Genomic DNA, 71,465 nt, shown 5'->3' with positions numbered 1-71,465 from the left:
TACTTCTCGTCCACACGGCAGCGTGCGTTGCTTCAACGGAGACGCTTCCCATTCACTTTGAATGGGGTGACGTCCCGCTTCGCCGAACTGCATTGTGGTTCCGTCACGATGCTTTGCCTCCGTTACTCGCTTCGAAAGTTGAGAAAAGTTCAACTTTTCAAGCGTCGACGGAAGCGTCAGCCAATCAAATCATATGCCAGTACAAGCTCTAGCCAATCAAACTGCGTGCTTGAGTGTCCGGGGCGGGAGATGAATGTGATTGGTTGTTGGTCGCGCTCCAGACACGCCCGGCCACCGGCAAGCTTCAACGCATTCACACGTTACATCGTTACTTTAGATGTGTTTCAGTCTGAATTGACGCTGTTTGGCATCACAACGCTGTTATGAAGGTTTCTCTGGTATAAAATGGGTGATGTTAGCATAGCAACCGAAGCTAAACTGACTATCTTGACTACTTGTTGCTATCCTATTGTGGCATAAACCTTTTTCTACAGGCACATTTTACCGGCGTTTTTTTTATTATGATTCTACTTGTGATAGTCGGACACGACAACCTGTGCAGCCCATGTATTGATTTAATCCGATAGCTGCTATAATACAAAACAAAATGTCTGCCTGCTCTCCACAATGATCAATGACAGCGAACGGATGGTCAAAGTAAGGTACAAATAAACAGAATCACACGAAGCCTGGTTAGTGTTGCCTGACTTTATAAAGTGTGGGTTTTTTTTATAAGTGTGTGGTTGCCTTCTAGTCATTTTGCTCAGCGCTACTGCTTGTTACAACTTGTATTTGCCGTACTCGCCATAGACTGTTAGCTAAGGTTAATCTCGCCCTCCTCCGACGTAAGCGTGACGTATGCGGTTCTCGCTTCTAAACCGAAAATGTTTTGGTGCTTGGTAAGAACCGGTTTTCGGGGAAAAGAGCCGGCTCCGCTGCGGTGTGAACAGGAAAAACCAGTGCTTATCAGGCTCAAGCTCCGAACCGGCCCTGGAACCGCGTTGGTGTGAAAGGGGCATATTGGGAGATTCAGGGGATAAGGTGTGTGTGTGTGTGGGGGGGGGGGGGTTACCGTGGTTGGTGACAATCGAGTCCTTCTGCTTTGAATGGAAACACGTTTTTTCCCTCCTGTCTGCAGGTTAGCCTGTGTGTGCTCCTGCTGCGTTACCAACCTGAGTCGGACATCCATGGCTTTGTGAACTTCCTGTCTGAGGAGCAGAACAACAAGAAAAAGGAAGGCGTGCTGGCTGAGTGCGAGAAAGAAGCCTGTTCACCAACCAGCGAAGCCGATGAGTTCGGAGGCGCGGCCACGAACACCTGCGGAGCCAAAAACCTGCCGTCGCTGGGGGACAACGAGATGCTGATAGGCAAACCAGATAAAAACGCCTACACCGCCAGCCACCCAAACTACGGCACGGTGGATATGACCACTGGCATCGAAGCAGAAGAGGAAGAGGGCGTGTTGTCCCGGCGGTTGAAGAAGCTCATTGGACCCCGCTACTACACCTTGAGGATCCGATTGGGCCTCCCGGGAAAGATGGACAGGCCCACTCCAGCCACGGGGAGAATTGTCACTATGTGTGTGCTGCTCCTCTTCATTTCCATCTTCGCTTTCTGCTCCTTCATCATCTTTGGTGAGAACACAAGAACACATTCAGACAGGAGTTCACTATATAATGTTTAAATGAATTTGAACAAATTGTTTTGGTTTTTTTTCCTTCCAGGATCGAGCAGTATCGGGGAGGGTCGCTGGTGGGCTCTGCTGCTGTTAATCTTCTTCATCACCTTCCTTGTCCTGCTCGTCATCATCATCCTCCAGCAGCCAGAGAACCCAAAGCGTCTGCCCTACATGGCGCCCTGTGTGCCCTTTGTACCTGTTTCAGCCATGCTGGTCAACATCTACCTCATGCTCAAACTGTCTGCCATCACCTGGATACGATTCTCTATCTGGTGCCTCGTGGGTAAGCCCCCACCTCGCTGAATAACAGTTTGTCTTACATTTAGATTTGTGTCTTTTATTGCCAGATTTAAAGACAGGATCTGCGTGTAAATGTCATCCTAGATAGATGGAAACTCCCAATGTTATGATCGTAAACCATGGAGCGATACATTTCATTACTGTGTCGAGTGTTTGTTTATCGATGGAAAAACAATGAAGTCTCATTTCACTTTTATTTCCTGCCTCCGTTGTATCTGTCTGTACATCTGTATTTATCTGTGTGAGTGCATGCAAGTGTTTTGGTTGGTGTGTAAATGTTCCCAGCATGCAGTTCAACTTACCATTGTGTCGCTTCTTTGTAGTTTTGAGAATATATGCAGTTTTTGTGCAAACAGAATAACTGCTGTATTCTTCCAACTCACTGAATTGTTTTTACCACTCGATAGAGCATTTACTCGTTCTCTGTGCTTTTACATTTGTGTATGACCTCCTACAATATTGCTCAAATCTCAGATTGTGTATGTATTTGTGAATATATTTTGATATGTGCGTCCCTTCAGGTGTTCTAATCTACTTTGGCTACGGCATGTGGAACAGCAAGCTGGAGAAAACGGCCCGAGAGAACGAGGTGCACGCCTCCACCTACCAGCGCTACGACCACGGTGTGGACGAAGGCTTCTGCGGCTTCGACGATGATTTCCTCCCGCCTACCACTGACGCCTGGGGTGCGCAGGCGGGAGGTTCGGGACTCACCCCGCCCCCTGTGGCCAAGCCCGAAATTGACGGGTCGCCAGCGAAAGATGGAGGCAGGACCGTTGCCAAACAAAACCTCGCAGAGGAGGATCCGATGGATTTCTGAAGGGACTGACTCTGTGTTACCCTGAATGTACTGCCTTGTCTGCTGCCTGGGGAAAGGGAGGGGGAACAGTAGTGTGAACGCATGAATGATTGTGTGTGTGTGTGTGTGTGTGTGTGTGTGTGTGTGCATGCCTGCATGTGTTTGTATTTGTTTGTGTGGCTAACCCTTGGGCTAGATAGTTTCGACTTATTATTCAGTTTACTCAACCACGCTCCGCAGCTCACACAGCAAATGAGGACTTCAAGGTCAAATGTCTTGCCACACTCACTTGTTATTCACTGGAGTCCACCGCCTGCCCAAAGTACAGACAGATAGGAAAGTGTCTACGTTACTGAATACCTAGAAATGTACGGGATATAGGAGAGGAGAAGTTGGTGAGGGAGGGACAGATGAATCAGCACCTCTCTTCCTGTTTCAACGGAGACAGACAGGAAAGCTAGATGACAGAATGCCAAACCCAAACTACTTCCTATGAACAGGTCTGACTGTCTCTGCATGTTTCACAGGAAAACAGCTTCACATGCTCTCAAAAACACCAACAAATCATAAACGCTTGTCACCGTCCTCAATCATTTCTCCTGACCCCTGATATCTAGCCCAAGGGATAAGAACTGGACTGGGAAGAGGGTGTTGGTGTTTTCTGTCACAAATAGTACTTGGACTTTGCTTGCAATAGTGCCTTCATCTTCTGTATGTGTATGTGAGTTTCTTATTCTGTCTGTTTTCTACTTTAATTTTGCCTGTGTATGTGTGAGGGTGTATGTGCAATCTAATTCAACCTTTTACATTGATGCTCATGACTGTGTGTGTGTTTGTAGATATTAAGTGAGGTTATTTTACCGTGTATGTGTAGGTATTTGTTTCGTTAAGTTTTTACCAATTTTTACCCCAGCATGAAGCTCAAATCAACCCGCCTGCCCGCCACACATCAGCTCATGGTGCAATATAACACAAACACACAGCTCATTGGTGTAACCTAGAAGAGGAGAGAGAAGAGGGAACACAGGTGGAATCCTAATTGACAACCTACATTGTTTATTGTGATTAACGTCATATGTGCGTCTCTCCACTGATGCAGTTCTTGCTTTTTCCTGGGGCTGGAAAGGAATTAATTTTCAGTTCATTCAATTCAGGAAATGGGTTTTATACGGAGCGTGCAGCTTTTCTCCTAGAGATGAGAAAAATATAGAGACTGTAGAAAAATGGTTATTATTGAGAAAAAGAAATGATTGAGAAATGGGGGGATTTTTGATGAAAAGAGGGCCGTTTGAAATGTTTTGTAAGAGCAGGTGAGGGTCACTTTTTTTCTCTTCTCCCAGATTGTTCGTAAATTATGAATGAATTAAATTGTACTTTACAATTACCTTTTAATTGAATATTGGGGGACATTACGTCAGATTTAGTCTCTAAATCAGTGATTGCATTGTAAATACTTAGAGAAAAATGTGACACTTACTGAACTGAAATATAATCCCTCCTCTTCCATCCCTCTCCCTTTCTGATCCCCTCTTTTGCTATTAAATATCATACATGTGTGTATTCTCTTCTTCCACCACCCCTCTGCTCTCCCAGCCCAACTCTTCCTCTTCCTCTTCATCTGTTTGCCACCTCACCGCTCTTGATATCCATCCGGCCATGTCACCAGGGAGTTTCCACTTAGTCACAAGTGATGGAGCCGGGATTGCTTTTCAGTCAGGATGTGGATGCCAATCTGTTCATGGCCTGATGATACCTTGACTCCTGTTTCACCTCAGGGTGTCTGCTATCTCCCTTCTGATTTGTCACTGGAGAATTTACTCCTCTCCAACCCCCTGGTCTGAACTAGTCTTAAGTGAACCTCCCTGTTGACCGTCCCTGTTCATGTAGCTAGTGTTGAAGCCCCACTCCTTTCGTGTTACCTACACTTTTGCTGCACCCCGAAGAGATTTTGTGAAAATCAATCAAATCAAAAATGTTCCTGTAGAGCTCAGTGTGTAGGACATTTAAGCTTTAGCTGCCAGGGTTGGGGGTTTGATTCCATACTAAGAATGTAAGCACTCATGGCACTGTAAGGGATTTTGACACACACCAAATAGCATACAGTTATGTTATTATGCTGAGGGCCGGGGCACTCCTACAAAAGCTGCTGTATGGCCAAATTGTCCTTCTTGTACCGTTTCTTCTTGCCCCCTGTTGCTGCATATATCCCTTCCTGGGAAGCCTTATTTGTCTAATGCACTAAATCTAAGGATGCCACGCTAAACCCCACCCTACCTCTGCTACTCCCGCATCTATCCACACTCAGAAAAAGCTGTTTCTTTCTTGTATTGAAAGCCCTTTGGTGTCGTCCTTTGAAATGATTATAATACCCGTACCCAAAAAACTGCCCATTGTTCCGAGGAATTACACTTTTATTGGATGATTCTGCAGCTTTCTAATAAAGGAAGTCGTGAGTGTTTCCGTTACGTAGTGGATGATGAGGTTTGCGGTGCCCATCAGAGGCCAATCATGGCCGTATGCCTAACATCAAGCTCATGTCTAGTGTTTGCTTTCTAGAAATGTGGGTGGTATAGTGACTTGGACGGTGTTTACATTCTACAATGGTGTATATTTTACAAACTCAATTCAACTACATGTTGGCCAACAACGCAGATCAGTATTTCATGTACTGTAGGGAATTTCATGTAGCGAAATAAATATTTATGGAAAACAAAATAAAAAAGTATATACTTCTTTTTGGTGTCTTGTCAAAATTGTCAGAGAGGATAAGACTGCGTTTTGGGGGACTTGGACTCATGACTAGTATTTTTGAAATTGTTGCTATAGCTCTTAGTAATAAAATTGTAATGCCTTCTTTTAATGTAAACATATTTCCAAAGTCATTTGTTAGAGTAGCCTATTTAACCTTTACTGTAGTGTAGACAGTTAGGAAGGACATTGAGGAAGAGTATATTATGCAAATGTAGTTTATATTTTGGCACAAAGAAACATCAAGCTCAGTGCAGCAGGGGAGTCGGGAGTTGTCCAAATAGTTGTTGCTATGCATTTGGATTGTAGATCTTATATTAAAAAAGTTGTTGCCATTGAACGTAGTTTGAGGTCTTGCAGAATTGTCCAATATTAAAGTCTTTTTCCGGGGTTGGAAAAAAACAGCACATCCTTAAACATTCACACACTTTATCTCACACAATTTCAAGCATTTATTAGATTATATTGAACTATTCCCTCCACCCAGATCACCTCAAGTCAGCTAAAACAATCCAGATGTTTTCATTCATAGCTCAAATATGAGTTCAGCCAAAACAAGGCAGCAAATACAGCCTGATACTTCGACACTGTACTGTACAGTCGACCTACCATAGCCTATTAACGGCTGTGTGTGTGTATGCAAGTGTGTGAATGCATGTACAGTGTGTGTACGTGTGATCTATGCCTGCGCCTCAACGTGACCCTGTGGTGAATGTGTAGCATGCTTTCATGCACGAGGCTCTGACCGTAAATGTTGTTCCTGCATGTGGTGACTGAGCGCTGCGAGACATAATACAACACTAAACCAAAACAAACGCAGGCCTACTTCTTACACCTGGGAGCGCTGGCCTCTCTGCTCTGAGAAGATTTAACAGGTGTAAGCAAAGCAGCTTCAAAAACCTCATTGTTCTAATCTCTTACCAGCGAGTGAACTGAATGCTGTTGTGTACAATGCAGACTCCTATGATTTAGATTCAGATTCAAACCCAGACCTTTTCTTTACTGTATGTTACAATTTGAATAGTACCGGCTTAGAAGATTACTTTCTGGATTCTCTCCTATTTCTTTAAGCTCACACAGTAATATTCTCACATCGAAATTGGAACCAGGGCTCCTGCTGAAAAGGAAGTAGAAAATGTAGCAACAAACAGGTGTGACAATGACTCCTCTCTCACCCTCCCTTACAGCATGCCTACTTCCTGTAAATCCCTTTTCTTAACCAAAACCTCTGCAAACCAAAGTCCACCATCTTTTTTGTTTACTGATCACACACAGGAGACTTTAGTTCCTTCAAAGTAAACACTTAAGATACAAAAGAGATAACCATTTTGCTTGGTGGTCTGCTAATAGCTACTGATTTCAGTTTGTCACAAGGAGATGTTTTTCTTGTCACAAGCAACAGTGCAATGGTGATTTTTAAAACCCTAGTTGCTAAGCATTAGTCTAGATTTAAATTGGCTACAGCGGATTGTCCAAAAGTTATAAAAAACATTAAAAAAACGTATTTTTCTACAACTGTTTCCCAGTCACAGGTCCTCCTCGAGTAGGTGTGCACAACAAAAGCTGGGTAGGGTTATCAATATCAGCATTCACCTTCTCCATTTGTGTGAAGTCGTAAGGAGGCCTGGGAGAAACTGCTACAATATATTTTTAACAAGTGTAGTCTGTAGTGATAAGGCTCGTTTATAAAGCTTAATCCCTTACTTTCAAGGGTTTCGAAAAATGGTTTCTTTTGACGTCAATAGGAACGTAGAAGGTTTGGAAATACTACAGAAAACATGCAACTATTTTAATACAATCCTATAATAAAGGGAGAATATACAAGCATAATCCAATTTTGCCACCATTGCTTTGAAAGTCAGCTATTATTTGTTTATTTTGTCTCGGAGAAGGAGTGCCATGTTCTTCTTGTGCTCTGTGTTCGCTGTGGCCAAGTGTCGACTCAGTGTGTGCCAGACTGTGAGGTTGGCTTTTCTTGCAAACAAATAGATATTCCTTTACTCTTCTGTATATTTTGTCACAAAGCTGTATAATGTAGTTGTTTTGTATGTACATTTTTTAATGGTTTCTTCCATATGTGTGGTTATATTTGCTTCTGGTTGCACTGTTTTTTGCTGAGTTGTTATTGCTTCCATGCAACAATGAAAGCTATTTATTGCAAATACAAAGAGGCTTGCTCATTTTTTGAACGTTTTCTGTGCTTATAATTACAATGACAATACATGATATACAATGACATCATAAATCACTCATATTACTGACAGCAGACCAGCTAGACCAGGGCTAGACTTGAAAGAAAAGAGACAGACAGTCAAAAACAGCTAACATTAGCATCTTCCACTTTGGTTGGTGCTCAAGCTAGCTACCTTCCTGAGCCAGCTAGCTTGGAGAGGTCATGCTACTGAGCCCAAGCATGTTCCTACTAGCTTGCATAGCCGTGGGAACATGTTTCAAATGGGGGGTGCTGTGGGGATCACATCCTCTAGGGGGGTCAGGGGGGAAGATTTTTTCTCAACATTATAAAGTAAAATGCTTAAATCTGGTGCACTTTGAGCTGAATTGCCATAGACTAGATCTAAGGGGTACAACTCTAGACACCCATATCGAAAAGATCGTTTTACATTTTAATAATCAAATAAGTATGTGGACATAACCAATAACCTAACATCTTATTTTACCAGTTAACATTTATTTATTTATGCATATTCTTTAATCTCTCCAGATTTAAACAATATTTCTGGTTTACTGTCCTATAGTATGCACTGAAATGATTTCAAACCTGTTTTTAATTATCCCAATAATTATAAAGGTGTGCCTTGGAAATATTTGTTTACATAAATTGTTAACAAACCGTTTGAGACCCTCTGAGATAACTTAGACTAAAGTGAACTATCTAAACAATCAGTCCTTTACCTCACTGAGCCTCTCAGTCTGTCTGGAGAGGACTCTCCCTCCACTTCTTTTATCCGTTAGCGCAGCAGAAGCTAACAACAATCCCCGCCGTTATCTCTCTCGCTCTCTCTCTGTGTGTGAGCTGCGGGCGCCTGATAAGCCAACATCCCCCACTTTCATCATACAGGGCAAATGGAAACTGTTACCGGGGTGAAAAGGGTGTTATCTTTACTTAATTATGAATGTTGTTACATCAGGGCTGAAAATTCGTTTTTTTGTATTATATTTCCATTTAATCTTGTGGACGTGCAGATTCCCTGTCCTCCATCAGGGGGTGCTGCAGCACCCTCAGCACCCCTACTTCCCACGGCCCTGCTAGCTTGCTAACATCCTTGCAAGTATACGATACGATAATACTTTAATGGTCAGGTGAGGTCTGAAATGTAACTTGCGTCACAGCAGCTACCTTGGTTGCTGATTGGCTAATGGTTACACAAGCCAAAAATCGTTATGACATCATAAAGTGGCCAAAATCTGATCATCTCATTTTCAGACAGGTTTTTATATAAATGGATCAGGACAAAAAGAGAGAGAATCTTTTTTCCTGAAACTTTCAGAATCTCTTTCCACAGAGGGGACACATGTTGATGTAGAAGAGACATGAAAAAGTGGATTTTGCACAATAGGTGACCTTTAAAACAAAGTATGTATCCCAGATTCGTTGGTTTAAAAGCATGATAGACATTCAAGCCAAAGGATTCTTTCTACACTGCACTGGTCAACAGGTGGCAGTCACATGTCATGAAAGCCAATAAGGAAGACAACAGGCAAGTAAACATGAATCCTAACAAAACGGGGTTCAAACTATTAAGAAAAGTTGTGCAAATGCTTTATGAGGAATGAAATGCATTCAACCTTTTTGATGGACCTCAATGTCCATGAATTACTCAGCAGAGCACCTTCAATATTATATTTACAAAAGCTTCAAGTTGTTCACTGCATCTTTGTCAGTCAAATTTGCACGTTCAATCCATAGCCTTTAAGCAGCACAGTTATTGTACACTTCTGTTAACTGAAAGTGAAAGCTGTGATGTCTTTCACTCAGAACAGTGGTTTATATTGATTCTTCACAAAACTACAAATTCTTAGAGCAAAAAAAACCTATTTGTCCACCGGCACTGTAGCTTCAATAAACCAGAACACAACACATGAGTTTATATCAGAGGGCTCGACTCTCCCCCTCTGTATTCCTCTAACATGATTGCTCTGATTTTCTTCCTCTCACCTTCCACACATCCGGAGGGGAGACGGTCATGGGAGTTATTTGGGTGTTGATAAACGGTATTCTGGGAAGTGAAACGTGAACGAAATGTACACCGAAGTAGAAATACACAAGTCAGTTGGAAGGACTGTGGATACAGCAAAGTAAAATACTTAACCAAAATATAATTGCTGGAAAGGAATATCACAGAGGACTAGTGTTTGTGTATGATAATGTCCTGAATCTCTGTTCAAACTTGAGTCAACAATAAAACATATTGGTAGATAGAAACTAAAGATAGCACCTTTTTAGCATAGCGTATAATAACAGCGCCAGTCTCTTACAGTAATATAGGACCGCTTGGTTAGCCTCTATCCTTCCCTTGGCTTCCTGTGGACGGGATGGCTGTGTGCCTCGAACAGAATCACATTTCAGAGTATACACACACACCGACATGATCACAATCCTGATACATTTTCGGGAATGATGTGCAGAAAGGAAAGACGTCTGTGTGTGGTTGTCTGAAGATAAGCTGAGCACAAAGAAGAGATAGCTAATATTGTTTTTAAAAGTATCATAAAATATAGGATTTGACTCAGCGACCTTGATATGAACAAAGGAGCACAAAGTAAACCACACACTGGACACAATTATCTTTATTTGTTGCTGTGTGTGTGTGTTGTGGTTAACAGGGGAGGGCTGGTACAGTGTGTATCGCTGAGTGTCCGAGACAGATTCCTCTGTGCTGACCTGACTCAGGGTCACTGAGTCTCATTACAGATATGGTGCATACATAACCATTCATGTTTTTCTCATTGTTCTCAGCTTATATTCACACAAATAGGGAAACATATACCAAACACAGCAGGGCAGTGATTGCTGTATCACACACACACACACACACACACACACACACACACACACACACACACACACACACACACACACACACACACACACACACACACACACACACACACACACACACACACACACACACACATACACACACACACACACACACACACACGTCACATACAACGCTAACTTACTGTATCATGTTTTTATTTAATATTAACAACCAGACAGATGAAAGAGAACTCACGGGGTTAGAACATCTTATCGACTCAACTTGACACACTCAAGACAAAGGCACATTTAATCACTTTGTCTTTATTATAGAAAATCAAAGAAAAGCACATCAATGAAACAATAAATAACCAACGAATACTGCTTCTGCATGGATCTGAGTTTTCCATTACTGTTCAGAGCACGTTTGTGAAATTAAACATTCAAGTCATCACATTCCTTCAAGAGAAGCTAATACCTCTAAAATAATACTGATATCTTTTGGTGCACACAGACATTCTTACAGCTACAGACCTGTTCAAGATGTTTGATGGAAATATAATTATACAGTTGAAAGGTAAGCTGCTTTTTGGTCTTTCACTCACTGTTATTCAAATAAAAAAGTTAGTCACATTATGTAAGCATAAAAAAACTACTAAGATGGGTGAGGAATCAACAAAAGATAAGGTTTTGTTCTCTCTTATAACTCATTTTTGCCAAGTCAGTGCACATATTAAGGCTCCGATACAGACTGTAACACTTCTGGCTACATGCTGTCTTATTTATGTCGCCTTCATCCCGCAGAGGCTGGGGAAAAGAGTGCTGCGTTCTTTAATCAAGTCGGTCAGTCAAGAGGCACTAGAGAGCTGTACAATACTGTCAAAGAAAAATCTATAATGTTACAGAACACATTTTCAAATACAAACGTAATACTGTCATACCCTGCTCTTATCAAAACAACAGACCATTTTTCAAACAAGGGAAACACACATTATATTTCATCTGTAGGAGGATCTAAATAGAAAAATATAAGAAATGTAGAAGGTCGATATCTCCGCCCTTAATGTCTTAGGTGATTTGGACCTCAGGCTTCTGTGCACACAGGAGCTTGTAGTACTATTTAACAGCAGGGAGAGTCCTCACCACGCCTAACACGAGGAGGCGGAGAGGTGACCTCTGTGATGCAAAAACAATCCCCAAAAGCTCCAACAAAAACAGTCTTTGTGTATGTGTGAATGTCTGTGCTTCATTCAAGACTTGTGTATTTTTATGGAACGTGAGTGGGTGTGTTTATGTTCTTCTATGCCTGTAACTGTGCTCGTATGTGTATGTCTGTGTTCGTGTGAATGTATCTGTACATAAACTACAGTCCCCTAGGCGTCCTCTTCAGAAATCTCTCCCCTCTCAGACGTGGGCGCTCTTGGCGTGATTGGTGGAGGCTGCTGCTGGCGGGTTGCCACCGCCTTGTTTGGAGTAGTAGAAACGATTGTTTTCCTGGTAGGAGCGAGATGAGGAGGAGGACTCTGAGGAGCAGCAGGTGAGAATGCACCCGCCCAGCAGGGAGAAGATAGAGCCCACCCATCCGGTGTAGAGGGAGAAGCCGAATGACATGAGGCCGTGCTGCTGGTGAGCGCCGATGGGGAACCAGACTGTGGATACCAAACCGCAAAGTGCTGAGGAGAAACACACAGAAACATGGTCATATTACATTTCATTACAAGACATTTTAGTTACATTGAAAATATACAAACTCTGTCTCTGAAAGTATTATAAACAACCACACACGTACAAGTAACTTGATTTATTCCGAGTGCAGTTAAATGGGGAATGCAAAAAAGTTATACGACACACACAAACACTTTCTATCATTAAACATGCTTTGAATGGCACATCAATTCACAAAAGAGGCGGAGCATTTGAAATCTGGATGTAACGTAAAGCTTGTAACTAAATGATAATGCCACACGTCTTCCACCAACACACAGTGCTATCTTTGCAGGGCAGTGATAATAAATAATAATACAATTAGGGATGCAGAATGGTGCTCATAAATCCTGCCTATCATAACATGTAACTAAACTCTGTATGCAAATTGGTGCATCTAAATCCTGCCTTTACACAAACATCCTGTAGCATTATCATTCATAGAAGTGACACAAATACAGAATGTTAGTGAATTAAGGTGGTGCAAAAGTATAACGGCACCAATTCTGAATTACTGCGACCAGGGCTAGTGTGAGATATTGAACTCTCACACTATCCCTGGTCACGGTTATTAAACTGTGGAACTGCAGTTTTGTAATCATTTATTCTTTAAACACAACACATGGGGATGTCAGATTGGAAGAAAGAATGTGTGAAATAATATTAGCAACAAGACTTATTGGTGTTACATACGCTTTGCTTTGAACTACAGAAGAGAGGCAGGATCTAAGACTTGTACAAATATTGAAATCCCTTCACAGCTTACAGGGACACCCTTGGTATATGTTGGATGTTTGCCAGTATGCAACCCAGAAAGGGCAATAACCAAATCCACTGTGGACTGAAATCTTTCCAACTGCTGCTTCAGAGGACACAGTTTGCAAAAATAATTAGAGTTGGAATTAAAATAATTGCTAGTGGGATGATTTTGTTGCCAGTATGGTTGGCAACATGATGATTTGTGCAACAAGCGTTCAAACACACAAACAAATCCTCCCTGATGTAAAAATGTTCCCAGTGACAAAAATACATATTAACTAAGTCAGGTTTTTTATTTTCCTATGCACGTAATGGTGATGTTTGAAAGTGGAAAAAACGTGGGCAGTGGAGAATTCATATGACAGACACAGGTGTTCAAATTAATTTAACGGATGTAGGCGTTGGAAAACTTCAGCATGACCAAATCAAATATGTATAAGCAGAGTCAACTGGACAATTCAAGAAATCAGTTTCCATGTGTTTTAGGACAAAGGCAGGGTGTGGATGAGAGTAGGTGGAGGAGAGGAATGTGAGGGGATCTAGGGGGAGGGTTCAATGAAACAGCAACATATAACGTGTGTGAGTCCATCTGTGTGCACCCTTGGGAGGAAGTCAGTCATATTCTCTGCTCTCAGCAGCTTGTAAGCATTTGAGGTGGGGTTAAAAGAGGTCGCAGGCAGGAAAGTTAGACAGGATCCTAATGTGTGTCTGTCAGCGTTAAACAGCTCCCCCTGCTCTGAATTACTCTATATTTTGTCTGACTGTGACATTCCATCTTCATCCAGTACTGAATGAAGTAAAGTTGAGTCTCTTACCGACTATGAGAACTAGCACTCCTCCCAGGATGATGCGTTTGTTCTTGGAGGCCTGGGGTTCATTTCCGAGGCTGATGCAGGGCATGGACATGAGGATCATACCCAGTGCTGGGAGACCCAGGATCGAACCAGTGATCATCAGGGCACGAGCCGTCTGGATGTAGGCTTTAAAAACACATATAAAATGACTGTAAAAAAAACATCTTCATATCACAGAGTTAAGATTGTGGGTATTGTTTCATGTGAGGTAGGAAAATAAGAAACACAGTGGGGAAAAAACGTGCAAATAAACTGCATAATTCCAGCTGAGAAAAAGAAATACATCTTAATGTGTCTAAATGATAAAAAAACAAAAAAAACACACATTGGTTTGGGGGGGATGTATACACAGAACTATGTCTACCTGGCAGGTCCAGGATCTGCGTCAGGGCGATGCAGTGGTAGAGTCCAGTGGAGATGACACAGTCCGCCCAGGGTCCTTTGGCTTCCAGCTCATCCATCTTCTTGCATGTGTTCAACCCGTATTTACACATAATCACCCAGTCATTGGTGGCTGTTGCGATCACGATGCCCAGCCAGCCGATGCAGGTGATGAGAAATCCGCTCAGTTGAAGACAAGAGTTTGCCATGGCGCAAAGTGTGCGTAAAGACCACTTTTCCCACGTCAAAAACCGTTAGAAACCGTAAAAATGCAGTTGAATTATTAAACAAATTAACTGATTTTAGAAGTGATATTCCACAAGTTAATCCAGTGTCAAGTTTACTTTTCCACTCGCAGTTCAGTTAGTCCATCAATGGAGCTGTGGTGCGCACTTCAGAAGAATGAAGCTCTCTCATCATGGTTTTATAGGGGAGAGTTTATGAAGGGAAAAACTACTCTAAAAGTGACAACCAATCAGAAACTTAGATAGGGATTTTGTTTTCAAGTTAGAAAATAACACACCCTCTGCCCCTTCATTGCCTCTAATGATAAAACCCAGCTGCAGGGTGGACTCACTGTGTTGGAGCTGAGGAGATGTAACCTAAACTCTGCTGCCATCTACTGGCCATTTCATAAAGGCCGATCACACATCTGTATTATACCTATTATACCCACACAATACTACATTTGGATAGAAGCAGTGCTGGGAATATATAGCAGGGGTGGAAGTATAGAATACCATTACGATCTATTGTAGATACTTCAACAAACTGGGAGGCTATTTTGTGTGTTTTTTTCAAACCTTTTCTTGCACTTAAGTATTTCTACCTCAATATAAGTATTGTACTTCGCCACATTTCAAAACAGTTACCGAGTAAAAACAAAAGTCACGTGAAAAAGTCATGAAGTAAGAAAGGTGGTAGGTGACTTCACTCTGGTGGGGGTGTTTGAAGTGTTCACCTTCAGGGGATCTCTGGGGGGCGGTGACATAGAACAATGCTAGAAAATGTACTGATGACATTATACGGGTAGGCCTATAGGTTTTTGGTAGTGTTAGCATGAAGTTGTTCTCATCATAAGGGAAACGAGACTTGCATCTAGGTTTAAAGGTATTTTATTTAAATGATGCACCACCCGCCGGGCTTGGTCAACGACTCAAATCGAGCACACCCACAGAGCAACAGGTGGACGCTGGATCTGGCAAAAATGCTAAACGTATAACAACGCTTCACCCACAATGCTCATGTTGGATCCTCCAGATGTGACTTCCACATGTGCACAGGAACTTCCACTTTCAGTCAGGTGTGTGACACTTTTGTGCTGATCTGAAACTAATACTGGATATAAAGCAGAGCCTCATTCAGCTCTAAATGTTTGACAAGTTTGAGGAACACAGTGGCCCAAGAGAGACCGAATGCTTTGCTATTCTGCGACAGAGAGGCTAAGACTAATCAGTGATTTCAGAATGAATGAAACCATAAACAAATCACGGAGGACTTCGCCATGTATGAGACTCCAGCCTGGTGAGTAGGCCTACAACACACATGGATGTTACTCAAAAGCTGAGCAGCAGCTGTTTTTGCTTTATTGTGTGTGTTTTGCTGTGGAGGTTATATTGTCTATATCTCTGTGTTGTGTGTTGGCTGCCATTGTGAGGTTTTATTCTGCTGGGAAAGTGTCAGGTTGATGTTACTTAAATTTGTTTTTGTGCACCCTTTGCTGTGTCTTTGGTTGATTGCTATACATTTGTATTTTACTGTGTTTTTCACTTATTTTTGGTCAATTCCTTAAAGCTGGAGATGCTTTTTGTTTTGTTCTAAGCTTAGGCTGTAATGTCCTTCGCACTATTTATATTTGTGTGTGTACTGTTGTTTTGCTGGCCCCTATCTACCAGTGGTTGAAAGTACTTAATTACAATGTTGAGTTACGAACTTTACTTGAGTGTTTCCATTGAGTCCTACGTTAAACTTCTACTCTACTAAATTTAAAAGGGAAATAATGTTTTCTACTCCAGGACATTTATTTTAAAGCTTTTCAGATTTAAGATTTTGATTTTTTTTTAAATGATATACTTGAGACATATTGCATCTAGACCAAGTGGAATAATTGCTTGAGGTGAACAAAGGTAAAGTTATCAAATATGAATATTTACGTTAAAATATCTTTACAGTAATATACAGCTTAATCCAACAAAATAAAAGATAATGTCATTTATTTGCGATAATATATTCCTATATGGAGGCAATTGTTTTGCACATTCATTCATTTTATTTCTGAAACTTTAAGTACATGTTGCTGGTAATACTTCTGTACTTTTACTTTAGTAAGAAATTGAATGTGAGACTTGTACTTGTCATGGAGTATTTTGACATAATGTCCCGGTACTTTTACTCAAGTACAGGATGGGAATACTCTTTCCACCACTGCTTTCTACAGTCTATATCCTCCTGGGACCCAGCCCATGCATCTCCTTTGACTCTTTTGAGCTACTCTATCAATCCCTGATGTACTGTACAGAGGAGACTGGTCTTTCCAGTGATATGTCATTGGTTAAAATTGCATGCTGGGAAGTTCCTCTTTCTTTTCATCCAAAATGGCTGGCATACCAAAAACAAAATGTTATAGAAGCAGGAGGAGAAGTCAAATATTGTTGAATAATTGTAATTTTTACCATGAAAATCATATATATTCTTGTTTATTAACATGTGAGAAACTATATAATTACTTCTGAAAGCAATTAAATAATTAAAGTTTTCAAATAACAGCCCTTTTATAAATGTTCATTCTAGTGGACATCAGGACCATCGTCATGGACTTAATGACTCAATATTGTTGCAGGAGACGGAACTGAAGCGGACATTTTCTGTACCAGATAGTTAAGGGAGATTAAGATTTTGAGCTCTCAGAGGATGAGAGAGATGAGGATTTCACACCTGGGGGTCAAGAAGAAGGGGGGAAAAGATGCAGGAGGGTCCATGAGCGCACAGATACAGACAGAGAGAGAGATTGGGGCGAGCTGGAAAGACATGGCCCTCTGTGGGCCAAGAGCACGTATTTCTTCTTGTTGTTTTTATTTTAAGTGGAGCCATGAAAAATGAGAATTGCCTCAGGAATGCAAGCTTTGTTTCTATGATCATGGTCAAATGGAGACCACATCCATAAAACTAGTCGAGATGACCCTAGAGCCCGTGCCGACTGGAGTCAATTAGGTACTTTTCCCACTACATTGACTACAAAGTCTTTGAAGATCTGGAAAGATTCACCAAAAACCAAACTCGTTTTTTATTGACCAAATAAACAGCAAAGTTCAGATCAATTACTTATTCATGTTTTAAATAAAGGTGAATGTATTATTGTATTAATATCCCTCTATAACCATAATACGTTACATAGTCTATCTGTTCATTTTGGCTGTCTTTTCAAACTAATATGGTCCCGACGTCCTCCACAGTGGACATACTGTAACATTTTAAAATAAAATAAAATAAAAAAAGTCTAAATTGCAAGATGTTTTTTTAACCCTAAATTGGTAGGAAATCACAAAAAAAAAGGAAATTGGAAGACACTTTTTTCCCTCGGGTCCCAGGAGGATACTGTATAGTCCCTACATTTTGAATTGCTCCATACTAAAAATGACCAACAGAGGGCGTCCCAGCCCAACACTGCTCTGTAGTTGATATTCATGTATAGGACACAGTGTTTCCTTCCTCCTGTCAATGCCGGATGGAGTTAAGTAAGTCCTCCATTATCACTCACATCAGTCCAGTGATGTGGTGGCAGCATAGCAATCAGTCTGAGAGAAACAGAGACACACTTCAGGGTTCCACAAGGTCACCGAGTGGAGAGGCATGTTTGTCCCACTTCTTTGCTTTATCCAAGTGTTATTAAATATGATTCTGATGCCTTGACTGAATATCTAACTGGGTCTGTTTTGTTTAGATGAAAATCTGATATCCAAAAGGCAATATTAATCTGATTGTCGCTATCAGAGATTTGAGATAATTGCAAATTGCCTGGAGTGCCTGCAATTTCTCACTCCGGCAGTGTTCCCCAGCAGTATAACTCTACCTTACCTTTCAAAATCCAACGTGGGCTGCATATTTATGTTTTTTTTATTCAACCAGCTGCACTGAGTTCGATAGGAAAAAGCTAACATATTACAAAGTATCTGCTGACAAAACAAGAGTTGCAGCCAGAAGTTTTGCAGTGATGGCACATGTATCTTTACACATGCTCAATATTTCCTCCAGCTGCGTCCATGCCTTGCACTGAAGATGAGCAATTATGGCTACTCTAGAGTGGATTTGTTTTCGGGAGATAATGAATCCAGCATGGCTTCGTTATCTTTTAAAAGACAAGTTATTCTAAATCAAAAATGTACTTTTTATGACACAAGATGAATTATAATCATGGCAGCTGCATACATGGAGAGCAGCAGGCACTCACTGGAGTTAAGGCAATTAGAAAGCTCTTACAGCCGATCTACAAGCCCCCGACGCGGCTCCGGTCAGACCCTCTGGCCCTCACACCCAGCCGCCTGACACCCGGCATGGGGGATCATTAGCTGTCTTTCTGATGTCATTGCATTTGGCTGCTTTTACTCATGGTCCACTGGTTATTCATGTTTGCATGTGTGCTGTGTTAACTGTTTAAGTCAGGGGTTTTCAAAGTGTGGGAAGGTGAGCCTCCCCTCAGAATAGAACAGCCACGCCCCCCCTCCCAATTATTATTGTTGTTGTTGTTAGTATAATGCAGGGGTATTCAATTGCATTTCAAAGAGGTCCAGTAACTGTGTTTGAATCTATCTACTATTGGCTGAGTAGCGTCAATTCCTTAAAACATTAAACAACAACTTTTTAAAACCTTTTTATCTTTATGTTTGAACTTTTAAGCATTTTTTACATTTTCAACATCGTGGATAAATCCTTATATGCTCCCAGCAACACACTGAACTTCAACTTTGCCTCCTTATTCCACTCACCCACCCCTACTAGTGGGAACAATGAGTCTGCGTCTTTGATGCGCACAGGCGGATGATGCGGGGATGCAATGCAGACAGGAATAAACGCAGATCATCCTCTGGCTGCAGCCTTGACCGGTATTTGCTTTTGATCAGAGTAAGTATTATTCAAATTAAAATAAAGGGCGGTGCCATCCGTCAGCGAACCGGTCCATGAAAATCCTAGCTTCAAATAATCGTGGTCATACTTCCTCTGTTTTCTGCCAGACGCTGTCTCCTCTCTCACTTGAGGTAACTTCACAAAAAATCACACTTTTGGCGCATTTCCACCGCAGGCTTGGTTAGGCCTTATTAGGCCCGGCTCACTTTATGCTGCGCTTCCATTACAGTTTAGGAGCTGGGCTAGTAACTATAGTAACGCAATATAGGCGGAGCCGTGACATCATCTTCAATGAGCACCCGTGAGCACCCCAGAAAAAACATCATCAGCCGTTAGCTGTTTGCACTCAAGCTCTTCATATCTGTTCAGAAACTAGACCAAAGTTAAACAAGTACAAACCACTGACTGTCTGTGTCATGGCGAATACAGTCGCTGGTTTATTTATGTCTGTAGGCCGTTGTGAGTCTGGACGGTCGGAGCATATAGCTATTGCGTTAGCTTAGCCCAGGGGTCGGCAACCCGCGGCCCACGGGCCGCATGCGGCCCTTTAAGCTCTCTGCTCTGGCTCCCTTGAGCTTAGACAAAAATAAGAAGAAAATAAAATAAAAGTATTTGTAGGACTATTTATATTTTGTTGTATGGTTGAAAATGTTTCGTATCTTGTATTTTGAGGTGATACTGTGACACATAAATAAAAAACAAAACGGTTTTAATTAGGTCAACTAAAATATGCGTCACATCCAGCTACGGTCCCGTGCGAGCGCCTTTTCTTGGAGGCGCTCGCGCGGGGACCCCCGGCTCGATGAGCGAACTATGGATAAATCAAAGAAAAGTACCGGAGGAACACAGGATTTAATTCTGTGTGGACAGAGTTATATGCTTTCACAGCAAACGATGCTGGTTTACCGGTATGTTTGATATGTGGAGAGAAGTTGTCAAAGGTGCTGCAGCCTTTACGCATCGAGGAACAACACGGGAGAGGAAGACAGCTGACGATCTTCAGTCATAATTCAATGGGGTATGTAATTTATTTCAGAAAACACTTTTTGTTATATTCCATGGAATGCTCTTAACGTCCCGATAGCAATGAATATATTAAATGCTTTGACAATAAATACATACAAAAATTAATCTCTGGAAGCCGTAGCGCTGTAAAAAGCACGACCAATCATTTTAGCCGGCCCGGCTAAAATGATTGGATGGCCTAACTGCCTGTCAGCCTTCCATCTGTGCACAAACTTATCTCGTGGTCTCATTGATGATGCGCGTTCGTGTGTTGGAGGAGGGGCTCCAAGAAAGTCTGAAGGAAGAGGCAGATTTTTTCCGGTTGTGTATTTTCAAATTCTAGCGCACTCAAGCTGGTTTCTCCATTCGTACCTACCCTACCTTTAACTCTTTTTAGGGTGCAGCTATATGTTTTATTTATTTCAAAGTGGGCCCATTTTAATAATACTTTTTTTTCCTTCAAATGTTCAGAGGACTCCCCAAGTGCTGTGTTTAATTTATTTTAAAGTAGGTGTATTATTTGTAATTCTCCTTATAGGAGTTCTTTGTTTCTTATTAGAGGTTAACAGTTTTATATAATGTAATAAATAGCCTAATAAATGCAAAAAACTGTAGTTTTTGTCTGATATAACAATAAATACAACTTTATTAGCTATCAAGCTATGAAATATGTTTTGCGGCTCCAGACAAAAAATGTTTTGGGAAAAAGGAGCAAAATGGCTCTTTTGGTCAAAAAGGTTGCAGACCCCTGGCTTAGCCGATCTCCATTTAGACAACAAATCAAATCAAGTTTTATTTATATAGCACATTTTAAAATGATATTTGGTCGAGCCAAAGTGCTGTACATATAATAAAAATACCCTAAAGTAAAGACACTTTACAGCAAATACAACAGCACAGTTTAGAGAAAACGACACCCTGTCCTTAGACCCTCACATCGTACAATGAAAAGCCCACAGTTTAATGGGGAAAATGGGAGAAAACCTCAGGGAGAGCAACAGAGGAGGGCTCCCTCTCCCAGGACGGACAGACGTGCAATAGATGCCGTGTGTAAATCAAAGAGATAATACAATTTACAGCGTAGGTAGACCAAATGTTTGGAAATGCATGTGTCTATAATAAGAAGATCACGCATTTTAAAAGGTTTTTCGCCTGCCGTCTGTCTGCAGACTTGTCAAAGCATTAATTCATGGTTTTTGCTAACCGGTATCAGTATGTTGTTACTTGGGCATCATTTTGAAACGTGTATTACAATTAAATCGCGGTCAAATATGTTCATCTTGTTGTAGTTGTAGCCCCCTTGACAGCGATTCTCTCTCTAGTTTAGCAAACTCAGCCCGACTCAGCCCTGTTTGTTGGCCTCGATAGAACCACGAGTCGGGCCGGAAAAAAGGTGAAAAAGTAGCCCTGGGCCAAAACTAGGCCAAGTGGAAGCGCAACCAAAAACGGGCCCCGCACGGCTCGGCACGCTTAAAGCGAGCTCCGCGCTGCAGTGGAAACGCGCCATTTGAAAACCGCTGGTCTAAGTAACTAAATGTAACCAAAATTCAAATACTGTGACTGCATCCCATCTAGGGTAAAAGTGATAAGATACAAACGCATTTTAGATCATTGGGGTAAGTGGTTTGAGCCTTTCAGCCATGTAAACAGACGGTGTTACACTTCGTCTCTCTCGCTTTACTCTGCATCTCATTCATATCTCTCTCTCTTTCCCTGCAACCTTTCTCACTCACACCTCTAATAGAGTCGTCTGCACTAACAGACAGACACATTTGAGAAGACATACAGAGGGTGAGTGAAGGAATCTGCATGAGGGTGGTAAAGCGGAATGAATCGTGAGAAAGTCATAAGACGGAATATGACCATGAGAGGGCATCTCCCAGTACGATTCCCCAAGCAGTTTGTCTGATACTGTAGGAGTGTGGCGGCAAGGGAATGGGAATATTATGCTAATGGGGTGAGGATTGCAACAGCGGTGCCGACATAGAGGGATGATGGGATTTTAGGCCTCCTGGGGAGGGGAAGAGGGGGCTGCGGTGTTGGCTGTGTGCTTGAGGGCCCTGAACGCAGCAGAAAGTTTAAAATCTTGTGGCGAGGGAAAAGGAAGCTGCACGTCACAGTCACTCTTCTCCTACCCTTCATGCTGTCAGAGCTGTCAGTCAGGCAATTGAAAGAAATGACGAACAATGACACACTCTTTGTCTCCGCAAAGCAAAACCAGTGGTCCGGTTCAGAGGTGGGGTCTGCAGGAGTCGAAGAGAATGAGTTATGAGCGGGGAGGCGGAGAGGAGCACCGATTAAGCGATCGCAGGGAAACTTTTTTTAGGCCGGCCCACTGTGATGGAGTGGCAGCCATACTGGATGAGTCATCCCGGTCTAGTGCAATGATGGGCTCTCTTTCAAATAGTTGTCAAGTCACATTCTGTGATTAACAGCAGGCAGAGCAGAGGAGAGGAGCATCAGTTTAATTTATGTCACAGTGCTACATGACGTGGCTCCAGCTGATGAAGTTTCTGTCAAAAATGATGCACGCTTGATCTGCTCAGAAAAAACAATATATTCATCATATCATTCTGAAATACACTTTGGGCTGGGCGATTACGCAGATTGATAATTTATGATCTTTCAAAGGTATCATATCTTGATGAAAGCCTAAATTGAGATATCAAGATACACAATTACGTGGTTTGAATTGATAAAAAACAAGCGCATATATTACTCAATTATCCAACTCATTCAACCTTATCTGATATAGGTATTAGTATGCATGCAGGTTAACATAATATAATTACAAAAACCAAACACCTGTTGTCTCAACTCTCAAAACATGAGCTATTGATTGTTTCTCACATTTAAATAAATCCTCCTGCAGGTTTTCATTATCTCCTTTCATAATAGCTGTCTCTGTTGGGATTTAAAGTGCGTCTGGTGGGCATTTAACAGCATTTAGTTGACAATAAAGTGAAATTAAGTCATTTCTATTCAAATTCGGTCGAGTAAAACTGTAGTCTGCGTATTAGAGGAATTCTGGCATAGTTTTTGCTGACATTTCTTTATTTGATAGTGAGGCATTGTCACACATTCAAATAAAGGTCTAAGTGACTCTAAATGAAATCCTCTCTTAGCTCACAGCCTCCACCAAATTTAAGTTGCTATTCAGTGGAAATGAATTTATATCCCTAGCCTTATGTCTGGTGTTAACATGCATCTCTTGTCTGGATTTTTGCTAAGGCACGATTAGGATGGATTACATCTTCTCTCCTGCAATATGCATATGAATCGTTCACTTCCTGTTATACGATCTGCCTGCCACCTGTTCGGCCTCCATAATGTACTTTTGGGGTGATTTTTCTGAGGAAACTTTTTATACACCCTGCAAGATTTTGTTCTTTTACTTCCTAAAGAGGTTCCAGCTCAGTGAATTACTTTTAAAACAGAGCCTAACTAAAGATAACTTCATTGGAAAGTCATCAATGACTTTAAACATTTAGGTTGTCAAACTGTGGATGTCACAATTTGCCAGGATGCCAGTCAAGCAAACAGCTAAGTAGAGGCCCAAGAGCTGCTTTATGGTCCCACACACATCTCTTTTGTTTCAGACAGCTCTTAGATGACGGAGCAGACGGAGCGTGTTGCTGCAGTGGAAGCAGAGTCGCAACTTGATTTGTGTCTAATCCTCCAGTGTGTCTGCAGTGTAGCGGCCATCACTCACCGCTAACTGTGTTAGCCATTAGTATCAATTAATCTCAACAAAACGCGGTTGGCCATTACCCTCAATACATCACCACAGGATCTGCTAACTATATGCTGCACAGAACAGTCGCACAGCCCCGCCGCTCTGTGGGAGAAGATGAGAGATACATGTGTCAGTCCCCATATGGCTAAGTGAGAGGAAGGGAGTTACAAGTGGAAACAGGAAAGGAGACAGGGACGCAAAGCAGGGCGAGAAGAGAGGAAAAGGTGACCCATAACTCACTGTGGCCCCCAGGGACTGAGCAGTGTAGCCTCCTCTGTCAACACAGTAAATATACTCTCAGTATTTGTCTTAATGGTTCATTAGTGCTGGGGAGAGATTTACGCAGGTAGCAAGGGTGAGGAGAGTGGATTAGAAACGAGGCATTTTGTTTTCCGAAATACATGTGCTAAAACACGTTTTTCCCCAACAAACATATTTTAAAGCACTGACAGTTGGCACCTCACCACATAAACTTAATTTCCATTAAGCCTGCACTCTCCCTCTCTTTCACTCTCTCGCTCTAGCATTTCCAAACTGCTTAAATTAGCCTCCTCATCATTCTGCTCTTTATAATCCTCCTTCCCTCCCCCTTTCTCCTCTGTTGTCACCAGGAATAGAATAATCTATTGCTCTTTACATGGTGGGCTGTGCATTACCTAATATAGGAGATGTGTTGGGCAGTGAGACAGAAAAGAGAGAGAGATGGAGAGATTCAGAGAGAGGGAGATGTGTCACGACAGAGGTCTGTATATCATCTGGGTGAGAGGCTCTGCAGCACTGCACTGAGTTGAAGTTGGGCCATGTGTGAAAGATGGTGGACTATGCGTGGATAGTCAGGAAATACCCTGTTCGCTTTCTTTCCAAGAGTGAAATCAAAAGATTGATATCAACCCCGGACTGTTTGTTAAATATGGAGTTGAGTTATTGCCTATACTTGAGCAAAAGCAAATGCATTGCTGCAGAAAATACAGATTTTACTTTGCCATACATGTACATAAATAGAATAGTAATGCTACCAATGTACATGTTATGTTGATTCTATATTGATGAGGGTGCTCTTCTCTTATTCCACATGTTATGTACTCTATATAATAGTATATTTAATCATTAGTGTACACAGTGTGTCGTAGGGCTGCTCGATTCAATAATTGATATCACGATTATTAAAAACGATTATCCATATTCTTACATAAATGTATTGGAGAATTTTTTTTTTTAACGGTATGTTTTTAACAGTTGATTACCCTGAACGTTGTACTTCAACTGAAAAACCAAGAAAAAAAAAAAATTATTTAAAAAAAAAAAGTTATCGTTTTATTTCGATTACGTTGTTTTCGTAATCGTAATTGCGATTAAAATACGATTAATTGAGCCGCCCTAGTGTGTCGTACAACGAGCAGTGTGCAATTAGTTAGTTATGTGTCTGTGCTTTTTCTGTCAGTATTCGTTATATTAGTTTGTATTTCCTTCAGCGTAATAACATGTGTCTCAGCTTAAAAACACAACCCTTTTTTGGCCGATTTTAGTACGTTTGTCCTTTTGTGTGCCATTTCTGGCTCTAGCACTCTTTGCCAGATTTGGTGAATACAAGTTTCTGTCTCTGTAAAAGCATGATAATACCAAACCTGGCAACATGAGTGTGACAAAAAACTTTGAGAGGTTGTGCAGTTGGGAAAACATCTGGGATTCGCCAAGAAATCGAACCAGAACATAATTTGTTCCTCAATGTATGTATCTATTGTCTGTAAGGATGCTAAATAAAGTACATGAAACACTTGCATGTGTTTTAAAAGGCAGTTAAGCTAACTGCTTCCTTTGCATTTTGTAACGTTAAGCCAGACTTCACACGCTCCAGCTCCTTAGTTAATGTATACATCTCATCTCAGAAAGCAAATAAACATTTGACTCTCGCCTTAAATGTTTGAACTCCTAATAGTCATACTAATGAATATTTCATATTACACGGGGTCAAGTGGTTATGTCATGTGAAAACTGATGATGAGGAGAATAATCATTCAGCTCTGCAGTTTCCATCAGCCATACGGAGTGTTTCAGCGTCTTTCGGCTCATTGCTTTGGTTTTATGGGCCGCAACTTTACTGTTTGGTTCTCTCTCACCGCCCTCATCAATCCTATTTTCAGTCACAGCGAGATTAAGCCTCTGTACACTACTCTCCCAGCACCAAACAACTGGCACACTTGAGGCTTTAACACAATTTATTATCTAAGAACCCAGTTATTTCCCTCAGTATTTAAAAGAGACCAAAACGGAGCTTAAATTTAAGGTAGTCGAATATCAGACTGTAATCATTAACCAAACATCTGCCAACGTCACTGCGTCTCTGCCACATGTGTCAATAGGTCATGTTTGACGAAAAGATCCCCAATCAACTCATGATAATCCTTTGTTTATTTGCTCGTTTATTCTTTGGGCCCAAAGCGGTAATACAAAAAATCAATACTACTTTGAAGACAGACATTTAAGCTGACAGACAGATTCGTGCTCATTGAGGCTCTGACAGCAGCTGTGGCCGGTCCGTGCAAATTATCTGCCGTTTCCTGCCTTTCAGACACTTCTTAAAATGAGTGCTGACACATTGGCACGAGTGCTGATCCTCTCTGGGGATCGCCTCACAGGTGAATTTCATTATTTATTTCTCAGATTAGATTAACTATAATGGACGGGGGTCAATGACCCAAGAAGATCATTACTTATCCACTGACTCAGGCTCCGGCCTATACCTTGCTATTCCTCAATTACCAGCTGACAGAGAGACGCGTTGGAAACCGGGTCATGCCAAAGCCCCCTGCCTCCCCACGTATATTAGGCTAAATCTCCTTCCTCTCACCCCGCTACCTCTCCAGGGAACGCTGGGGAGATTGAGTGCTCCATTGTTTCTGCTAATGCGGTTTAACTTCCTGTCAAAGAGGCAGTTGGGAACTGCTCTAGTCTTAACCACAGGCTTGTCTCTCACTGTTACTTTGTTTGTGTACTTGTGTGTACTACATGAGACTGTAATAATGAGTGTGTAGCATACAGTATGTATACATGGATCCTATACATTTAGATACATGCAGCTTTTGTGTTAAATTACTAATTTCATTGCCAATTTTCTTATCATTGCTTCCTCATGGTGCTTTTCTATTTGTTCGTCTCCCTCTGTTATCCTGTTTCTATGTTTAAAAACTTGCGTTCAGTGGGTGCTCCCCCCCCCCCAACCCATTCCTTATGTAAGCTTAAACATACAATTGCATTTAAATGTATTTACCCCCTATCTGCCTTTGCTCCCTGACTGCCAACCCCGCGTTCCCCCTCTTAAATAAACCAATTTAATCATGGAGGCTTCTTCGCCCTTGTGCATTTGTGTGTGTTTCCTAGTTTGTGCCTAAAGTGACTGTGTGTGTATTGGGAAGAGAGAGGGAGAGAACCCGACAGCCTTGTGTGTTTGTGTGTGTGTGTGTGCACGTGCATCCTTCCACTGTCAGTGGTGGGTTCAGTGATGCCCAGCATACTCATCCAAAATCTGTGTGACCTTGCCAGTCAGCTAGTCAGTCAGGCATGGCGGGGCATCTAGTACACCTGCCCTCTTATGCTGTTTGTGTCGAGTGCGGGGGTGTGTGTGTGTGTGTGTGTGTTTGTGTTTGTGTGTGTGTGTGTGTGTGTGTGTGTACAGTATGTGCATTTTTGGATCAATTTTCCTTGTCCTTCCTGTCTTATTTGTTTAGCTCCAACTGTGACAGGCAAACAAGCCTCCATTCTGTCCCACAAGATCAGCTGATTAGCATCTGATTGGGCCTTTTAATCCTAATGACTTTTTCCATCACACGCTTTAAAATCGGGCTGGCTTTGTCAACCAGTTCCAGCCAATAAAACATTACAGGCTTCAGGCCGGCCCCAGAGTGACAGTAATGTCACATTTTGAAAGCATTTGCATTTTGGAAAGTTGTCGCTTGAGATTGCAATAAAAACTGTGATACCCAGGTGGCACAAATGAAAAAGTACAATGCTCTTTTTTTCCCCCATAGAAACTAACATCAACATTTTTGGAAAAATTGATCGGGTGTGTTTTCCCTTAACAGTTTAGTCGAAACAGTTTATGACTTTAATTGTTCTAAAAACCGCCTCAGTAACCGGCTTTGGAGATGTGAAGAAGTTTTAGAGGAGAGGAGCCGCAAGTGCTGAGCAAACCTTCCCTGGATAAATAGAGATTGCACACGCACGCACGCACGCACACACACACACAGTTACCAGCTAGGCCTTCGGTGAAATAGACCGAGCTCAAAGGCAAATACCTATAGAATTGCAAAAAGCTGCTATACTGTAAGTTCAGGAGTAATTCAGCCAAAGAAAATCCTGATCCAGCATCTCATCAATCACTTCTGTGCGAACAGCAGCACCTGTGTGTGTTTTGTTCTCATTCTGTTCAGTTCTGTTACCTTCCTGTCTCCTGTAGAGGAATATTGAGCTCAAATCATTTCTCTAAAGAAGCAATCTGGCTCCGGGCACTTCAGTGGAAAGACGAAACCGCGTCTCCATCATCTTAATATCAAAATGGCCCGAGTCCCTCCCTCTGCCCCTCATCTGCTCCGGCTGGCACACCCCTGGGCCATTTGTCAGGCAAACAGCGTCTCATATGAGAGTGGGGTTGACATCAGTCCCCCAGGAAAGACAGATGACACATCACTACACCTTTATATAATTGCTGAGGCTTGTCCATCAAACTACAGCAGAGGAAGAAGAACAAGTGTAAGCCCAGCGGGTCAAAGCAGGAAGGAAGAGAGTATTGGTTCTGAGTCTTAATTGTCCTTATTTCTGTGTTTTTGATTCAGCCACCTTCCTTCCACTCTTGTCTCTGTAATGGATTATTTAGACCAAGCACCACTAGTTCACTTTTGGCTAGAAACCCATTACATATAGAGGCTGTATGTGTTCTTGGATGAGAAATCAGAGTTTGTATTGATTCTTGTGCTGGAAAATAAACTCCTGAAATAAATTGTGTTAAAGCAAAACATCAGTGACTTGTAAACTGATCACCACTGATGTCTTTATCAATGAACATACTAAAAAAACATGGATCCATACTTTGGAGGCCCTGCACCAACTTGATTGCCTCCACTTGTTTTAGAGGTGTCAATGCACTTCTGTAAAAACTGTAGCTTCTCTTAAACATTCAAAAGAGTTTTGCTTCGAATTCCGGAAATTGATAATAAAGGGGCCTTACTATTCCCATGTCCAGGTTGCTCTTTGTATTGTGTGTCTCCATGCTCTAATGTTCAAAAAGCTCTTTGTTTTTCCAATACTGCCTGCCCGCTCTGTTATGATTTGTAAAGAGATGTCCCGCCCCTTAGCCTATACATACATTACATGTTAGTAGACGCTTTTATCCAAAGCAACTTACATACTCAATACTGTGGGCAATCTCCAGGAGCAATTTGGGCTGAAGTGTCTTGCCCAGGGACAAAACGACATGCTGGCCGTTTCTCAATCTCGATGATGCTGGCTTGGTAGTCGTGTACTTCCAAGTCACTTCCTTCAGAAACGAAGCAAGTACTGTATGCTTCCAAGCCACGGCTTCGGAAAACGAAGAAGAATGGAACAGGCTAACAAGTGTGCCACTCTCTCTAACGGTTTCAACATAAACTGTACCGAAAATAAATACCTCACGATGTCTATCTAATTATGAACTTCCTTTATTTTCACGGAACACATTTTTGGTGACAACAAATCTAACAAAGTAACATATTTACCAACACATGTTCTACGCCACTACATACTTACATTTAAAGGTGTGCTGCTGCGTCGGTTCAGCCATTCTCCGCAAGGGTTTTTGAAATTGGTCTGTGCGCAAAGCATTGTGGGGATTTTAAGGACGCGAAGTCCACCCATGAAATTACCCCCAAACCAAGGACGCGGCCTCTGTGGAATTCCAAGTATGCTGGAGATTGGAACAGTACTTCGGCGGCACTCGATGACGTAGCATCCTTGAAATATTGGCTTGGAAGCCAGTAACCTCGAGATTGAGAAACGGCCGCTGACTGCAGTGGGGTTTGAACCTGTGACCCCCTGATCCGAACCCCAACGCACAACCCACTGCACCACACACCTCCATATAACGCACGATGTGTTGGAGCGCTAGCCGATAGAAGCGTGAGTGTAAGGTAGTGATGTTACTATGTCGCGGAATTAAACAAAGGAGTCCAATCAAGGCATTTTAGGCAGGGGGGGGAGGGGGGGAGTGGGAGAGATCTTTGGGATTGTTTGCCTTTGCAGACCATTTACATGCACAAAAAACCTATGAAACACACTACAGGAAAAGGGAAGACCCAAAAAGAAATAAGACGGACCCTTTAATTGCTGCTCATTTGGTAGAGCTAAAAGTTAGTTTCATTGTCTTGCAAAAAACTTTTTATTTCTATATATGGTGGAGGACCAAAAGCAACAAATGTGCAGACCTGAAGAATTTAATATAGGCTTTTCTGTCCCTGGTGTGCAGCTGGCATAGTTTTGTAGGTTTTGTTGAAATTCCTTTCCCTTCTTTTATCACCTCCCTGCCCTATGCAAGCCCAGATAACTGTTGGAGGTGATTTAGTATCACAAGAGCTGGTGATGAGGAGGAAAAGGAGACTGAGGGGGAGATGTCTGAAGGGGGAGTAATAGATGGACAGGCAGAGATCACCAGGGGTACGGGTGGGCCGCGGAGCTGACACCGAATCGTCTGAATCGGGGTTTCTCAAGGACTTCTGTAATTCACAGTTTTATCTCTGCCTGGGGGATCGTGAGGAGACTGATGGAGGAAAGGTGGAGGAAGAGAAGGAAGAGGCTTTGTCTCGGGGAGCGGAAGAAATTGAGAGAACAAGTTGGTATTTTAGGAAGGGGAGATGGATTGGTATCTGATACAGTGCAACTCCAATGACAAATGGCCTCTGTTGTTTTTCAGAAGCACAGAAAGCAGCCCGGGTGACGCTCACTGCTCCTCCGTTATAAAAGTGTGTGGATAGGTGGCCTTTACTGACAATTAATGAGACTGGGGGCGATGTCCAACACAGGAGATTAATGTTGGATATTCAAGCAAGCTGTGGATAAATCAAGCCTCACGCTGTCAGTGGTGAAGCTCATAAATTACAGCATTTCATGGCAATACACGATTGAGTTGAAACACCTCAATTGTTTTACTTGGCAAACCTGTAATAAAAGCACTTGTTTAAATGGCCAGAGCGACCCATCATCATACTAATTCAATAGTGTTCTTTGTTTTAACTGTGCTGCAGCAAGTGTATTGATTGTAAAACAACGGAGCACTAATTGTCTCTTCAATTTGCAATGCATTTAAGTCTTGAGAGGGTCGGGTCCTTATCAGCTCTGAACCAGGCACCAGGAAATGGCGCTGCATTCTAACACAGAGGCACACTCCCATTGATGCATCCAGATTCAAGCGTGCACACATTTTCGCATACAAATGCCTCGAGCAGGGATGCCCAACCTTTTTTGAATGAGAGCTACTTTTAAATTTGCCAGTCTGCCGAGATCTACCAGTCCAATTAGAGAGGCGTAGCCATTACTGACAGCCTACTACCAGGTAAATACACACTTCTACTTGTATAAAACTGACCTTTGTACGATTAATACTTCATAAAATACTGCAGATCCTTTATCTTACCCCTTTCTAATCTACACACATACAAGTATTTAACTGAAGTTACACAACAGTGTTGTTGATACAGAGTTGGAGTTTATTCACACGTCACATACTACAGTTGGTAATGTTTTCAAGAAACATTGAAGAGTGCTGCCACATATGACACAGGGACAAAAGAAAAGACTCTGAACCCTTTCTTTGCCATTATATAAAAATAGTGTTGCTACAAAAGTATAAATTAGGCTTACTAATAAGACAACTCAGATCTGCAGCTACACAGGAATCTGCTGCAATAAAAAAGACAAAATGAATAGAATCAAACCCATTTTGTTTTTGCATTTTAGTAGAGTATAAAAAGAAATTCCTTTTTAAAATAGGATGCAAGCAACACTAGTTTCTTAACCTGAATTGATAATAGACTATAATCAATTTAAACAGAACAGATCTTAATGTTTGCATTCTTATACCATTTTGTACAATAATTAAAAGTATATAAGTTCAAACAAACTAAAACATAGAGCTGATTAATAACGTCATCTAACTTGAGTTTTTATTATATCAAAAAACCTGTTGAAATGCTACTGTTGTTTTTACTGTCCCCCAAAAAGCGCGTCGGCAGCCTCCAGGAATGCTTCTTTCACAACTTCGCCGTCTTTGAAAGACTTCATGTGTTTCGCAAGAACGTGACTGACACGATAAGATGCTATGGTAGCAGCCTTGCTCTTGTTGTTGGGCCTGGTGAAAATGGGCTGCATTTAGCTGTCCTTTCAGGCCCCTCCCCTTTTGGGAGCGTAGGGCAGAATTAGGAGGGAATTCCGTCTCGCAGCGTTTGTGCACTGTTTTGAAATGTCGCTCCTAAATTACCCTTCTTCAATAAAGCCACGCTCGCATTGCAGATGAGACAGATGGACTTTGAATTGGAATAGATACAAAAATAATCATCCTCCCACTCTGAGTGAAAATCATATATTTTGGGCTTTTTTGCAAGTGCATTATTCTGGCACAGGAAGATTATGTTATAGGACATTAACGATAAAACTGAATATTGTTGTTCTATTTTTAGACACATCTCGCGATCGACTGGGAATCTCCCCGCGATCTGGTTGGGCACCCCTGGCCTAGATGGACCAATAGTAGCTGCAGCCCCAGAGACCGCAGTTTCAGGACTGCACTCCTGGGACCGCACTCCGGGACCCTAGTTGTTATGCAACATTGCCAGAGTACAGCCAGTGAGTACAGCCAGTGAGTATTGAGTCTCATACACAGTGAGTCTCTTTAGAAATTGTAATGCTTGTTATTAACGATCTAAAAATGCATGAAAATATGTTTTTCTTAAAGAAATTATTATTATTAACAAAAATGTCTTTTTTTTTAATGTTGTTCAGATGTAAAAAGATAGTCTTTTATATTTGTCTTACCAAATTTGACATACAACGTAAATATATTAGGGCTGTCAAAAAATTTAAATTTTTAATCAGATTAATCACAGCTTAAAAATGTATTAATCATGATTAATCACCATTCGAACTATGTCCAAAATATGCAATTTCTTTATGTATATTGTTGTGGGAATGGAAAGATAAATGAAAGAAGGCGGATATATCCATTTAACATACAGTAAGTATGTTTATTATAAAACATTTCTGTGTGTCAAAATTAATGACAGCCCACACACCTATCAAATCATCAAACCGTGGGGTCTTAATTGTGTTGATTTCTATCAACAGGGGAGTACTTCAGGAAATTCGACGGGGGGGCTAGTGAAGTACTTTGTGACCACAGTATGTGTGAACGTTGTGATCAGCTGTTTTAGCGCAGTTCTCCGGTAAGCCGGTTGGCGTAGTTTTCGCACAATTCCGTTGTACAGACCGACGTTAACAACAGCCTTCTCTGTGTACACGGAGACCAACTCTGTCGTCCGGTGATCTAATGTCTTTCATTTTTTGTAAAGCACTTTCAATTGCCTTGTGTTGAAAGGTGCTATATAAATAAACTTGCCTTGCCTTGCCTTAACCGCCTTCTGGAAAAGCTTCACAAGTACGTCGGTACGCAAATGCGCTTTGTGACACACAAGTGACGGTACGCATTTCAGATTACGCACATAACCTGCGTAGGCCTACCAGTTATGTGCACCCCTCATGCACCCCCTTCATTCAATGAAGCTACAGAGCGTAGGAATGGCCTGCTCTACTATTTTAAAACGGAATTGCAGTTTTATTGCTTATAGATTATCAAAACATTTCAAAGGGGACACAGCCACATTGGATATTAACCTATGGATTAACTACATCATCGTTGTTATCGTTTTAATGCCATTGAAGATCAGTTCAGACCAGACAAAGACGAAGGTAAGCCATGTTAGCGTTGTGGGCTACTGTTAAATATGTTCTTTATTCTCGCGTCCAGGAGAGAAGCTTTAAAATGAGACTAAATGGAGTCTCTGAAAAGATTCAAATGGGATACTTTAATTAAAAAAGGCGCGGTAGTGTTACAGACAGAATATTGTTCCGGCAGAAAACAGCTGTGATCTGGCTCTCCTGAGCAAGAAGAGAAGAGACCGGATCTCTCCTCCGGCGCTGTTATATATCCTCTGCTGGCTCCTCCCCGCCAGCCGGCTCACCTCGTCTCCAATGTCCGTTGTTGCATTTAAACAGAGGATAGGTTCTTTTCACATTCAATATATGCTTAACACGCCGTTTCTCCTCATATTCTCTTTCATCACTTTTCATTTAACACATTCTAAACGCTGTAATCAATACTCTAAACAATACTTCTCGGCTCGTTTGGTTTCCGGTCATTCCGGATGTTGTCACATGCTACTCTCGTCTGTAAACAATAATGTATTCAAATAAACTGTACCTTCATTTAATATTCAGCACGGTAATATCTCGACATCTATAGTTGTAGTGTTAAATCAGTAGGCTTCGGTTTGCACCACTCCATATCATTTCGCCACTCAATTCACCTCTTTAGGAAATCGTATATTAGCCACATGCTAAATGCTAACCGTAGATGAAGGATTTTCAGAATAAAAGCTTAACTGCTTGTGCACAAGAATTTCTGGTTTTTCAGTATAAAAGAGCGTTTAAACTGACGGTATGTTTAAGCTACATTATACCATCAAAACATTGATTTTAATTTCTAACACTACCTAGCGCCACTTGTTTTGATGTACGTTTTTGTTGATAACGTCGTGAGTTTGTATCTTTCAGTGCTGAGGTGGGCACCGTTAGATTCTGTGTCTTTACGATCATAAACGATGTTTTGGATGTGCAGCTAGGATAAGTAATATGGGAGCTAGGAATGATTTTCGGTGCAGTGATAGGTTAGCATTTTTCGCTCGGGGCTAATTCAGAGGCTCACTGTTAGCATTGTGTGTTTTTTTTGAAAAAAAAAATGAAAAAGATCAGTTAAATTAGTTTTTTTCCCGTTATATGGATATGAAATATTCATAGTTTATGAAATATTATGGTTCCTTAGACATTGTTTCCTGCAAATGACGCGATTTCGGCCCCGGAACCGGGTCCGTGGGGCTTAAGAGGTTAAATGCGTTAAATATTTTAACGCAATTAATTGAAAAAATTAATTACCGTCGTTAACGCGATAATTTGGACAGCATTAAAATATATATATATATATATATATATATATATATATATTGTAGTAATAATTATATAATCTATTTATAATTGTAAATGTATATTGTATGTAGACATACATTTAGATGTATATTTTGTTAAAAGAAAACACATTATTTTTATTTAGTTTTTTGGAGAAGGGGTGGGATTAAATATGTGTAAACTCCTTCCCACATCTTTACAGATGTGTAATTAGGTAGATCATTTGTTTATATATAATTTGTAAGTTAATAATATTTAGTTTATCAGTGTGATACTGCTTACGGTATCATAATTATCTTGTTTCATTTCATTATTATTATAATTTTTTTAAATTGTATTACACGTTCGAAATAAATCAAATCAAATTTGTCTTTGAAGAGGTGCTTGATTACTCAAAAACAACTGTTAGTGTGTTTATGCACCTGGCTGCCAAAGATAGACTTGCAGTTTGACCGAAAGTCATTTCAGTGCAGAATCAATTTTTATTTATTTAGAAGACGGGCACAATTTCCTTAACACGGACACGGAATGACCTCTGGAGTCCAGCATTTCTTTTAGTTCCTCTGACCCGTCCTCTGAAAGTGGAGAGGACATACATCAGATTTTGTAAGTTTACCCATTTACAAAGAAATTAACAGTCTGTAATTTTAATGGTAAATTTATATAAACAGTGAGAGTAAGAATATCAAAAAGAAAATCCAGAAATTGATATTATAAAAAAAAAATGTTGACTTGGATTTAACTGTGGGAAATAAGTCTTGTATCCCCTTGCAGTGCTTGCAGTACTTGGAGAAACCCTTGTTGGACAGCACAGAGATCAGACACTTCTTGTAGTTGGTCACCAGGTTTGTGAACATCTCAGGAAGGATTTTGGTCCACTCCTCTCTGAATATCCTCTCCAAATCCTGAAGGTTTTGAGGCTGATTCTTGGCATCTCAAAGCTTCAGCTCCCTCCACAGATTTTCTATGGGATTAAGCTCCGGAGACTGGCTAGGCCTCTCCATCACCTAAATGTTTTTCTTCTTTAACCACTCCTGTGTTGCCTTGACCATATGTTCAGGTTCATTGTCCTGCTGGAAGACCCCTCCATGACCCATTTTCAGTGTCCTGGCTGAGGAAAGGAGGCTATCGGCCAAGGTTTGACGGTACATGTCCCCGCCGTACATCCTCTCCTCGATGCAGTGAAGTCGTCCCGTCCCCTTAGCAGAGAAACACCCCCAAAGCATAATGAACATGCTGACGGGGGGGATGGTGTTCTGGGGTTACAGTCAGCATCTCTCTTCCTCCAAACACGGGGTGTCAAGTTGATGCCAAAGATCAACATTTTGGTCTCATCTGACCACATCATCTTCTCCCAAGCCTTCTCTGAATCATTAAGATGTTCATTGGCAAATTTCTTTTTTTGGCGAGATCTTGTGTGGAGCCCCAGACAGAGGGCGATTGATACTCATTTTGTGTTACTTCCATTTAGAAACACACACATTATTCTTCTGAATAATCGCACCAACAGTTGTCTCCTTCTCACCAAGCTGCTTTCTGATGGTCTTGTAGCCAATCCCAAGTGTATGTGTGTGAGTTACAGAATGTAATACCTGTTGTATATGAGCAGCTGTCTGCAGGCATCCTCCGACGGTTGCTCTTTCTATTATGATGACACATGAAAGCCTGTAGACTGTAGAAATATGCCTGTGAAGATAATTAGAAAAATTAGGCTAAAGCTAACGTTAGGATTTCAAGAAAATCTAAGCTAGTTACAGATGTAGCACTCCAGATAGGACTTCACCCAGCGGATTCCAACCGAAAACCCAGCGGATCCAAGTGGCTGGGAGATTAAAGCCCTCCCACTATTTCCTAAGAGGGTGTTGGCAAATTTCCCCATTTGTTCAATTTCAGGATTTAACCATGAGATGGTGCTTCATTCACAAATACGCAAAGACAACTGGGTGTTTTGGTTTTCACAGGCTACTATAACGAAAAGACATCAATATTTTAGATCAAATAAAGTATATGTAATCTTATTATCTTAATTGTAATTCAATAATATATAGTCTTTATATATTAAATAATCATAATAATAATGTAAATGTTTACACTTCTTTATTTTTTATGCCCATACTTTTACCTTTACAATAGTTTGCTTTAATATGCAGTATATTTTTTCTAATATTGTTGTGGTGTTTTTACACAGTACAGTAGATGGAAGTAAATCAACTCATACATTATCACGTATTATACAGTAATGTGTTGTATTATTAAGTAATATCATACATTAACCCCATTATAGCAGATGCCACATTGAACGGATGAACACATTATGCATCAATAAAAGAGTATTTCTAAATATAAGTTGTAAAAATTATATGTATTTAATACTAATAACATAATGATTAATTTTACTTTCAGATAATACTTTTCACTTGGGCTATTGACAATTTTGAATGCAGGACATTTGCTTCTAACACGTCTTTTTACCTAGGTAAATAATCGAAATACTTCTTCCACCTCTGATTTTAACCTGTCACTGTTTTTAAAACTTTAATTAAACGTTTGATTTTTCCAGAGACCCTTTCAGACCGGCAATGTGACAAAAGTCTCCCATCCCCCTTGGGAGACTTTCTCCACACATTCCGATGGGCAATTATTTGAAACAAAGAGAGTCCGCAACATTGGCTACTATCTCTTGTTAACAGAGGGGGGATGGTAGAGCTTTGTCACACCGATGATGGCCGACAGACCCTTTCAGGGTTAGTGAATAGTGGATAGGAGAATTCAAAAGGATTTAGGAGAAGAGACAGTGCTTTGAGAATCCGACTGCACTTACACTATCGACGTATTTATGATGCGCCAGCGGACGTCATGAATGTGCGTCTGCTGCTGTGGGGAAACGACAGTTTTCTATACAGCGGACTACATTGATGTATAATAAGAACAACACACAGGTAGGCGTGTGGTGCAGTGGGTTGTCCGTTGGTGTTCGGATCAGGGTTCAAACCCCACTGCAGTCAGCATGTCGTTGTGTCCCTGAGACACTTCATCCCAAATTGCTCCTGTGGCGATTGCCCACAGTATTGAGTAAGTCGCTTTGGATAAAAGCGACCAACAAGTGACATGTAATGTAATGTAATGTAACAACAACCCAGCCCGGTATTCTATCTAAATACTTTGCACCGTGCTCCCACTTGATGTACCTGGCAGAGCAAGAAACACTCCAGCCTTTTATTTAAACTTGTTTAAAACATATCTAAATAAATGTGTGTCCCGGGCCATAAATGCAATCGTGCTGTCCGTTTTCAGATAAAGCCACGGCATCACAATTCTTCTCTATTCTACAATATAGTTATTTTCACCTCCCTCCCGTATTGCTTTCAACCCACCACACCAGCTTTTATGGATAAAACAAGTTATATAATAATTAACCAGAAGCATGTTTCTCACTATTTTATGCATAGAAACAACAGGCTACTGTGTGTGTGAGGAATCAGCTGTTTATTTCATATGAGTTTCAGTGTGGCAGCGTCCATCACGGCTCTCCCTGGTGGATCCACGATCCATTGCAGCTGGTTGCAATACACAAAGACAGCTAACTGGGTAACAGTATGTTCCCTGACAGTAGTTGACTTCTCAGCTTGTCACTCAGAGGGGGGTGGGGGCTGGTGAACTGTATGGTCAATGTTTGTAAACACTGTGAAATGTTTACTTTATTTGATCATTTCAGTAAAAACTAACGTTCATATTTCTCTTTTTGATTATTATAGTGATGAACATTAAAATTAAAGCACGTTGGCTGATTTTGGACCCCCTCACTATTTTCTTTTCACTACTTTAATTAAATGTTTGATAAGTGCATGCAGATCATAATAATAATAATAATAATGGGTTCCATTTATAAAGCACTTCATATTTGATTTCAAATCCCGAAGTGCTACAAGCAGTGACCATGAACAGTATACATAAATATTAAACAACACGGTAGAATTAATAAAAAGCAATAAAAATAAATAAATAAAAGGGTGACAGTAGAGTATGCTCGTTCAGTAAAATACGTACACAGTAGGGCTGTACGAACGAATACTTGAATAGTCGAAAATTCGTTCGTTGGCCAACTATTCGGGTTTCAATTTCATTATTCGGATATTCGTTTTTTTTTTTCTTTTTCAAATATTATTTTTTTCAAATATATATATATTTTTTTCCTAAATGTATGCTATTAATAAAGGCGAATTGCCATATTCTTATACTATATTTATACTTTTGAATTGCACTGTTAAAATGCGGAAATATATACAATCTCAGCCTGTGCTCCTGACATCGCGTTCACTCAGTCACGAACGCAAACGGCACGCTTCACCTCGCTTCACCTCGTTTCACCCACAAAATGCCGAAGACTTCAGCTGTGTGGGACCATTTTAAATTGGACGACGGTAAGAAGAATATGTGCCAAATATGTGATAAGAAACTGGCCTACCACAGTGGCACAACAACTCTGAAAAGTCACCTGGATGCTGTAAGTAGTAGCCTAGCTTAGCTTAGCTGTTGTCAAGTTGCCATGAAGAAGCTGCTTTATCCGCCGTTTAAACAGTAACGTTACACATGATAAAAACGTGCACTTACTTTGCTCGGAAAATTGTTGCAAGCAAGCAACCAAATTGTTTTTTTATATTAGTTTTTTAATTTTATCCGAATAGTGAAAATGATAGGAGTAATGTGGGAACATCTGGGGCTAAGGCAATTATTGGCATAAAGTTGAGTAGCTAAGCCTAATCATAACTTGTGTCCATAGGTGCATCCCCACGCATCCCAGCCATCAACATCCTCAACAATACAGCAGACCCTACAGTTACCCTACAGAGGACACATTTAGTTTTAATGTTTGCGAGAACTGAGACAATAAATAAATATAAATCGTAATAGTATGCTCTTTTTGCGCTTCTGCTTAACAGCGTGTTGTCAGGTGTCTCGGATTCGGAGCGTGTTATGAAACCTTTTTGAAAAAATAAATCTTTTTGAAAATAAATCTTTTTTGGAAAAAACATTTTATAAAAAAAAAATACAAATCTCTCCGCACCGAATATTCGAATATTCGCTGCTGATTACTACCGAATATCCGGAGCCCGAAAAATTGTATTCGGGACAGCCCTAGTACACAGATACATTATTTTGTATTTTTATTGAAGTACTTTATAGAACCTGATGACCAGGTCAATTTTACTTTCCACTCTGTCCACCTTTATTTTGCACAATCAATGGCAGGACTTGAAATATGCAAACCTACAGTTAACTTTACTGCTGGAGAAAAGAGATCCAGTCTCCAGAGCTGATCTCCTGAGAGCTGCCGTTTCATTCAGACTATTTAAAAAAAAACAACGGTCTGATTTTAACATTGCACAACAATGAACTCAATGTGTAATTGTTATAGCAGTAATATTAAACACTAATTATACAGTAAACTATTAACAATAGTATAATATTATAGCCCGTTTGCCCATGGTGAGATGACGAGGCTTCATTAAAAATAAACCTCTTTTTAGTGAATTACTGAGTTTGGGCAAGTTGACTACAGCAAATTAATATTTGTCAGTGCTTTCATGTCAATTCGGCAAACATAAATGATCGTGAAGATGATGATTAAATTAGGCTTAAAAATCGATAGTGAGAGTCGTGCTGCATTTCCTCCCGTCGGATGTGATACCAAAACAAACCGATTCTTTTTGTAGGTGTAAACTCACGTGGATTAAACCACATTTATTAGTGCTTTCATGTCAATTCGGCGAACATATAATACATTAAATGATCGTGAGGATGATGATTAAAAATAGTTTGTTTTTGCCGGTCTGCATTTCCTGATGAAAAAACAAACCGATGGTTTTGTACTTACGCCAACGTGGATTAAACAACGTTATTTTGTTAAATAAAAACATGGTGATGTTTTGTGAATTATTACATGTCTCTTATTTAGCACAGAATATGATCCTATCCGTGACATATGGATCTTAACAAAGATGCGCTATATCATATACTTGTAGAGATCTATCAGCTGTTTATTTCACATGAGTTCCAGTGTGGCAGCTTTTTAATCACTGCTCCCCCTGGTGGATCCATGATCCGTTGCAGCTGGTTTCATTATAATTTAATTTATTTATCAAGGGGGCGTATCTAGTCCTGCGGGGGGGGGGGGTTCCTTTCAGCAGGGGCCCACCCCGTGCCTATCACGGGCCCACATTGGTGGGGGCGTCCGAAATGAGGTGCTACATCTGTAGCTAGCTAAGTGTTTTTAGCTCAACTCAAAATATACTGTAAATATAATCATTTGGGCCACAAACTAAAAGTGTAAAAATAAGATTGGAAGGTGTGTTATCAGTCAACCCAGTCTCACGGCATTTCGTGTTATAGTCACGACATTTAATCTTTTGATTCGTGTTCACCAACACGATTTTCCCCTTTTTTTCGTGTCACACAACGATTTTAAAAGCAATTTATTTTTATTGGTAGTGTGTTTCGTGCCTGCACCACGTCTTTTTGTCGGGTCTTGGAAGACCGGAAACTGTGTGGTTAATAAAAACATGTTCTTACTCAATATCAAGCCACGATTATTCTTTTTATTTTAAATCGTATAATGTCTGACTTTTTTTGCCGTCCGCAAGACAAATAAATGGGGCTCAGAGCCTCAGAATACTGAAATCTGTATTTTTTAAATCTTATTTTCCTTCTAATTTGTAATTCTTTTCTAAATAACCCACTGTTATTTACTCAACAATAACACACAATTATCCTAGTTTAATTCTATAATCTCTGGCTTTTTTGGCGTCCATCAGGAACTGAATTTCAAAATAAAATAACCGGAAACAGACGTAGGCCTATATGGGACATTTCGAGCATCATTGCGATACACACACACTGAACTGATTACCCAAGATCCTCAGCTATGGGTTGCAGTTGAATAGTCCAACAATCAGCTAACGTCTATCCCTTTTTTTCTATCCCTTGACTTTTGTGTGAAACGTCACAGGGTTAAGGGATAGTGGATAGGAGAATTCAAAAGGATTTAGGAGAAGAGACTGCGGTGCTTTAGAGAATCCGAATGCACTTTCACTATCCGACGTATTTATGATGCAGCAGCGGACCTCATAAATGTGCGTCTGCTGCTGTGGGGAAACTATGGATAAACATATTGTTCATGACCAAAGTTGGAATTTAAATAAATAACGAAAGTGAAACTTATGCTTGTCACCCTCTCCCTCCGGTCCACATTAATACAATTGATCCCAATACCTATTATTGTATGAAAAGATCTTAAAATCAATACAAACGAACCTGTTAGATAAATGCACGTTTTGTTCAGCCGGCTGATAACCACATGTCTACCCTACTTTTATAATTTTCGAATAATAAATCTAATCGATAGGACTTCATGAGACAAAAACAAGGCTAAAGCTGTATAAGGAACTTTCCAGAACATTTAAATGTCACGTGCCTGTGTCACGGTTACATTTTGGTGCAGGTGACTGGAGTACCAGGAAGGACAACAAATACAATCGAGGAGTGACTGTTGTGCTCAGAACTTCCTCATTGCAGAAAAGAGATCGGTTGAGATCGGTTGAGACTCAAAGAACACATCATACTTCAACTTTGTAAGTAGTTTTTTCTACTCTTCTTTGTACTCTCCCTTAAGTCTGAGTAGAGCTCTGAACTAAAGAAAGTTAAGCAATAGTTGCAAACCAGAATGAGGGACTAGAAACAATGGCTATGATCTAAATTTTTGTTCAAATAAGTCCATATGTAATGCTTTTTGGACTTAATCTTTTAGTTTGCATTGTATTACAGGAAATATAAAATGTGTGTTCACATGGTTATAACCTGAAGACACGTTCATGTCAGCCGATTTATCGGTTTAAGATGAGATTGCATCAGCCAAGAGTCTTTGGACAAGGACTATAGTGTTTTCAGCATTTTTTATATTCCTAATCGTATATTCCTAAATCAGTTATTAACTTTTTGTATTAGAAATAAAAGAAATTCTCTTTTACCTGACAAAATGTACTTGAAAGTCTCTTTGGCTTCACTTTAATAGGTATAGAAGTAAAGATGAGATGTGTCATAAAACAGGTATTGTTACATCAGGTGTTTTATTAGGCGCACCCATTTCTTCTGCCTGTTTTGAAATGTAACTTCCCCGAAGTCACATGATCACATACCAACCACATCTACGTGTGGCTGCCCCATTGGCTGATACTGTATGTGTATGATTTTTACTGGATGTCTTTAAACCTTGTAATTGTTTGCTTTATATCTTCTTGAAATGTTCATTGTATGTGTTTCTTAATAACCCTAGTGAAGACCACAAGCAGGCACGCTGGTAGATAACATTAAGTTGGTCTTTATTACAAGAGTTGCCTGAGTTTTAAATTCTTTAGACTTTTTTTTGTATTCCTGTTGATTATACACCAATATTGAAAAATATGTCATGAGCTAAAACGTGGACTATATCTAGCCACCAACTGAGTTCATCTTATTTACTCATTTAAAACATGCATAGTTAATGTTTAATATATTTAAAGAACATAAAATATGATTAAGTGTAACATTACATTGGATGGGATTCCATGTTTCACAATTTGATACCAAGAAATGCTTCAAACTCATCAACAGTGGCCATAGTGACAGAACAGTTTTTGTAAGTGCTCTATAACTGAATTTTGTTATGGCAACATATGTTTAATGGTAACATCATGTTTTTGTCTTCCCACAGTTAAAAATGGAGCAAACTTTTGATGACATCAAGCTGCTACTGGGAAAGCTTTATCCACAAGAGCAACCTGACTGTATTGGCTTCCTGGAAAAATTTAAATTATTATTAATGAAAATAGAGACAAAAAAGGGCACCACAGACAGGGATCCCAAATATAATGAGGAGGTTCACAAGATAATTGCTCCTTTTGTGCATTGGGACTACTCAGTTGCACATGCTGTTATTATCTTGGTAATGAGAATTCTTAAATATCTGAAAGAATCATATATCAAACCCAAATGGTTGCCAATCAGCATTAAGTGGATCAAAAATGATCTGGCAAAATACCTCATTGAGTGGTTGATGGATGCAGAACCAAATAACTTCTTCTGGACCTCTGACTGGTGGTAACAACACTTTAATCACTTACGGCAAATTGATTCGATTGAGCTAATTTAGGCTATCATTTAACTTTTCTGAATGGTCTAAAAACCTTTGTATCATTTTATTTCTTCAGGATAGTAGAATACTTGAGAAGGGTCGGAAACAGAAAATGGAAAAAAGCTGGCCTGGGATTAATTTCTTCGCTGGACAAATGGGCTGATGATGGATCCGTCAAAGAGTGGAGAACTAAGGTGACTGCAAAAGAAGTTTCATTTTTTTTTTCAAACCCATCTCTTTGTAACTTCAGCTCTTTTTTACTAAGCAATTTTACTAAGAACAATTATAAGTAACTAGCATCTGTTTATATTGCAGTTTCCAGATGAGTTGCTGCTGAAGATGGATAAAAATGATAGCTACCCAAAAAACACTTTGGGATTACTGCGCTTCATACGAAACCTCCTTGAGCACCAGTAAGTCAAACTGAATTATAAATCATTAAGGGCCTTAATCCTATCCTCATCATATTTTCTTAGGATAAAGGAAGTATTTATTTATGATAAGGGTTTCTGAATGTTTTTCCCGATGTAACTTTTTAGTTCACTTCAGCTTTCTTTTCAATAGGCCACAGTCAAAAATATAGGAACCACTGGCAAATTGCAGACAAATGTCAGGGAGGTTTTTGTAATACAGTTGTGTTTCTCTGTTTTTCAGACCAGAGGAGGAAGACACATTGGATCTGTTGAATATGTTTCCTAATCTCTTTGAGCATGTTTATAGAATTGCCGAAAGCAAAGGGTGGAATAATGAGTCACCTCTGAAGGAAATGTGTGGACAAACATACAGCTTGCCCACCATGGTTGCATCAACACCGAGGAACTGTGAGGAGGATGTCCCACTCTCTGTTCAAGAATCTCCACGCATCTCTACTCGACCAATTGCAAATCATCACCTGGCTGATATACGCAGATCTTTAATTTAGAACGATCTTGACTTTGGTGTAAATTGCGTCTAGAAAAATGATATTACTGGAATGAATAAATAGGCCCACATTTAACTATAATGTAGTGTCTTGTGGTCTGAGTGGTCGGTAAAGACAAACATAGTCGTGAGCGCCTCTGTCAACTAATTTGATTGTTGTGATTGTTTTGTGTTTAAAAAAAACAAAAACCATTAACTCATGGTGGTGATGTTACGTGCTCCCCTCCTTATTGAATTTTCTGTCTCCCCTGCTGCGCAGGTGCACCTGGTCTGCCCCTGGCTCCGCCTCTGCCCAGGTGCTCCTAAATTCCACTCAGCCGGCTTATTAGGAGAGACTGGAGGAGAAGGATCGTCGCCTATCCTAATGGCGGAAGACTCTGTTCTGTGGATGAACTCTCTGCTGTTTTTTAAGCTGTAGGCCCCTTTGCTGCTGATGTTTTTAATGTGTAGCCTGGAGGACCTGGTAGTCTAGTTTTCGTGGCTTTATTTTGTTTCCCATAGGCTTTTGGTTAAATTTCTGTTTAGGGGAGGGAAGCTCTGGGTCCTACGGCCCGTGGTGTGGCTGGCTCGGGCCCCCTCCTTCTTTTTGTTTCTTTTGGCCAGTCCTCCAGACCTTGTTTGTTTGCTGGATGGCTTGTGTGCCATGTTTCCACATGAAACATAAAAACAACATACAAACAAACAACAGAGGATATCATATTTACATATTCAACATTTACAAATACCCAGAGTGTCCTTCTTTATTTAGTGTGTGAGTGTTTAGTTTCCCTGTATGCGTTTAGACTCACTTCTTAGAGTCCTCCCTTAGTTTGGTTGCCCATTAAAACTTGCCCCCTTGTGGCCTCTATTGTTTATTTAGACCGGTGTTTGTGGCAATTTTTTTGTTTCAGGCTGCTTGGCTGCCATTTTGTTCACCTGTTGTGCATTAAAACAACTTATAACTTTTACCAATCCCATTCTGGTTGTGTTGCTTCCCTTTGATTCCCCTAGCTCAGAAGGGAACGTAATAAGTACTGGTTGTTTTGTGTGTTTTCTTTTATGTTGCGGGTCTCCCCACGAGCCACTACCACGGAGTAGGGGGCGGGCCGTAACAATGTAGAACATCTGATTTGATGTGTTTCCTTATGTTTGTTTTTGAGATATGGCTCAGTGAAATATGGTTTTAACAACAGACCTCTCAGCTTCTCCTTTTTACTGATGAGTGCATGTATGAACTTTAATCAAGTCTCCAGGTGTTAAACTATCCATAACCTTATATGTCAAATTCTGCTTATAGGTTCATGTGCGATGCAGACGTCTGCATTTCTAACTTAACAACATGTAATCCTTCGTGCAAATTAAGCCGCTGTGTGTGTGTGTCTGTCATTTTTACCATATATGATGATGTTAAGCCTGCAGCTCAGTTTCACCCCCATAATATGTAGTCAATAAGACTAGTGAGTTTAGAACCTAACCTGTTTCGTCATGAACATGTCTAAACATAAAGTATAAGTACAAATTCCATGTAACCCGACCCCTACCGACCCTCTTATCACACACACACGGTTTCCATTAAACATAAACCTTGTTGTGGTTTTAACAATAGGAAATATGCAGTTGGTTGCCTTTTTGCCAGAATGACATGCTCTACTCTACATCATGTTATGGTGGAATGTCAACGTGGATTACAAAGGGAATGTTCTGACTGCAATCAGTTTAACCCATAAGAACCCGGACCCATTTCTACTTTTGGGAAAATGAAGGGGAACATAATTTAGACTAAATAGACCACATAGAACACTGACAAGTAACCCCCCCCCCGAGTGTCAAAGATCTGAAAAATGACTTATATGTCACATTGGGCGTTAATGATAAAGTAACTCTTATTTATAACTTAATTAATGAGGATGATTTTTGTTTTAGATTAGTTTAAACATTCTTTGAATTTAAGAAGAGATAATATATTAACTAATTGAATCAGCAAAATTAACTGAACAGATCATAATCATATTTCTAATCGTGCATATGTGTCACTCCAGAATTAATCTGGAGGTTTAAGGTTAAAGTCCCGATGTGACATTAGTGTCACAGCGATATTTATCTCATTTGTTTCATATCAATTTGATCAAGACATGTTTCCACAACAGGTTAAATGTTATAAAGGACATGTTATGTAAGCATTTTAATTATTAAATGGCTTGAATTGTACCTTCAGCAACAAAAAACAAGCTTCTGAAATGTAGCTAGTTCTGTCACATGTGTTAGTCTGACACATGGACATCTTGGACATGTTGTTATGGGAACACGTAATCGACTGACCTGGCCCGTGTCACTTGACTCGGCCATGGCACGCCACTCCGCTCCCTCTGCAAGCCCCTAAGCTGCGGGAGGCAGAAGAGAAAAGGATTTGCGAGTTCACCACTGGCTGCTGAAATGACTGCGATGCTTTGGCGACTTCTGCCTATGTGGGGTTTAAGTGGCTGAGAAACTCGAAGACAGTTTTTACCCCTCTGATTGAATCCACTGACTGATCTGTCTTTGGCAAACTTAATACACGTCTGTGAGATTTAATACCTCGGGGGCGAAAGAGGCTCTTGACTACTTCCTTTTCAGTGGGTTGTAATAAAAAGTGTCATTGTGAGGGAAAATGCTCCTCACAGCCCTGCTGGGTGCAATTTACACTATATTTGAATATCGGTGCATACAGCAGCTAAACCTAGTCTAATCACAAATGTTTAACTCTATGTGTTTACGAGGCAAATACTATACATTGAGAAATAGCAGAGTTAATCATTTATGGTTTGCAGAAATTCTACATTACATTTCTTTCCTAAATCTATCCAAAGTGTCAGTTCCAGTGGTTTCCTTTTGCTTATCCTTAAGCCAGGACCGGCTTAGACTGATAAGAGCAGCTAGCCGAGGGTCATCAGCTGCTTAGCCTCCATAGGCCTGTGCGTGTGTGTGTGTGTCCATATATGGACGTGTGCATTCTTGCATTTCAGTATGATGCAGTATGAGCATGTCTGGTTGTGTGTGCGTCAATGTTCATTATATGCCAGCATATGCACAAGCATTGTGTGATTTGCCAGCAGTGCTGATGTGCAGCGTATATATGCAGAGAGGTCGAGGATCTGCTTTATCTCGGCTCTCCGTTGCTGTATTAGAAATCCTTCCCTGACCACATTTAGGGGCCAATCCTATGCTGCACCGGCGCCGAGATATAGTATAGTCATACAGTGAAATGTGATAATTTGGCTGATTTAAATATGCTGAAATGTACTGCTGTGTGCATTCCTCCATAATTCTGCAATTGTGATTTAAGACCCTGCTAAACCTCAACTTTAATTCTGTTTACTCTGTCCTTATTCAGTGTTATATTACTGTAATCATTTCTCTGCTCTCTGAGTTCTTATTCTCTGCTGTAATGTTTTTACTTCACTCTGCTCTTTTTCTGTATTTGATCTTCCTCCACGTTTCACAGCCTAACAATATTCAATCAGGAGGCAAACAGAAGTTTCTACATTACATGAAAACTGAACTAATTAGTTAAAATATGTCTAATAAGGGGAGCTGGTCAGCATGACACTGTTTCAATCAGAAATGCATGCCTTTGATTTTTGGTCTTTTCTTTGCTTAGAGACACCAAATTGGATTAGAAGTGGGTGAAAAGCTAAGCATAAAAGTTAGGTAGAAAAGGGCAGAGACACAGTTGGTTGTCTTAATTCTGCCCCAATAACACCATGTGAGGATGAATGTGTTTCTACCCTATCACAAATTCGGCACAATCAGCCATTAGTGCTGTTTGCAGCGATGGAGTGGCCTATTAACTGAAAGCGAAGCAAATGGCAGCACTCGGTCTCATTATCCCCTTTGTTTACGTTACATCTCACTTTTTGACGCCTAATATGCGCTTCAATATAACCCTTAAGTGATAATCATTAAGAGGGTTTTTTTCGGACTTAATTCTTTACAAGCCTCATTCCCATTCCTGTGATTGATGTAAGGAAACAACTGTAAAAGGGAAAAAAAGGATTAAAGGGCTGAGATGTTTACTAATCTGCAAAACCAGCCTGTGACAGGGGCTTAAAGTGCTGTAGATGTGTCTTTGAAGAGGTAGAGACATACAGCTGTACTCTCCTCTGTTCTGCTTTACTGGGATCTGCTCCATTGCACTCCATTTTGCTTTCAATTCCTCTGGTCAGTTTTGTAAAAAGAATCTTAAAGGGGTGCTCTTAAGCTCATTTTCAGGTTCATATCAGTATTTTGTCCCTCTACTGTGACATGTCTCTATGCTTTAATGTTCAAAAAGCTCTTTATTTTTCTCATACTGCCTGTGCTGCAGCACCTCTTTTCACCCTCTGTCTGAAACCAGAGCCCAGTCTGCTCTGATTGGTTAGCTGGCCGGCTCTGTTGTGATTGGTCAACTGCTAAGAGATGCCCCGCCTCTTAGCCAATCACGTACAATGTGTTGGAGCGCTAACCAATAGAAACGGAGTGTAACATAGTGATGTCATTATGTAAGGGAAGTAAACAAAGGACTCCAATGGAGGCTTTCTGGCAGGTGTGTTGGAGAGAAACTCCATCTGGAAGGAACTTTGGGATTTTAGACTTTGCAGACCATTGTGTGAAACTCAAATACACAGTGGGCCAAAATAAAAAAAAAGGGTACTTGTCGAGGGCCGGACTGGTTTTATTGCAAACTGTATTGAAACTTATTGCACATATTAAACCTGGAACTAACAAAGCTTAAATTATTGCCCATAAAAACAACATTAAACATGAAATAATCAGTTGCATTCATTTCTTATGGCTCTATCTGCAGCTTCTCCAGAGTCATTTCTTATGATTACATTTCTCCACAGGCCAACAACAGCTTCAACAAAACTATTTCCCTCAAAGAAAAAAACAAACGTCCCCTGTTGTCTCAAGAAAAAAAGTGCAGAAGGAAACATCCATTAAACTCAATCTGCTGCTCTGTGGTGCTAGTTCAAGCCAGACACTTGGCATCTCATCTTGAGTGCAATTTCATCAATGTTTGGGGTCAGGCTCTGAGCTGAGGAGACCCTCAGGAGACCCTCAGGATTGAGTGAAGGTGTGCATGCAATATACCGGCGGGCCAGATCTAATAGTAATTAGAAATTATCCTGCGGGCCGAAATTAAATCCATCAAGGGCCTGATTTGGCCCCCGGGCCTTGAGTTTGACACATGTGATTAACATGCACTAAAACCAATAAAACACACGACAGGAAAAGGAAAACCCAAAAATTACAAGAGAGCCTCTTTAAAAAGTAATTTTAGTTATACTTGGCTTCACATTGCCATTTCCTAATCTCTGTATACTGTACAAATAAGTATTTTAAAACCCGCCACAAGGCAGATCAGCATGCAGCAAGATTAATGGTGATTCATGATGTTCAATGTATTTTAAATTGTTGGTTAATGTTACCTTTGGAAAAAGCCTTTCTATTTTCATGCGAAGCCGTAACTGCAGCTACATATTTTCCGTACAGAAATAGTAGCATCAATCTTCTAATCCAACTGTCTGCAAGAAAGCCTTTAGTGATTTCAGAAGAACATTTAGTTCGGTTTTTACTTTGAGGAGTGGAGAGGAGAGTACTTCATAATCTAATGGAGAGAGTGGGCTGCAGGAGGACGAGCGGCAGCCATGGCTTTAAGGACATTATATGGCTTTTAGATGATTTCGAGTTTGTCTTTTATGGTATTTCAGGACAATCGGATCTTGTGTAAATTATTATTTACAGCGCAATCGTAAATAATCTTCTTTGTATTTTTTGATTATTTACTGTGCAAAATCATCCAAGATTCAAATGTCATTACTCTAGAAGGTTTCATATCCAAGGTGGTTTAAAGTTTGGTTTATATCCCATGTTTGCTGACAAAATATTTCCTATAGAGCAGGGGTGTCAAACTGAAATACACAGTGGGCCAAAAAATAAAAAAATGGGTACTAGTGGAGGGCCGGACTGGTTCAATGTTTATTGCAAAACTTATTGAAATGAACTTATTGCACATATTAAACCTGGAACTAACAAAGCTTAAATTATTGCCTATAAAAACAACATTAAACATGAAATAATCAGTTGCATTCATTTATTGTGGCTCTATCTGCAGCTTCTCCAGAGTCATTTCTTATGATTACATTTTTCCACAGGCCAACAACAGCTTCAAAAAAACAATTTCCCTCAAAGAACAAACCAAACATGCCCTGTTGTCTCAAGAAAGAAAGTGCATGAGGAAACATCCATGTAAACTCAGGTTGCTGCTCTGTGATGCTAGTTCAAGCCAGATACTTGGCATCTCATCTTGGGTGCAAGGGCATCAATGTTTGGGCTCAGGCTCTGAGCTGAAGAAACCCTCAGGATGGAGTGAAGGTGTGCGTGCAATATACCGGCGGGCCAGATCTAATAGTAATTTGAAATTATCCTGCGGGCCGAAATGAAATCCACCAAGGGCCTGATTTGGCCCCCGGGCCTTGAGTTTGACACATGTGCTCTAGAAGGTTTCATATCCAAGGTGGTTTAAAGTTTGGTTTATATTCCATGTTTGCTGACCAAATCTTTCCTATACTGCATGCTGTATTCGAACACTGGACATAAATCACATCTAGTGTCCTCGAACCAAACATGGCAGCATTAAGCGATATGGCGCCAAGAGTATCATTACATATGAGGGTTTTAAAGTAAAATATATATGCCTTGCATGTGGTTCATGAGCCAAGTCTCAAATAACCATTTCTGAACTGCAGGAATTAATTGAATCGCTGCAAAATAGTTAAAGTAGACGTCAGCCAGATATCTACTTTATATTCTTTACAGTTAGAGACATTTCTGTCTTTGATGTAAGAATTTCCTTGGTGAGAATTATTGATTCTCTTTAGCTCCAACTGTGAATCCGGTCCAGAATGGGGGGGGGGGGAGACTCATGAATAAAATACAAAGAACTTTTCAATGCAAACAACTCAATCTCCTCATTGCTTTTATCATATAAACCGCTACATGTTTATCTCATGCCTCTCAATTCTGCACAGATGACAAACACATTTTCAAGCGAGCGGGATTTCCAAATTAGATTTACCAGGATTCAATCACGTTTCTCATTAAAAAACAACTTGCACCCATTGGGATCAGTATTTCCTGTCTGTTTTGACTGAGTGAGTTCACACAAGCAGATCAATAAAGGACTCTGTTTAGTATTTGAAACAGACACACACACACACACACACACACACACACACACACACACACACACACACACACACACACACACACACACACACACACACACACACACACACACACACACACACACACACACACACACACACACACACACACAGCAGGCCATTATTCTGTCCCTCAGTGTAATAGTAGAAATACATCATAAACTTCCAACTGGCCTGGAAATTGATTATGGATTCATTGATACCCACTGTCCCATGAAATAGCGACAGTAATTATTATATGAGGAATATTATAACCACTGACAACACAATGTGGAATCTTTTCCATGAGCTTGAGCTTGACTTGTATGAAGGTCACGGTTCAAATGAGCCATGCTATCGATCTCAGAAATAAGCATGATGTATTTCAGCCGGTTATGTTTGAAGAGTATTTACTATTTTCCCTCCTTTGGGATCAATATTCATTACTTGTCAGGTTAGAGCTTAATTATGAAAGCTTATAATGAATGCTTTGCTTGTATGATGAATTGTTATCATTGTGGGCGTTGGCATCTCGTGCCGGCGGCAGCGACAACAGTTTACAGTCTCATTTCTCCTCCGAGCCCTCGGCTGTGTTACACTTCTAATCAATGATCCACATGGTCCTTTACTTAAGTAATGATGCAGCTGTGCCCGAAGGAGATGCATCATGATTTTATATTGTCATTGGACACTGATGTATCTTTTTTTTCCAAACTCCACATTCAGACATTCTTGGCATAACAGTCATTGCAGAACACCTTAAATATGAACAAATCAGTCTTTCAGTTTAATACAGTAGAACAAAATATAAAAAATTGTCTTTACAGTTTTTCTCGGTTGCTAACACACTGAAATGATACATCAAGCACAATTATGTTAACTGACACTCAAAGAGCAAAACATCGGCTCAAATCTCCAAAACTCTAAACACGTTTTCAGCTTTTCACACAATTTGCAAATCAACATGGCACTTTTTGCAAACCACTGCACACGTTTCTCCACGTGAGACACAGAAATCTGACATACAGTCACGTGTTAGCTGGTTTAAAACACTGATATTCAAAATGCCTCACACATGGACCAATGATCAAGAAACACGTTCCACCTGACCAAACATGTGATAGCATAATTGTTGGCTCATCAATCAGGATGTTAGCACTATAAAAAATACCACAGGCGAGTACTTTCTTACAGCAACAATGGAAGCCAACATGGAAGCAAGAGGAAGAGGAAGAGCTGGGCTGAGAGTGAGAGGAGGAGGAAGAGTACTCTCTAATGAAATGAACGACCATTGTTTGACGATGAGAGAGGCTGGACAGAGAGTTCAGCCTATCCTGCACAATGGACTGTGGTAAACTTACTGTTATGCAACACAGACACTGACCAACCACTATATCTGTGTTGTTTATCTGAAGGACTGAGAAACAAAGAGGTGCAGGTGGAAGGCTAAGGATTTTTCAATGAAGCAGGAAGGAGCAGTTATAAACTGGGTTTTGGCAAACAATGCCATCACACTTAGAGAGATCCGAATTGTTGCACAATGTTAGTTTTGAATAAAATGTGATTTTTTTCAACAACTCATTTGTATTTCTTCCTTTACTGTATTTCTGTAAACTCAAGCAACTTTCTCTGTCGAAACCTCTACTGTATGTACAGAGCATAGCCCATAACAGATGAGAGTGCTTTAGATTATGCTCAGCAGTGTGTAGCTGGGTGGTCAAACCATCTAGTATTATGAATGAAGTGTTATATTTGGTGCAAAAGTTTGCATTTGGTAAGTGTTTATGTCGTTTTGAGTGCAGTTCTTCATTTGACAGGAGAAATGAGGTGTTTTGCACTTTGGGTGTGTGGTTTTGTGAATTGTGTTTAGTGTTCTGAGAAACTAAGCAATTTAAAAAAAAAAGTGTGTTAGCAATCGAGAAAAACTGTAAATAAAATGGTATTTGTTGGATAATTACAAGATCCCATTCCTACTTACTTCCAGTAACGCGATGCACTTTTTAAAACTATGCAAATATACACCACAAATGTGCCAAAACGCATGCAAATGAAGAAACATCTTCAACAACTTGACAAAACATGCGCAGCATAATCAAAACAAATATAGAACACAAGAAGATCAAAACTCTATGGAAACAGATACTAAAACGTGATGCAGCTGGGACGAGGGCTTGTTAACGTTTTTACGGGGATTATAAAGTTGGCAAACTGTCCCTGTTGGCAGTGAGTCTGTTTCATTGTAAGCGTTTTGCACGTTGGGGTGCTAGTGGATCGCCGGAGCTGTTAGATCAACATTAACATGCTTATTGTAGTTCTAAGTGCAATGCCTTGCGGCCTGTAGCACATCCTTGATGGAGCAGATGTGTGGGCTGGACCTTTATTTTACAGGAAAGGAGTGAGCAGAAGGTCGAGTTGTCGATTCTTGTTCTGTTTTCTGTGACTCCTATCCCTCTCACGGTACGTCCACACAGCAGCTTTGAAAAAATCTTGAAAATCTTGGAGCTGGGCGTGTATGAGAGCTTGGGGATTTTTTACGAGCAACAACCAATCACATGAATCTCCCGCCCCGACATACAAAGCAAAAAAAAACGGGGATTTTATGTGAGCAATATATACTGTATATATATATATATATATATATATATATATATATATATATATATATATAAATATATATATACATATAAACTCCCCAAACAGGCGAAAACCTACCAGTCACCCACTGTCTCTGCCACCTCCCTCCATGCCTGGTTCCTCCGGTTTGTATCCCGGTAAATAGTTCTGGTCGTCAAGAACCGGGTGATTTGCTACCGTAATTTCTCGTTTGGAATATGAGGAAATGAACTGCGGTCTGGCTCTCCCAGCTTGCACTTGGTTTGATTGGCTAGCGCTTGTACTGTCAGATTTGCATAAACGGGATTTGATTGGCTGACGCTTCCACCTGAGCTTCAAAAGTTGAACATTGCTCAACTTTTGAATCCTGAAAATCCTGGAAATCTTCGCTTTGCTTCCCCACAATGCAGTTTGGCGGAAAGCGAGGCAAAGTGACGTCACCCCCATTCAAAGTCAATGGGCAGAGAAGCGTTGGAAGATTTTTTTAAAGCTGCTGTGTGGACGTACCGTTAGACTTTCAGTTGCGCGCTACTAAAGAGAGGCGCTGCCATGGAAACCAAACAATGGTGTAGCTACATTAAAATCTGAGTGGAAACAGTCGTGAGTAAATCTGATTTTGTCAGAAATGCGGGAGAAATATGACCCCGGGAAGAAACCGGGAGAGGGCAATGAAATCGGGAGTCTCCCGCGAAAATCGGAAGGGTTGGCAAGTATGGTCTGCGGAGAGCATTTCTCCGCGATCCCAACTTAGCAGTCCGAAAAACGTTTACCCATTTAAACAGTCTTGGTAGATACCTTGTTTGTTTTAAACATCATAAATACACAAACAACAATGAATACTTACAGGTTGTGTACCCGAATCTCCCGCTGGTCCAAACAAAGTAGGAACAGCATCGTTCTTCAGTGCCCTACGCTGTACATATCCAGCATGAATCGCTGAAAGGTTTGTGAAGCTTTGTTTCGTGAAATGCTGGCGGAGGGAGTGGCCTCTGGGTATTCACACGTCACAGTACCCAGGAAGTAAACAATGGAAAATGAGAAATCTCCAACGAGGCGTTTTGGGGCAGCATAGACTGTGTTAGAGTTGTACTCCCTACAGGGTGTACTTTGAGGGTTTGTGACTCTGCAGACCGTTTACATGCATAAAAACCTTCATAACACACAAGGGGACGGGTAATAACCGGAAAAGCACGACATGAGCCCTTTAATTTGCATGTGTTTTGGGACATTTATGTGGTTTTTTTAAATATATGTTTTTCTAACTGCAGCGCATTTCTCCTAATGGAAATGTGTGTACGTGTTTGCACCTGTGGGCCACCCTATTTCTCAAATTCTAGCATCTATTGTATTTTACCAATATACTGGGAACAGGAGAAAGGCAGTACCGAGATCACCTTTAATATCTGTTTATTTTTCGCAATATGGTTATCAACAAAGTATTGTGCAGCCCTATTTTCCGTTATCACCCAAGTAAGGATTTTCCATCCTGAAATCCCATATCTATTTCCTCCTTTGTGTCTGCATGTGCACAGTGATGTATGTTCCCAACAGGGAGTGTCGTTTAAGACTGTCCCAGGAGATTTCTGAACTTCTTTGGGTTTAATGGAAGCACTGATCTTCAAATGAACACTGACAGTTTGCTTTATTCCTCCTACCCAGTGAGTTATCAGTCCCCATCAGCTGCCCCCAGAGCACTATGGGGTAGAGAGGTTTTATTGGATGTGTGGGAGTGTGTTTGTGTGTACGTGTTATTGACACTAGCAGAGGGACAGAAACAACCCCAGGTTAAAAGAGGATGTAGCATTCTGTGATTTATTTTCATTTTTCGACCATATAACTCATAGGAGTACCTTAGAAACTCTCAAATTCATTTACAAAGACGGCCAAACACACACACACACACACACACACACACACACACACACACACACACACACACACACACACACACACACACACACACACACACACACACTGAACACATATGCACAGCCTCTCTCAAATCCGAGGATTAAAAGTCTTGTGTTTGGTCGCAAATTAAACGTGTGTGTGTGTGTGTGTGTGTGTGTGTGTGTGTGTGTGTGTGTGTGTGTGTGTGTGTGTGTGTGTGTGTGTGTGTGTGTGTGTGTGTGTGTGTGTGTGTGTGTGTGTGTGTGTGTGTGTGTGTGTGTGTGTGTGTGTGTATATGATGAGAGAGCAGGAGAGGGAGACTTTTTTTGGCAGTGTGCTGAGCAGAGAGAAGGTTCAAAGCTGTGGGTTTCTTTTTTTTTTTTTGCCATCTCCCTTCTTCAGCATGTGCACCACCAATGACCTCAATTAGCTCTGCGTCTGATAGACACACACACAGAGCATCCGTAGATCACACACACATGAACACACTGGGATATAGTGTAAAGAGAGAGGGGACGGCAGTGGTGATAGGATTAGTGGAAGCGAAGCGTTTGCTGCTCAAACATGTTTGTGCGTTTCTCTGTTTCATCATTAAAGGTACACTTTCACTTTCACATGGTCTTCGGCCTACTGGCTCGAACCAGAAGGATTGTGACGCAGAGTTAGAGAAAGAAAGGAGAATCACAGACCCTATCGAGAAAGTGAGAAGAAGTTGGGTATGATCAAAGACAGGCTTTATATAAAAAAGAGAGGAGACAGAGGACAGAGCCCCAAAGTAGAAAAAAGCAAAAGGAGTTTCAGTTCAAAGAAACCAAAAACTGCCCAGAAGAAGAAGATGGAGGAGAGAAGAGAGGGAATGGCAGCAAATGGGGAGATGAGTAAATGGAAGAAAAGGACACTGGATGAAGCAAGAAATGGAAAATATGGAAGGAGAAGCAGAAGATTAACAGGAAGTAGCGAGCTGTGCACAGATGTAGGTGGAGGAAGCGGGGATCTGTCAAACGGCAGGCTCGCTGAGAAACAGTGCTCTGACCTTCACGAGACAAGCTGCTACCACCGGCAACAATTTATGCATGCTCTCACTTTGTATTATTGGCTTGGAACAGAAAGAGTGTATATGCGTGCACGGCCATGCATGCATGCGCGGCCATATGTGTGTGACAGGAACTTAGCGTGTGAATGAACGCATTGGAAGGTGTGTGATCGCCATGTGGGCCCACGCTCCACAGCACGAATAAGGTAAAGATTGAGGGGTTACCTCCATCTCACAGATTCTCCGCCTGTCTCTCCTGTAGTTCTGCTCTCCGCCTCCCTCCCTCCCTCTCACCCTGCAGCCCCATCTCTCTCCGCTGGAACTCCATTAGACCTTGCTCTATGTTATCTTATCCTGGAAATATAGCAAACCGCCTGCAGTTCAGAGCAATTATTGTACACCGTATCTCAGGAGGTGTTACAAATTAAACATGGCTTGGGTCATGCACGTTTTAGCTTTGAGCAAGGCATACAAGCAAATGTTACTACATTAACATCTTCCTGTATCCCACGTAAAAATAATAAGCATCTGATCCCAGCTTGTGAGCACACTCCTCTCTAAGCAATTTATTTTGTCATTCAGGTTTGTAAGCACCTGAGGCGTAGAAAAAAGGAAAAGGTCATCCTGCACTGTTACAAAAACCCGATAATGATTCATCATGAACAAGGGATATGGTTAAATACAAACTACATATTGCTGTGTGAGGACGTGGTGGCCTGGGGACATTTCAGTTAGTGAGGAAATCATGTTCTCCTCACTTCAAAACCGTCAGTCATTAGAGAAATGATTTCCTTTTTGTCCAAGATGTTGGTCTGAAGAATAAATATAGCTCTGAGTTAATTGTGATATAAAAGCTGCCTTATTTTCCTCACAGTGGTCCGGACTTTGATTTGAAGCCCCCGGGGATTACAATAAATAAAAAAACATCACGTGATTTCATATAAATACTTTTCTGGTAATATTAAGGCTGACTTGTTAAGAAAGATATGTATTTTTTACAGTAAGATCTCAAGTGAAACAATCGGTCAGATCCTCAGGGGTGTCAAACTCAATTTCATCACGGGCCACATCAGCATTGTGGTTGCACTCAAAGGGCCGGTTGTAACTTTAAGACTATATAAAAAGACATGTATAAATGTTGAATATATATAAAATAATGTATTATATTACATTATTGCATCTGCGTTGGATTATTATCAGATAGGGTAATAACTTCATAATTAACTACGTCTGAAAGCAGAGGTCTAGGGCAAATAATTGCAAGAAGTGACATTTTGAAAAAAAAATCTACTTTTGACAAAAAAAGTCGAATTCTGAGAAAAAGTCTAATTTGAGATGCATTGTGGGACATGTCGTTTGTGGGCAACGTGCTTCTGTAAACTAGCATGTAACCGTATAATATATTATATTCTTTGCAAGCTCTTGTGGGGTCACATAAAATGAAGTAGCGGGCCGGATTTGGCCCCCGGGCCTTGAGTTTGACACCCCTGCTCTAAGATAATGAGGAACTGAGCAGGCACAACTGATCATGTGATGTGAACGCTTATTTCGTTCTGTGTATTAAACCCGCCACTATCTTCTTATTTTATGTTCCTAATTTGTGGTGTGAAATTATGAGAATTCTTTCTAGCTTATTCAGCTTAGAATATTTCAACGAGTTTTGAGGTTTATGGACAGTGACTTTTACAGTTTAGCATTACATAACTGAATTAAATGCAGCCCATGGGGATGAATACAGATGAAGTGGGGGAAACATATTTTAGATGCTGTCCACACCACTGCTGTACTTACGGGGTGGGGGTGTGGGGGGGGATACTGTAACCAAAACAAATTGCTTCCTTGTAGCTATCTTGCAGTACTAATGCGGGATAGCTGCTCGATTTTCTACAATAGTCCCTACTGCAGGTTCATTTTCAGAGAATTGAATAAATATCTGCTGTGCTGCTCAAAATGTCAGGGAAGTTAAATTAAATAAATGTACACCAAGGGAGGGGGAAACAAAGTTTGCAGACTCTGCTTTTTTTATTGTTTATTCCCTCTCTGGTATCTTTTCTGATCTGAACACGTGTGTGTGTGTGTGTGTGTGTGTGTGTGTGTGTGTGTGTGTGTGTGTGTGTGTGTGTGTGTGTGTGTGTGTGTGTGTGTGTGTGTGTGTGTGTGTGTGTGTGTGTGTGTGTGTGTGTGTGTGTGCGTGCGTGCGTGCGTGCGTGCGTGCGTGCGTGCGTGCGTGTGTGTGTGTGTGAGAGAAAGATGCAGATTGCAGGAATCTCGCGCAGGCAATCTGTCCGCTTTAGAAGCATCTGCATCTAAGAAGGCAGTCGTCCACCTGTTGTTCGAGCCAACAGTATACAGAAGGCTTTCTAAGAGCGCCGAGCTAACGGGGGGAGAATTATCAGGAAAACAGACTGATAGCTTCTGATGTCTGGCCATGAAGACGGTCGGAGATTTGCTGCCCCTCCCCAACATGAGATTGGAAAAGCTAGGACACAACTTTTGGCTTCTTTTAACTTCTCCTAAACCACATGAAACCACTCACAGAGACACCTGCTGATGATACCTGCAGACACTCAGCAAGTTTTAAGAATCACAACAACTACAGAATCACACACACACACACACACACACACACACACACACACACACACACACACACACACACACACACACACACACACACACACACACACACACACACACACACACACACACACACACACACACACACACACACACACACATGGGCCAGAGGCTGTTTTCTGACATGTGATTAACAATGACTCCTAAAACTTAAACTGGCCTGTGGACACACACACACACACACACACACACACACACACACACACACACACACACACACACACACACACACACACACACACACACACACACACACACACACACACACACACACACACACACACACACACACACACACACACACAGAGATATCAGTTAAAGAGGTTTTCTGCCCTGTGGTTGTCCTTGGGCAATATCATCACAGAGAGAATCAATAGAGCCATCGCTCAGTGAATAGAAAGAAGAAGAGAGAGACATTGAGGAACATCTAGGGGGAGAGAGGGGGTTGTACAGAAAGATTAGGGGGAGAATTATATATGTGGAAGGGAGGGAGGAAGAACTGGATCAAGGAAGGGGAAAGAAAAATCAAGAAAAGTGAGTGAAATAGTGAAATGAAAGGGAGGGAGAGTGGGAGAGTATCACAGTGGGGTAATAGGAGCGGTGGAGTGAGCAGCTGGCAACAGTGTTTGAGCCAGAGGAGTACAAAAGGAAGCTGAAGAAAAAGTGACAAGGATGGATGAAGGAAGCGAGTGAAAGTAAAACAGATGGAGAACGAGGGAAGAAAACAGGGAGGGAGAGAAGGGGTGAGTGAGTAAGCAGAGCATGTGAGGAAGTAGTGAGTGTGAGATAAAAGGAGGGGAGTGAAGAAGGGATGCAAGAGCAGACTACAATTCAGTGAAAATGAGGGACGGGAGGTAGGGAGAGAGGAAGGGAGTGAGAAGGAGGGAGGAAATGATAGAGATAAAGGTGCACTTAGTGAGTCTGAGTGAATACATTAAGAAGGGGAAATGAGGAAGAGGGGATGAAGAAAAGAGAGCAATTTGTGGGAACCAGTGATTAAGCAAGACGGAGTTAGCAGCAATCTATAGGTCAGATTCTTGCACAAGCTTTATTATGTCTGAAAAAATAAATGATGTAATTGCCCTTGGAGGTAAAAACAGTGATCCACAAGATGAGGGTGTTACGCCCAGGTCTAGGGGAACCTAGGCGCAGCACAACATTTGCACCCTCCCCACTCCCAAGAACACGGACACCGAGTCAGAGAATGCCGTTTGGTAAATTTAATTACCAAATAATTATTTACAAACAGGAGTAACAAAACCAAAAAAACAAACAAACCTTTAAACACAAATTCTTACCTAACCGAGAAAATAAATATACAGGCTTCTTACCTACTCTACTGTAGAAACGATTATTCGAAAGAAAAGGGTTTTGCACTCCTAAGAAAAAAGTAAAGCGTGTCTACAAAGACAGGTTCAGTAGCTTTTCTTTCAACAGTCTCACGACACAAGAGAAGGACCGGTATACGGTATAAATAAGTATTAGCACAACAGGACAGATATCGTAACGCAAATTTATGTTGGGAGTAGGAGAAGTCAAGTCAGAGAGAGCGGCCGAGGAACTGCACGGCTGCAGCTTAATATCCTCCCGTCTCCCCAGGTGGACCAATCAGCATGCAGAAGGTAGCTAATCAGCTAATGGGCGGCACCACACACACACACACACACTCACACACACACACACACACACACACACACTCACAGACACAAACAAATGTACACACAAATGACCTAACGACCCAGGGTCGTAACAGAGGGCAAAGGTCATTAAACATTCCTTGTGTAATACATAATTAAAACTGCACTTATCAATACTTTTATATTGGCAAAGGATCAAAATAATAAGTAATCAAAATAAAACGATAATTATTTTATTATTATTATTACTTTTAAAAAAAAAATTATAATATATATTTATTTATTTTTCAGTTGAATTATACTTAAAGTTCAGGGTAATCAACTGTTAAAAACATACTGTTCAACATTTTTTTCTCCAATAAATGGATGTTTTCAAAGTCAATGAATAATTTAATAATCGCAATTACAACTATTGACCCAAATAATCGAGATTATGATTTTTGCCATAATCGAGCAGCCCTTCTGTGACGTGAAGTTGCTCGTAGAGAAAAACCCTCATAGAATTACCCCTCAAACCTCCTCAGAGCGTTTTATCATCTTTTAGCCCGTTGTTTTGGTTTTATGACCCGCAGCTTTACTGTTTTGATCGCTCTCACCGCGCTCATCAACCCATCTCCAGCTGCACCAGAGGGAGGTGTTTACAGCACCAGAAGATGATTGGCCCAGAAGCAAACGGCTAACAAACCAAGTTAGCAATTGTTTGGTGAACATAGCAGCACAGAACACACCTAAAGTGCCATGTGTGTTTCTCAGGAGGTGGCAAAGATATGAACAGAGTCCAAATGTGAGTAGAAAGCAATATTTCACTGAGTTCTCTGTTTGAAAGTTTCACCGCTGTGTGTTTATGTCTCTGGTTCCTGGAGTACATCTGTACATCACTGCTGAAAGGTGAGAAGTTAAATCACTGGAGGGCAGAAAAAACAAGGCTTTCAGAGGATGTTATAAATCCCTTCCTCTCAAAAATTTGTTTTTTCTTATGTGTATATCCCCTCAAAGATCTGACCTTCGCTATTCAGCCTTCAGAGGTGTTTTCACATTCCTCTGCTAAGGGGGAGGAGTCTATGCCCTTTCCCAAAAGGTGAGATGAAAAACGTAAACCCAGGCAAACTTAATTAGGTCAAACTTAATTAAGCCAAAAACTCAAAACAGTCTAATACTGAGACATATTGACAGGGAAACATTCTTTGACACAACAACGACCAAGACACCTAAAGAGAGATTGTGGACTTTCACCCCGCCATGTTTCTCATTGCTGAACATAGCAAAAACAGCAGTTGGTAACAGGGGCTGACTGGGACTTAAAATCAGCCCGGGGAACTCGACCGGCCAACCGGCACAACTCGGTATCGCTAGTCAATTGTCAACGGGGGGGGGGGGGGGGGGGGGTGCTCTAGTGAATTATCGGACCGGCCCACTTCGGTACCGGTCCACCGGGAAAACTCCCGGTATTCCCGATGGCCAGTCCGCCCCTGGTTGGTAGTGCACACTTTTTTAATGAGAAAGAGTAGATGTGCTTCCAGGCTCTTTTCAGATATTCTTTTTACTCTTTATGTGGGAAACCCATGTCGAACAAAGTATTATAAAAATGTGTCTGGAGGCATTTCAAATTTTCATTTTCAGGGTCATATTTGTATTTTCTCCCTCAACTCAGTGCTTGAATTGGAATAAAAAAGGTGCCAGTACTCTAAATCAGCAACTGTTTCAAGTCAATTTAATTGATACAGCCCAAAAACAAGAATTTGGCTCAAAGTCCTCCAACTCATACGACCAAATGGGCCGATTGTTCAGGCCCTTATTACGACCAAATATGTCGTTTGTTCAAGCGCTTAATACGTCCTATAATTACGTTTTAAAGTTTTCGCCCTCTAGTGTGTTGAATGCTAACATTACAGATGGTCGCTTATTCACAAATAACCCTCTCTGTAAAATCCTAAATTGTAGGACAGTTTGGCCATTAAAATGCTTTTTGATTAGATTTCTAGCGAGAAGTGTATATTGTACTTTTAGAATCCACGTCCAGTCGATATGTAGGATCTATAGTTTGATAGATAATACGAAGATGATTTGAGGTATGCGGCAGCCTCCATGTAAAGTTAGGGGTTGAAAACAGTATTTCCGGTCTCAACGTTTTCATAATAAAACCAATGATCAAATGATTTAACAGTGATATCTGCAGTACTCATCAACTAAAAAACATCAGTTTATCCTTGTTAATTATACGACATTTATTGGTTTAAATTGTGTACAATGCTTTTGTGTTTTTCCCATAGGTTTTTCTTTTTCGATTCTGAGAGTCACCTTTCTTTTTTCAGAGGTTTTGATAGCCTAAAACATCGATTGTTTTAGCCACAATGCATGGTTAGCTGGCCGGCTCCGTCGTGATTGGTCAACCGCTTAGAGATGTCCCGCCCCTTAGCCTATTCAACCCACAGGCCATAAGACTGTTAAACACTTGAACTTTTGAAAGAACATTCATAACATTCATCTGGCTGCAATTTATATATACGTATATCAATATTCCAATTACTTGTATATAAACTATTCTGCACTATTTCGATTACAGTATATTCTATAATATTATGTTTTGTTGTGTTGCACTGTTTAAGGAGCCTGTGACCTAAGATTTTCATCGTCATAACTACACTGTACTGTTGCTATGTGCGAATGACAATAAAAGCCTTGAATCTTGAATCTTGATTATAACATGGAAGACCCCCAAAGCAGAATAGGGCCTCTTTAAATGTCTCTTTTAGTCTAATACCTGATACTTACCTAAAACATATGACTGTGAAGTTAATCCGTGGTCTGGGCAAAGGTTAAGAGGAGTAGCAGCTGGGATGGGCATAGTGGACAAAGTGGACATAGTGGACAAAGTGGACATAGTGGACGGCCCTCAGTGAAGGAGTAATTGCTCTGGAGGGTCCCCGGCCAGGAAGGCAGCTTGTCCATCTTCAACTTCATTAGCAAGTCCCATGTTAATACGATGACAAATGGCCTACACGGGGAAAGAGGCTGATTAGATTGGAATAGACAGATTAGCTCATATTACCCTCATACTGGACCTCTTATTATTACCCAGCTGGCCTGTGCTCCTGCTCTGAGGTGAGCTTCGGCTGTCCACCCACCCCCCCACCCCCCTCCTCCTCCTCCTCTTCCCCTCACTCGACATATTGCAAAGTGCTGTGAACGCTGGAGGACAGGCATATTGGCCTATATTAATGTAATCCGTACACCTAGCACTGCCGGCTCAGCACTGTGCAGCGCTCCTCTGCAACAATGGGAGTAATGGGCAGGGCTCTCACGTATTATCACCGCTGACTGTTAGCCAGGGAGACATTAACCTGTGGAACTCAACATGTACATCTTTTTAACCATGACAGTCTGCTGCAGCCTGATTTTTTTCCCTTATCCCAGCTCATCATAAAGCCACTGATCCAGGCATGTTTAACGTAGGCTGAACCGTTACTGCTGGCCCAGGGGATTCTCTATCGAGGAGAGAAAGTATTAAGAACATTTATTTCTCTGCAGCTTAGATAGTTGCAGTCGAAAAACAGTCGCTAGGTAGAGCTAATCTTTTTACTCTGTTAGCAAAGTAATTAAACCACATCCCTCAGGCATGAAATTAGAAAATAACACACGCTTAGTTTACACATTTAAGATTGATAAAGGGAAATGTGCTCTGATCTTAAAGATGCAATTGCTCCACTGAAACCGTCATAAAGCCTAATTTTAACTCGCACAATCAATCTACAAATGTTTTGGATCAAAGGCTTTGATATGATGATGAAATTAAGAGCATAATAGTGAAATGAAGAAATTCAAGGGGCAAGTCAGCCAAACTTTTTTAAAAGATGAAACTTGAGGAGTTTTACACCCTCAAAATAATTTAGAGCAGTGTTTTGATAACATTTCCGGACTTCCATTTTTCATATTTTACAAATGCTGCATGAGGAACACACAGTTGTGAATATCATTTTCCCCGTAAACCTAATTTCTTACTTCTTACTTTTTAGTGTGTTCCTTAAGAGGATAAATACGTTGGAAGTGATTTTTAAGCTTTTCATTCATTCCGCCATCTGCTATCATGACATTTTGAAGGCTTTAATTAAGTTTCAACGTCTTCCAGTTATGTGCTGTACAAATAAGTTTTCTGTCAACCTGACACAATGACATACTTAAAATGCATGCATTTCTTTTCCAGATGTTTTCTTTCATTTAAGATAGTGAGCGTCATTTGAAAACGTGTTGTCTCACACAGCAGCTTTGAAGGGTTACAGGATATTTCAATCAACACCTTAAAGAAGCACTCGTTTCTATTTGTTCTTTTATCAAATTTGAGACAGTTAGAAGGCTGTGAAAACACGCCATTGACAACACCTTCTTAAGTTGTTATGGCAAACTGTTGCCTATTAAACAGACATGGAGCAACATTATTATTTATTTGTAATCCTGCCTCTGACTATATCTTATAAATGGTAGTCCAATATGTTCTCTCTTTATAGCTCTGTTTTGGTGTCAACCAACTCAAAATGAGGTCAAAACGGCTTCTTAGCTGAAATGCTACACTCTGTTTACTCGCTAAAAACCAACTCCAATAGCTAGTTGCTTGTTGTGTTATTGTTGTTTGTGTTGGGCATGTAGTGAACAGTCAATTTCTAAGAGTTTTTTTGTTGAAAACAGCTGCCGGGTGCAACTTGAAACTGGGTTTTTGAAAGCAGTGAGCCTGAAGAATTGCAGCCTGTAGAAAGAAACAAAACGATAACCTTTCAGAAAAGAGGTGAAATGTACAATTGGGTTTGTCTGTAGATGACCCTTTTACCGCTCAGTCATTTGGTCTCATTAGTATTAAAACAAAAAGACAATGGCAGCTTCAAAATCACAACTGAATTGTCCTTTGATTATATGCAAAGTTAATATTGTGACAGCCGTCTTTGTCTTGTCATTGTTGCATTTGTGGGTGAGTAAACCATTCAGTTGCTTTCATTGAAATCCCCAGCAGCAATGTCTTGATTAAATAAAACGTTTATTTCTGAGCCAGGTCTTTCATAATGCAGTGGTGTGCAATTGTCAAAGGCTCTTGTCGCCATGGGAATGTTCAGTAGGCAGTCAAATCGAGTTTGTGACAAAGTAAGGAGGAATACAATAAATGTCAACATCCTTGATGTCAGTTTTACGCCCCCAAACAATCACTGTGTCAAATTACTGATGACATAATACGTGTCTTAAACTTTGACAAGAAGCTTAGTTTTTTTTATAAGTCCAGAATGACATACCGCTTTCTCTGCAGATTACACAGCTATTTCATTTTTGGATTCATGGATCTGCATCTCAATCCGTTTGTCTGACCCACATCATTTGTTTCTTCTGTGAAAAGGACAGAACAAACCACAACGAGCTGCTCGGTAGCAGACCGACTACAAACGGCAGCTGTCTGTTTTCTGTCTTTTGCTAAACACCAGCGACAGGTGTTACAGTTCGTGCGTTACAGTCTGAGATAAAACACAGAGAGAATCTGCTGATGTCAGGAGAACACTGCGCCTTTCATTGTTGCCAATAATAAGCCCAGCTGAGCCTGATTCTGAACAAGCTACACTTAAAGACCAAATAAAGGGCATAAAGGGGCAGAAACACAGCAAAGGAGCTGCAGGCATGCCCAAACTTCCACCTTGGGAAAGTTTAAATGATTTAAAAAAAAACTCATCATCCGGCTGCTCATTATGTCCTACTATTGGACCTCATCATTTTCTATAATTGCCCCCATTGGCCGGACTGCTATCCTATTTTGTCCCATTCTGCTGAGAGATTAAAACATTCCTCTAGCGACCCTGACCTGTCCCAGGCCTTGTTGTGTGACTGACAGCCCATTAGCCTGCCATTGATTGGTTAAATCAAGGAATGTGTGAGCCAATCTAATTAGGGCTGAGTCCTTTCTCTCCGAATGTCAATTGAGACCCTCGGAGGAAACACAACTGCAGGCAAATTAGGCCTTTTTAATCCTCTGGATGGAGATTGTGTTTTTTACGACAAGATCAGTGTAATTCACACGGCAGAGCTTAACAAAACTAAAAGGTGTGTTTATGGACACAGTCGCAGAGAATGTTTTGCACTATAATATGTGCATATTAATCAGTCATGTCTAGGAATGCAACTACGCAATTACATACTCCCTTGGGTTTTGACTGTATTTTCTGTCTTTCATGCACATACTATATATGCACTGAAACATTTCCAGAGGTCCTGATTAATGCTTCACCCCAGTCACCTTAACAACCCCACAATGTCTCTTAGGGAGGTGATTGAGCGTACACACACACACACACACACACACACACATTTGTATGCATACGCTGACAGAAAAAAAAACATCCTATCCGTCTTTATCTCTTGCATACATAGACGCTCGGTTAGTGTGTTTGTCTCTGTTGAAGACGCACACTGGCGCACTGAGGGGAACATGTGGGGATGTTGTTCTGGGAGCTGGATTTGCCCACAGCATGTTTGGATACTATTTTGGCTAATAAGCGCAGCGCTCCACCACAGATGGTCCTTGACTGAATCTACTACCATCCCGCCATCAGTCATCTCTCCCTTCTTCTCTTTATTCATGCACAACAACAGCAGCAACAACAACGACAACGATGTATTCCTCCCAAAGCTTACCTTGACAGTCTGGGTGTTAATGGCTTTGTGAATTCAATCATGAAATCGGAACAACTTGTGTGGTCACAGGAGTACTCGAGGATTTCTCTTTTTACTCCAGGCTAAATGCTAATGAGATGTTGTTGATGATGCTTTTGTTATGAAAAATTGGTGCCAGTGTAGATGACAGTTATCAGACTGGTTTAGGGATGATGTAAAAACAGACACTGCTGTTTAACTCAAATATCTGTTTATTTCTGGTGTATATTTCTTGGTTTCCGCAGTGGTATTTATATGTGCTGCAGTTCTTTGTTTGGAGCTACTTTGTGTTTTCTTTTGCTTCGTGTCTAAGGGGTCCAAGGGCTTTTTAAGGACACCAACTTAACTCAATTTGCTGAGCAGCCACACTACTCCACTGCAAAACAAGTACTGATCAGAAAGCAAACAGTGTAACTATGTGTTGTACAATTCTCAACAAACATAAAACATTCACACTCAATTTAAAAAATACATAATTACATTAATATAAACACTAAAAGGCAACATCTTCCTAATGTTTCATTGTCATAGTCAGTACTTTAGAGCTGTGTGAAATAATTCACTGCTTAAGAGCATTTCTTTGTTATGATCATAAGAAGAGAGGTTTAGTGTGTCTCTTGGTTTAGCTGTGTTTTTAAAAGCTTTTCTATCCTGCCAGTGTAATGAGAACATCTAATTAAGTTCATTAATTTAAACCCGTGTTGCTGTTGCTCTACAGTAGATATCCTAAGCTCTCATTGAAGCTGTGGCATGAGCTGAATGTCAACATCAGCCTGCTAACAAGCTAGAAATTACAACACTAACAGGCGGATGTTTGGCTGAATGATTACCGTTTTAGTGTTACCTGGCTAAAATATGCTAATTAGCACTTAACGAAACATACGGCTGACGTTAAAAGAGATACCATTCATTTTGCCAATATTCTATATATAAACAGTTGGTTAACTCACATTTTTGCATAATGTTGTTACTAGATGAAATCTTAAATATACTTTAAAGCAACAATTATATCTATAAAACATTTTAATTTGAATACAATCCATTCAATAGTTGGTATAGTTGAGATATTTGTTGACTATACCAAGTGGAACCAAGCGACCAATAGACATCAGATGTTAAAATGACCTGCATAAATACATATTGTTTTGCAACTGACTCCACAGTAAAGAAGTGATTAAACATTTAAAATATATTTGATATCACTAGAATGTGAGTGTCTTTAACCCTTGTGTTGTGTTCAAAAGCTGTTACCGTTCATGGTGTTCGCGGGTCAATTTTGACACATGATTTATTTCAGTCCAAAACACACAAAGATAATGACTATCATCCAATATTGTTTTAACTAAATCATAACTAACTTATAATGCATTCATAACCGTACAGTCCTGTTGTAACGTTATGGCCCCAAACACATTACACCACATATTGCACACGTGCATGTGTGTGTTCAGGTTCAAGTGTTAGTGTACATATTATTTGAGAAAGGTGGAGTTCCCGTGGGGGGAGGGGGCCAAAGGGAGGGGAGACCAGGTGCATGTTGCGAACAATTATTGTTACAGTGGATAAAGGGGGTGGGGGAGGGGCGTCTAAAATCAAAGATGAATCTTGATTGGGCCAAATTTGACCTCGAGTCACCCAAAACAATTCTGCTGGGTCCTTCAGACTTGGCAAAAATGGTCGGAATCAGTTTTGTAGGGTTTATATATCTGTTGTGGAGGATATCACGAAACCTTGTTCCGATACAAAAACTAGAGCGTAGTTATTATATCATTTTAAATTGAAACCCAAACACAACATAAGGGTTAAACAGCCTACTACAATCCACAATAATGAAAGATGGCACCACCTGAGTGCTACATGAGCAATGGCTGGAAAACAAAAGGAAATCTTGGCAGAAAAATGGAGCACACACACACACACACACACACACACACACACACACACACACACACACACACACACACACACACACACACACACACACACACATACAAAAGCCCCTCACAATGCCTGCACTTTGCCATACACATGTACAGACACAGACACATACAGAACTAACACACACACACAAATCCTCAAACACACACATACACACACTTACACACTTACACACTTACACACTTAGAGATGCAGGGTGCTGCTGTTGCTCCCAGATAAGTCTCTCTCCAAAGACCAGTGTCTTTGTACATCAGGGGGAGCAGAGGGTGAAAGGAACTGCTGGAATGAACTCATGTCGTTAATTTGTTTCAACTCCAAAGACACATGCCAACACCAAATCTTCTCTACACTTGTGCACCTTCTCTAAAGAACATTCCCATCTCCGCTCTCTTATTTTCTCTCCTTCC

General features: G+C 40.7%; 2 protein-coding genes and 1 long non-coding RNA gene across 6 annotated transcripts in view; 2 read left to right on the top strand and 1 right to left on the bottom strand.

Annotated features, from left to right (window-relative positions):
* Positions 1 to 5,511, top strand: part of slc7a14a (solute carrier family 7 member 14a) — a 32,211-nt gene extending 26,700 nt beyond the window's left edge. For all 3 annotated transcript variants that reach the window (XM_079693601.1, XM_079693602.1, XM_079693600.1), the window contains exons 8-10: positions 1,139 to 1,634; positions 1,725 to 1,961; positions 2,500 to 5,511. In XM_079693601.1, coding sequence (XP_079549727.1) covers positions 1,139 to 1,634; positions 1,725 to 1,961; positions 2,500 to 2,798 — 1,032 coding nt within the window. In that variant the 3' untranslated portion in view covers positions 2,799 to 5,511. The remainder of the gene's footprint in view (positions 1 to 1,138; positions 1,635 to 1,724; positions 1,962 to 2,499) is intronic.
* Positions 5,512 to 10,835: 5,324 nt separating this feature from the next.
* Positions 10,836 to 14,634, bottom strand: cldn11a (claudin 11a). The gene is made up of 3 exons (XM_079692302.1): positions 14,209 to 14,634; positions 13,806 to 13,970; positions 10,836 to 12,200 (listed from the first exon to the last, which is right to left on the bottom strand). The coding sequence occupies exons 1-3, from the start codon at positions 14,432 to 14,434 to the stop codon at positions 11,932 to 11,934; spliced, it is 660 nt and encodes a 219-aa protein (XP_079548428.1). The 5' UTR covers positions 14,435 to 14,634; the 3' UTR covers positions 10,836 to 11,931.
* An 815-nt stretch (positions 14,635 to 15,449) lies between these two features.
* On the top strand, positions 15,450 to 46,377 carry LOC307013265. 2 transcript variants are annotated; one of them, XR_013800908.1, is made up of 7 exons: positions 15,450 to 15,749; positions 32,787 to 32,965; positions 42,842 to 42,971; positions 44,090 to 44,475; positions 44,586 to 44,703; positions 44,825 to 44,922; positions 45,164 to 46,377. It is a non-coding gene; the product is annotated as an uncharacterized lncRNA (long non-coding RNA). The 2 variants fall into 2 exon arrangements; XR_013800909.1 differs by having other exon boundaries at positions 15,451 to 15,749; positions 32,787 to 32,952.
* Positions 46,378 to 71,465: the final 25,088 nt, after the last annotated feature.

Source organism: Notothenia rossii (genome assembly GCF_949606895.1).
Source record: "Notothenia rossii genome assembly, chromosome: 7".
In the NCBI taxonomy this organism is placed as follows: domain Eukaryota; kingdom Metazoa; phylum Chordata; class Actinopteri; order Perciformes; family Nototheniidae; genus Notothenia; species Notothenia rossii.
Note: the sequence above shows the minus strand (reverse complement) of the source record. Positions and strands in the feature narration are given on the sequence as shown.

Bases quoted from the DNA above. Each gene is read 5' to 3' on its own strand.
- cldn11a (XM_079692302.1), bottom strand. From the start codon at position 14,434: ATGGCAAACTCTTGTCTTCAACTGAGCGGATTTCTCATCACCTGCATC. The intron at 13,971-14,208 runs GTAGACATAGTT...GTGTTTTTAAAG, and splicing joins GCAGATCCTGGACCTGCCAG to CCTACATCCAGACGGCTCGT. The intron at 12,201-13,805 runs GTAAGAGACTCA...GTTTCTCCTCAG, and splicing joins AGTGCTAGTTCTCATAGTCG to CACTTTGCGGTTTGGTATCC.